General features: G+C 45.0%; 4 protein-coding genes across 4 annotated transcripts; 3 read left to right on the forward strand and 1 right to left on the reverse strand.

Annotated features, from left to right (window-relative positions):
• The first annotated feature begins 27397 nt into the window (after positions 1-27397).
• On the forward strand, positions 27398-28231 carry LOC138928000 (uncharacterized). The gene has a single exon (XM_070283879.1). The coding sequence runs from the start codon at positions 27398-27400 to the stop codon at positions 28229-28231; it is 834 nt and encodes a 277-aa protein (XP_070139980.1).
• Positions 28232-30424: 2193 nt separating this feature from the next.
• LOC138928001 (uncharacterized) lies at positions 30425-31258 on the forward strand. The gene has a single exon (XM_070283883.1). It carries the CDS (start codon positions 30425-30427, stop codon positions 31256-31258), a length of 834 nt encoding a protein of 277 aa, XP_070139984.1.
• A 7054-nt stretch (positions 31259-38312) lies between these two features.
• LOC121502047 (uncharacterized) lies at positions 38313-39329 on the forward strand. Its single transcript, XM_041774666.1, has one exon. The coding sequence runs from the start codon at positions 38313-38315 to the stop codon at positions 39327-39329; it is 1017 nt and encodes a 338-aa protein (XP_041630600.1).
• A 9648-nt stretch (positions 39330-48977) lies between these two features.
• LOC121502048 (uncharacterized) lies at positions 48978-53052 on the reverse strand. Its single transcript, XM_041774667.2, has 4 exons — positions 52944-53052; positions 50642-52000; positions 50109-50546; positions 48978-49981 (listed from the first exon to the last, which is right to left on the reverse strand). Exons 1-4 carry the CDS (start codon positions 53050-53052, stop codon positions 48978-48980), a joined length of 2910 nt encoding a protein of 969 aa, XP_041630601.2.
• Positions 53053-72089: the final 19037 nt, after the last annotated feature.

The raw sequence follows: 72089 nt of genomic DNA on the forward strand, positions 1-72089 counted from the left end.
AGTCGACAATGCAAGATGGTATATAGACGCTGCGCACTGCGCATCTCCAGCTGCTTCTGCACAGTATCGGAAGAGGCCGCACTGGTTGTGGCTGGAACAATCCCAATCGACCTACTGGCAGCGGAGCGCAGGACTGGCAACTCGGGTAGTGGAACTCAGCGGAGCAGAACCATCTCCCTATGGCAAACGAGGTGGGATAGTGCGAGCACTGGACGGTGGACGTACCGACTCATCCCCGAACTGGAACCATGGCTATATAGAAGACACGGGCAGATGGATTTCTACACGACGCAACTGATTACAGGCCATGGATGCTTCAAGGCATACCTCCATAGATTCAAACACGAGGCTGATCCCTTCTGCGATTACTGCGGCAGCGGAGTCGTCGAGGACGCAGAGCATGCATTCTTCTCATGCTCACTATTCAGCGCGGATAGAGCTGCCCTGGAAGCAGCAACGAGCTGTCGTCTTACACCGGAAAATATAATCGGGTGTATGCTGGAGACGCCGTCCAATTGGGAGGCGGTTACGAACATGGCAGCAACCGTATTGAGAGAACTGAGGCGCCGGGAGAAGATCCGACGCATGGACGGCGAACGATGAGCCGCACCTGACCGCCAGCCGCCCCGCGAAGTATAGCTTTGCGGCAGTCCCGCGGGAGTGGACCTTTACTTTTCCTTTCTTTCTCTTACTTTTCCTGTTTGTACATATCTATATCAATAATAAAAAAAAAAAAAAAAGACATATAATGTAAATTTTTGCGGGAAAAAATGCACACACACAGAAATTTATGTATGTACATCCTAGTTTATACATACATACATACATTAGTGACAACTTAATTTTTGTTATGACAGACCAGCATGTAACCGAACGAGTTTTTCTTAAATCATTAAAAACAGATTTGTATTATCCTTCAAAATGTTATTATTTTTCTATACCAGGGATCGTAAATAAGAGTTGCTTGAGAGCGGGTATAATATTTGTATTTTAAGTTCGACGATTTTTATTCACAATTTAAATTAAAAACAGTCTATTATGTCTCAATTGGCCCTTATTTGATGTTCATGGTTGATGAAATCAAATATAACGATTTTTAGGCTCAAAATCTACCCAAATTTTCAGAAATAGGAGATCTTTATCCAAGTTTTGCTAAAAATTAAAAAATATAAAAAAAAAATCAATATATCGATATTTTTTATGATATTTTCAAATATCATCGAGTGATATTTTTTTAACAGCAAATATCATCAATACGATATTTTAAAAAATAATATTTTTTTAAAAAACAACAACCCTAGTTCTAATTGTAGTTGTTGTTCCTGTTCACGGCCGCTGATACTTCACCCGTGCACACAAATGCAATGTGACCACTGTTGTCACGCGCTTCAACGATACTCCAGCTCTCTGTATTTCAGCCAACGAGTGCGAGAACAAACGAGACAACTACATATCTCCTCGTCGCTTATCAACTTCCAACTCGTTAGTAATGACGTCACCAAACGGCTTCTAAACACCGACTTACAGACACTTTGTAACGTGTAACGTATGTTTTGGGGGCGAGCTGATGTTGGGAGTGAGCTGCAGTGGGGATGTACGCGCTGGTTTCGGCTCAAAATTAGTTCGGTAGTAGGGAGTGGGTATGGAAGAGAAGTACTGATCTCACAAGCTCTCTAGACGTACAATAACTATTTACATTCGCGTACTTGGTTGAGGAACGGAGGGGAAACGAAAGAAAAGGAAAGGGAAAGGAAAGAGAAGGCACTGGATAACTAGACAGGGAAGCTGTGATGGAGTTTCAGCTCCCTTTGACCCCACCCTACCATGATCGCTTGCTACAGCCGAGGCTGGCGATCCCTTGGTCAGTTATCCTGTTTCAGGACATCCTTTGGTTTGAGTATGGTTTCCAAAAAATAAGCTCTACTCGACTTCCAACATAATAACAAATTTATTTCTAAAATTCATAATTGTTCTGTACTAAACTAATTTTAATCGCAGAAGATAAAACATAAATAGATCTAAGAAAACTTCATTTATTTTACATTTATTCTAATTGGCTTGACATTCTAAAAGAAAAGAATAATTCGAGAAAACACTGCTGCAAGGAAAAGGGATTAGAAATATAGGAATTTAAATGTATAAAATATAGTAAGTACTTCATAGCGTATATTACATAATATAATATATTTTAATAAATGAGAAAAATAAGAGGAAAAAAACTATAACGAATAATAAATGATAAATTTATTTAATAAATTAAATGTAGAGAATTTTGCCATTAGTTATTAATTAAGGCTTTTATTTAGAGAAGCTAAAAGCTTTGCAAAATATTAGCAAAATTAAGATCGCAAAAAAAAAATCATTTAAATTAATTCCATTATTTTCCATGTTTTATTTATACAAAAAAAATTCTTACAGTGTATACTGTCATACGGAAAGTTTACTCTAACAAGAGAGAGCTTTTTCTAATCATAGGTATACACTGCCAGAACATGAGCTGGGAAATTAAGGAAATTAAAATTTTAATTTGAAATTTTAATATTTACGGTATAATATTTATTACGAGTGTTTACGCCAGGAGGCCCCTGCTTCCCCTCTGCCCACCGAGCGTCCAAAAGCTCAAGCGCTTCCAGCTTAGCAACGCTCGCCCGCTCTCCGCTCCTCGGTATTCCCGATCGCACGCTCCCGTGTTCCCGATCGTCGCTCGCTTCTAGGGACGGCTGCGCCGCTCCAATTCCCGGTTCTCCCGCTCTCCCGCTCTCGCGCCGTTAAGCTGGGCTTCTCGGTCGACAGCGGGCCTTAGGCTAAGCTCAAGTTTTAGTTCCAATACGACTGTCAATAAATGCATGTAAAGGGCACTCCGCCGATGTCATTTTTCGACCCCCTAATTTCTGGATTTTTTTTGCTGCGTTTTTTTCTTCTTCGTGGGACGGATTTTTCTACTAATCCTTTTGCGGAGGATTTTACCAGCCACCCCACTCCTAAACATGGTCCTTCGAGCCGGATAAGGATATCGTCCTGGAATCCTTTTCTCCCAGCAGCTTTGGTGGTGCCGCCGCAGAAAAGATAAGTAAAAAGTGTCCTCCCGTCTCTACGTGCCGGTCGTTAATAGTTGTTCGAAATTTAAATTTCGGTCAACCTACGTACGATTTTTTGTGTCAACTCCCGATCCGAGTTTTCCGACACAACGGCAGTTTGAAGGAAAAATCCATTTCTCCCTAATTCCATCGCCCAGTTTTTTCAATCCGTCTCCGTTTTGTGTGATCGCCATATTGCCTGCCGTTTTTTTTGTTCTTTCGCTTCTCCGCTCCACTCGCCAACGGTCAAGGCATATGTACATCAACATACATACCTACATACGTGTGATAACTTATGCACATACATTTTCCGTGCAAGTCCGTCTCCGCCGAAATACAGTGAAATTGTGTGGTGAAATAAATAAATCAAATTAAATAAATAAAACAAAAAGGCTCAATTAATATACGCCGGTGTCAACATATATATTTTTGTTGTGTGCCATTTGTTTTTTTTTCTCCACGCAAGGTTCAGAGGCCTTCACAGATTTATCTGCCAAACTCCAAAATACAGTCCACTCTTCGTGTTCCCACTGTACCATAAGGCGAAACATCCAACACATACCTCCACACAAACCCGTTCTGATTGCCCATATGTAAATATTTTCTGCCTCAAATATATATTTTTTGTACGTCGCTGCAGTTCCCGATATCGGTGTTCCACTGTGCAAATAACCATACATATATTTTTGCAGGCGTATCCAACTCCATACATATGTCATTATATTTTTCTGCCCGCCCATACAGGAATTAAATTACAATAAAACCAACAAACGAAAATAACCGAAATAAGAAACTCAAGTGCAAGTGTTATTTCTCCAAGATCCGCACAACCGCCGCAGCAGACGTGTTGTTGTTGTGTTTTTGTGTTCCGCCTTGTTCTAGCTCCTGAACTCTTCGCTTATACGGTGGTTTGCCGACGGCAAAACCAAACTGCGATTTACGGTTAGTTTCAGATTCCCGCGCTGACCGCCGCATCAGCCGCGCTGGTGTTGTTGTTGTTTCGGTTTTCTGTGCCTTTATCTCTCGTAAGCGCCTCGTTTGCGCACTGCTTTGCCGACGGCATAATACAGTGAGGTTTCCACGTCATCGCCAAGGGTTATTTTTTTAATTCAGCCTTTTCGGCGCCGTGGTAATTACGTGTCGTTAATTAAATACTTCTTATCCATTATTTCCGACACTAAAAATTAATTATTTTTTTTTCTCTTTATTACGGAATATAATTAATAAAGAAAGTTTCCAATTCATACATACAAGCTCCACGTCCGAACCACGGAATATACATATATAAATATACAATTGGCTCCTAATATCCCGAGCCCGGGTCCGACATTCAGCACTAATTCGGCCAGCAGCAGCAATCGCTGCAATCGCTTCCCATCCATCATTTGTGTTTCGTGGCCGAACTTCTCCGCTGAGGATTTGCTCCTGTTTTCTCTTCGCTTGCCGCTGACATTTTTTTTGTCGCTGGTGCTGTGTCCACTGGCGTTACGCGAACCAGAGTTGAGTCGTCTTTCCTTCGCAATTCGTGTGTATTTCTTGGGCGACAAGTAACGTTGTTAGCGACCCAGATTGTGCCGAGTGCATTAATTTGACCGTCTGTGAGTCCGAGAATGCCCACAGGTGACGACCAGAAGCTCCGTGTGCTCCCGTCAATCCGTTTGGAGAGATCCCGAACCGCATCTCCGCGCCCGTCTCCGCGCTCAACTCCTCTAAGGTCGAAGGCAGCCATTGCCATCCCAAGGGCAAAAAGCGACAATTCAGTGAACCTTTGCCCCGGTCCAGCGCCAAAGGTTACGCGATCCGTGTCCAACATGGCTCAAAAGGCGATAGATATCGCCCTCAAAAAATTCATTGCCGCAACAGACCGTGTTAGCCAATTCGAGGCTAACCTGCACACTCCGGCTGCCCCTGACACGGACAGATTGCCCCCTGGCATGTGCCAAATCCATCGGGACCAAATTAGGGCCCTGTGGGAAAAGGTGGAGAAAAGCTATGAAAGCTGCTCCGACCTCCTTGCCGAAGCCGACGATCCTCCGACCATTGCATCAGAGCTAGAATCGAAGTATAGTTACTGCTATTCTGTGTTTTCGAAGTGTGTGTTTCAGCTGCAGGGCGTAATTGACAGGGCCGCCTTCCAACCCACACAGGCTTCCGCCAGTAGTCAACCACCCCCTTCTACGGGTTGTCGTCTGCCACCAGTGGACACAGAAGTCTTCACTGGGGACTATATTCGGTGGCCAACGTTCCGAGACCTTTTTACGGCGATCTATATCCAGAATTCGCGTCTCACACCGGTGGAAAAGCTGTTCCACCTGTTGTCAAAGACAAGTGGCGATGCACATGCCATTGTGTCGAAGGCCCCTCTTACAAACGAAGGGTTCATCTCCGCATGGCAGAGCCTCACCGAACGGTTAGAAAATCGGCGGTTGCTCGTCAACAGCCAGTTGAAGATCCTATTCAACCTTCCAGCAGTCCCCCAAGAGTCAGGAGCCGCTCTGAAAGAGCTGCAAGGCACTATCCAGAGTTGCCTAACAGCCTTATCTATGTCCTCCATCCAAGTCGAAGCCTGGGATTGTCTCCTGGTATACATGGTTTCCACAAAACTTCCCAAAACCACACTGTCCATGTGGGAGCAATCCGTCCACAACAAGGCCGAAATTCCGACCTGGAACGAGCTGAACTCGTTTTTGACCGAGCGTCACCGTACTCTAGAGGCGATCGATGATATCAGGCCTAGCAGTTCTGGGCAGTTTCCCCCCCGATCGACCCCTGCAAGCGCCCCTGCGCGCCGGCTCAACTCGTATGAGGCCCGAGAGACTCCAGTCCCAAAGAGGGTGCGATCTTTGCTCCAGGGAAAACCACCCTATCCGTATATGTCCGCGTTTCCTAGACATGAATGTCAATGAGCGGACAGACTTCATCCGAAGAAAGCAACTCTGCTTGAATTGTTTTTCGCGAGGGCACCAGCAACGGGACTGTACTAGTGCCCATTCCTGCTTTACGTGCCACAGCCGGCATCATACTCTGTTGCACCGCGACAACCCTGCGGCTACCGTTTCAAGACCCTCCGCTCCATCTAGTCCACGACCCGCAACCATTGTGAGAAGCGCTGCAGCCTCCGACGACCACTCTAATGTGCAAGTCTGCTTTGCGTCAGGATCAAAGGCTGTCCTGCTCGGTACGGCGATTATTGACATCTGCCATCTTGGCCGCACCTTCCAAGCGCGAGCCCTGATCGATTCAGGTTCTGAAGCGACCTTTATTACTGAGAGGCTTCTCAATATCGTAAAACTTCCATCCCAGCCAACGCAGACCCAAGTTTCCGGTCTCAACGATACAGTTGCCGCTCAAGCCACAAAGCTCTGCAAATTTTCAATTCGCGCTCCCTCCAGACCCGGGCTGCAGTTACAAACGACAGCTTATGTTCTTCCTCAACTCGCTGGAAAACTTCCCTCATATCCAGTTCCGAGAGATTTCCTAAAGCAGCTTCCTGATCTCCCCTTAGCGGATCCAGCGTTCTTCGAGAGTTCTGATATCGACGTCCTAATTGGAGCTGACATACTTCCGTCTGTGCTTCTGGGCGGCTCCAAAAATAACATCTTCGGCTCTCTCCTGGCCCAAGAGACGATCTTCGGGTGGGTTCTCACAGGCCCAGTGTCTACAACCGCTACAGGCGGCGTGTCTGTCTTCTCGACACGAATTTCCGTTTCGTCAAAAAGTTCACCGGAAAAATTCCTTGCCGCTCGCAGTGCTGCTGGCCTGGAGAGCAGACGTACCCGAGGTACGCAGTCCTACCGTTGCCGAGTCTGCAGCGGATTCCACCCGCTCCGGAAATGCCAACAGTTCCTGAAACTCTGCGCTGAGAAGAGGCTCCGTGCGGTTCTCGACCACCGCTATTGTTCTAACTGTTTGGCCCACGAACATTCCGAGGGAACCTGCCGCAGCGGTGACCGATGCAAGACGTGCAATCAGCACCACCACACTCTCCTGCATCCGCATGACCGTCCAGAGCATCCACTCCGCTCGCAGCGTCGGTCACCCCCATACTTCTAGTTCGCACATTATTGACCATTACTCATCTCCATGTCATCCCTTTTCATCCAGGTCACTTACGAGGGCTTCACTTCCACACACCGCGATCGCTCTGGAAGGCAGACGTACTCGAGGTTCTTAGTCCTACCATTGCCGAGTCTGCCAACGTTCGTCCGCTACGGACAGTTCGACGTCTTCTAGCGCACAGTGATGCGTCCTGGTCACGGCATTCGACGCCTCCACCTTGTTCAGCAAGCTCCTTGCGACAAGCTCCCGCCTCTCCATGGCAATCAGCCGCCTCTCGTTGGCACTCATCCGTCCTTCATCGCTACTCGTCGCTCCAGGATCAACGATCTACGCAGCGCTCTGACGCCCCTCCATACCATCGTCCTGTACGGGTTTATTGCAACCCGAGTGATTGCAAGGGGGGGGGAGAATGTTTACGCCAGGAGGCCCCTGCCTCCCCTCTGTCCACCGAGCGTCCAAAAGCTCAAGCGCTTCCAGCTTAGCAACGCTCGCCCGCTCTCCGCTCCTCGGTATTCCCGATCGCACGCTCCCGTGTTCCCGATCGTCGCTCGCTTCTAGGGACGGCTGCGCCGCTCCAATTCCCGGTTCTCCCGCTCTCCCGCTCTCGCGCCGTTAAGCTGGGCTTCTCGGTCGACAGCGGGCCTTAGGCTAAGCTCAAGTTTTAGTTCCAATACGACTGTCAATAAATGCATGTAAAGGGCACTCCGCCGATGTCATTTTTCGACCCCCTAATTTCTGGATTTTTTTTTGCTGCGTTTTTTTCTTCTTCGTGGGACGGATTTTTCTACTAATCCTTTTGCGGAGGATTTTACCAGCCACCCCACTCCTAAACAACGGGAAAATTAATTACTTAAATTAAATAAGAGAAATCGAGAATTATATTATTAAATTCATTTTTTCGCTCAGTGTAGCGATCAAGTAGCGGAGCAAAAATGCATTTATTTTATCATTTTATCAGTGACGTATTTATTAATAATGCACAAAAAGCTTCCCCGCGAGCAAAACAAAAAGAAAATTAATTAACATGCCTGTTGTTTCACTTACATGGTTTTCTGCAGCTCCATCGTCGAAAGATGGAGGGGGGTATGTTTTTAATCAGAGGCAGGGTTTTATTTATTCATTTATATGCACTTTTCTTTTTCTCTCAATTATTTTTGCTCATTTAGGTATATTTTTATGCACTTTTTCACTTTTCTTTGCAGGTTTCCGATTATTCTTTCTTGTCTTTTATTTTTACCAATTTACATTTTTGAATAAGCAGCCAAGTCACTTTTTCTGGAACCAGGTAAACCCAGGTTCCAACCAATACATTGTAGTTAGTCGTAGTCTTCCCCGCTAACCCCCCTCCCTCCTCCTTGCCGACTTTCGAGTCCAAGCGTTGCCGACTTTCGGGTCCAATTTCTGCCGACTTTAGGGTCCAATCTCTGCCGACTTTCGGGTCCATCTCTGCCGACTTTCGGGTCCATCTCTGCCGACTTTCGAGTCCAATCTCTGCTGACTTTCGAGTCCAAGCATTGCCGACTTTCGGGTCCACTCTCTGCCGACTTTAGAGTCCATCTCTGCTGACTTTAGGGTCCAACCTCTGCCGACTTCCGGGTCCAATCTTTGCCGACTTTCGGGTCCGATCTTTGCCGACTTTCGGGTCCAACAAAAGCTTCTCCGTACAGACAACCACAACTTCTCTTTGCCGACTTACGAGTCCAACAACAAACTTCTCCTTGCCGACTTTCGAGTCCCTTTTCCATCCTCCGAGTAGACTGGCGAACCCAAGCGACGGGCGGCACACGGACCTGCGCGCCCAACAACAACCATCCGCCGCAGCCCCGATCGGAGCCAACATCTTCTCTTCTCCCTCTTCCCCAGGCACCATCTGCAGCCGGCGGCATCCAGACGCGAGAAGATCCACCCAGACGCGAGAAGCCTACGCCCACCGTCACCCGGGATTCACGGATCTGATCTTTTCCGTCGCCCCGAGCCATCAGTTGGTCACCAGCGCAGCCCAAATCCTGATCAATCTACCTGACTGTAATATTCCGTCAATAAACCATACTCTTACTCTTTACCGTATTTCCCTCTCGAGTTCTCCCTGGGGGGCAAACGGATCGGGGAAAATCTTTACAGCAACCACGCCTGAACCAAATAAATATATCTGCACAGACTCTGGACGTCCCGGTGACTACCTGTGGACGACAGGACGTCACAGATTGGCGCCCGAACAGATTGAAGTGGTTGTAAGTAAAAGATCCGATACCGAGCTGGGTATACCTTGCATCAAAGAGTGAGCTAACGGAGTACGCGGAGGAATTCGGGCTAGACACCACAGGAAGGAGCGAAGATCTAAGGCGGTTACTAGCGGCTTTCGCTAAGAGAACGGATCACACGGAGGCAACAGGACTAAAACTCACAGAACTCACGGAAAAGTACAGGAAGGAGAAAAGTCCGGCAAGAAGCTCAACACCGGCGATCGTGGTGACAAGCGGAGAAGAGCGGAGCGCCGAGGAACGACCAACAACGAGTGCCGCAGCGAGGGTCATAGCTGCTAAGGAAGGGGAGCAGAGGAACGACCACCGAGGAACAGTTACGGCTAAAATGGAGGAGGTCAAAGAAAGGAAAGTAGAACGGAGAATGGAGACAGAAATTGTGGACCGAGTAAGAGGTTGGGGCATCCGGTACCAAGGAACAACGAACCCGCTAGAGTTCCTGAGCAAGATGGAACAATGGGCAGATGGGTACGGGATACAGAAGGACCAGCTGATACAGACCATGCCATTTATACTGGAGGGGATCGCGTACGACTGGTGGAACAACGCACCGGCCAGGATAACAACATGGCAGTAACTGACATCAGAACTGCTGGAACATTTCCTACCGCCAAGATACGGGGAACAACTGGAGACCCAGATAGTGCAGCTGAAACAGCGGGAAACAGAGCCAGTAAGAGAGTACGCGATGAGTCTGAGGAAGCTGATGCGGTTCACGAAACTAACGGAAGAGGAGAAACTCGACCGGGTGTACAAGAACTGCAGAAGTAAAATAAAGCTGTATACACGGAGGACGGGGTTCAACACCCTGACAGAGTTCCTCAGGCTGGCGGAGGAAGTGGACGAGATAGAGGCGGCAGAGAACCTCACACAACAACTCCAACAGCCATACCAGCTCAGACCGGAAATATGCATGCGCTGCGGAGGAACCGGGCACGCAGCGAGAACATGCACGAATCCGCCGAGATTGTTCTGTTGGGTCTGCGGGAGAAACGGCACCCGGACAACAGAATGCTGCAGATCTGGACCGGGAAACGACAGAGGCCTGAGCAGATGAAGCTGGCGGCTCAGGCGACAAGAAATCAAGCTATAGAGGACGACCTAAGCTGTGACGGGTTTCAGATCATAGCACGGATCGGAATCGGGAAGGGAACGGCACGCGGAGTGATCGATACGGGGGCATCAAGGAGTGCGATCAGCAAAAACATGTACCAGGATCTAAGGGACCACGGAAGATGGTGGGGTACATGAGAGGAGATCACACTCGCCAACGGAGCCCGACAAAGAGCCATAGGGAACTTCACAGCGGAGGTTAGCTTCGGAGGAAGATCGTTCACGGTAACGTTCATGATACTGAAAAACGTGTCTGGAGGAATACTGTTGGGTGTGGACTTTCTGGCAGGAGCGAACAGCATGCTGAGGAGCGGCAACCTAGAGCTGGATCTGGTATCGGCCGTGGACGAAACACCGACAAGGGAGGAAAAGGACACGATGGCAGAGAAGGCAGAAGAACCGTCAGAAGAGGAAGTGCAGCAGTTCCTGAACAAAAACAGGCAAGTATTCGAAGACATGAAGGGGGTAAGCAGCGTCACCGAACACAAAATATACCTGAACGACGACAGACCGATCAAGCAGCGATATTACCTGCGAAATCCCAAGCAACAGGCGGTCATCAACGAACAGGTAGACGAACTGCTGACCCTGGGGTTAATAGAACGATCAAGGAGTCCGTATAGCGCACCAGTCGTGTTGGTAAGGAAAAAGAATAACGAATGGAGAATGTGCACCGACTACAGACAGTTGAATGAGAAAACAGAGAAGGATGCATATCCGGTACCTCGGATGAACTTCATCCTGGACCAATTAAGGGAAGCAAAATTTATAAGCACCATAGACCTGAAGTCAGGATATTGGCAAATCCCGATGGAGCAGGGAAGCAGGCAATACACGGCATTCACGGTACCAGGACGAGGGCTGTTCCAATGGACGATAATCCCATTCGGGCTAACCACCGCCCCTGCAACGTTCCAGAGGGCATTGCACACGATAATTGGGCCAGAGATGGAACCGTTCGCGTATTTAGATGATATTATTGTGATATGCCGGACTAAGAGCGAGCATCTGGAAAAGCTCCAGGAAGTATTCAGAAGGCTGCAACAAGCGAACTTGAGAATAAATCCGGACAAGTGCCATTTTTTCCAAAAAGAACTAAAGTACTTGGGACATGTGGTGAGCGAGCACGGGATCCGGACAGACCCGGAGAAGGTACCTGCGATTCGGGACTTACCGACACCCAGGAACACAAAGGAAGTACACAGTTTTTTGGGAATGGCATCGTGGTACCGAAGATTTATCCCGAACTTCACGGAGCAGGCAGGAGCACTGCAGGAACTTACAAGGAAGGGCCAAAAGTTCGAATGGAACCAAAACCATCAGAACACGTAATTTCCTTCGCAAGCCGGAAGCTGAGCAAGGTGGAACAGAAATACAGCGCAACGGAGAAGGAATGTTTAGCGATCCACTGGGGCATCGAGAAGTACAAAATGTACCTGGTGGGCTACTCGTTTAAAGTAGTAACGGACCATATGGCACTCAAGTGGCTAAACTCGATAAAGAGCCCCTCGGGAAGGATAGCAAGATGGGCACTAGGATTGCAACCGTACCAGTTCGACATACAGTACAGGAAGGGGAAGCTAAACGTGGTAGCAGATACGTTATCAAGGGCACCGCCGATAGAACTGAAGACAGTAAACCAGGTGGCAAGCTGGGTGGAGCAGAAGCGAGAAGAGGTGGAAAAAGGGCAAGGCGGCACTGGGTTTTACGTAGAAGGCGATCAGCTATACAAGCTAAACCAAAATCGGAGAGATCGGCAGCCATGGAAATTGTGCATACCCGAAAACCAAGTACACCACATACTGACGGAAAACCACTGCACACCAGAAGCAGGGCACCTAGGAATATTCAAGACCAAGAAACGGATACGGCATATCCCCAGTGATATTGTCAATAAGGGACCCGAAAACCCGGAAAACAAAACGGGCATATATCGGGGATATAAATAAATAGTCAGTAAGGAACACAAAGACGATGCGCGCACAAAATAAATAAAGAAATAGTCAGTAAGGAACACAAAGAAATGTAAAACAAAAGAAACTGAAGTAGCCACAAGAATGGAATAAAAGAACCCAAAAAAATATGAAGTATAAAAACAAACACAAAAGAACTGAAATATGAAATATTTAAATAAAACAAACTCGAAAAGAGAGAAAAGGAAAGACGCACTCGAATTTGAATCAAAAGCGCGCGCGCGCGCACGGTCTACGAACGGTCACACTGGCTGCACACTAGCGGAGGCAAAAACCCGGCCAGTGAGCTAGCCACACTAGGGCCTCGCCGAGCCCTATAGAAAGCGGGCCACGGCACTGGAGAAGTCACTCAGCCGCTGATTGCGATCGTAATCACCCAAGCAGCCAAGTCACTTTTTCTGGAACCAGGTAAACCCAGGTTCCAGCCAATACATTGTAGTTAGTCGTAGTCTTCCCCGCTAACCCCCCTCCCTCCTCCTTGCCGACATTCGAGTCCAAGCGTTGCCGACTTTCGGGTCCAATTTCTGCCGACTTTCGGGTCCAACCTCTGCCGACTTTCAGGTCCAATTTCTGCCGACTTTCGGGTCCAATCTCTGCCGACTTTAGGGTCCAATCTCTGCCAACTTTCGGGTCCATCTCTGCCGACTTTCGGGTCCATCTCTGCCGACTTTAGGGTTCAACCTCTGCCGACTTCCGGGTCCAATCTTTGCCGACTTTCGGGTCCGATCTCTGCCGACTTACGAGTCCAACAACAAACTTCTCCTTGCCGACTTTCGAGTCCCTTTTCCATCCTCCGAGCAGACTGGCGAACCCAAGCGACGGGCGGCACACGGACCTGCGCGCCCAACAACAACCATCCGCCGCAGCCCCGATCGGAGCCAACATCTTCTCTTCTCCCTCTTCCCCAGGCACCATCTGCAGCCGGCGGCATCCAGACGCGAGAAGACCCGGGATTCACGGATCTGATCTTTTCCGTCGCCCCGAGCCATCAGTTGGTCACCAGCGCAGCCCAAATCCTGATCAATTTACCTGACTGTAATATTCCGTCAATAAACCATACTCTTACTCTTTACCGTATTTCCCTCTCGAGTTCTCCCTGGGGGGCAAACGGATCGGGGAAAATCTTTACAGCAACCACGCCTGAACCAAATAAATATATCTGCACAGACCCTGGACGTCCCGCTGACTACCCGTGGACGACAGGACTTTACAAATCACTAAATCAGAATGTCCGCGAGGCTGCAGTGAATCCCACTTCTGATGTCGGAGAAACAGTCATTTCGTTCAACCGTAGTTAAGCTAGCAAATTTTGCTTGCCTGCGCCGTCTCTAAAAGAATGTCGCATCACGCCATCCTTTGGCCCTTTCACCTTTTTTTCGCATTTCACTCAGATGACAATCCTAGACAATATCTAGCTGTCGCTCTCTCTTTCTCTCTCTCTCTCTCTCTCTCTCTCTCTCGCTCTCTCTCTCTCTCTCTCTTTCCTCAATTCTGTAATTTAATTTATTAATTGAATGCAAATAATATCCACTTATAATATTTAAATTTTTCGTAACTTGAACTAATACGCAAAACACTTCTGAATGCAACAGCAGTCATCTCAAAACGCAAAGAGATTTGAAGAAGACAAAACCGAAGACAAAAAATTCGCGCGTGTCAGGGTATAGCCGTCAAGGCAATGCCTTGTAATTAGATTCACATAAGGCCGAAAATCAAACATCATACGAGGGTGGTCCGATAAATACTTAGCCTCAACGACTGAGGTGTTCCAAATCGGTTATCGATATTACTATCGATTAGAATATTTTTTTGGACGACTACTGTAAAATTTTCAATCAAAGCTTTTTTAAAACCACGTTTGGAAGTTGGCAAGCTCGTGAATTTTAAGGAAATGGAAAAGATTCCTGTTTTTGGAAGGGAAGTCGCGCTCCGAAATTAAAGAGCGCTTGGATGCTGTGTATGGTGACTCTTCTCCTTCGATGGCGACCGTCAAAAATTGGTTCAATGAATTTCAACGTGGTCGCATATCCGTTTTTGATGAGTCACGCCAAGGTGCCCTAAAAACGGCTAGTACGGAGGAAAATATAAACAAAATCCACGACCTCATATTGGGAGACCGCCGACTGAAGGTGCGCGAGATAGCCGATACAGTAGGCATCTCAAAAGACCGCGTGGGCTATATCCTGCACGAAGTTTGGGGGATGAGAATGCTGTCGGCGCGATGGGTGCCGCGTTTGCTTACTGCAGACAACAAACGTAACCGAGAGACCACTTCAGAGCAGTGTTTGACGCTCTTTAAACGCAATCCGAAAAAGTTTTTGCGCCGTTTTGTGACCGTTGACGAAACGTGGATCCACTGGTATACACCAGAGACCAAGGAACAGTCGAAACAGTGGACTTCACCTGGCGAACGTGCTCCGAAGAAGCCGAAGACAGTGATATCAGCCGGTAAGGTGATGGCCACTGTTTTCTGGGACTCACAAGGTGTGGTTCTCATCGACTACCTGGAGAAGGGCAAAACAATTACAGGGTCGAACTACGCTGATTCGATGCCGAATTGCGAAAAAACAGCCCCATTGGCAAAAAAAAAGTTATTTTCCACCATGACAATGCACCGGCACACACCTCCGCTCTCGCCACCGCAAAGTTGGTCGAATTGCGGTACGAACTGCTGCCCCATCCACCGTATTCGCCAGATTTGGCTCCGTGCGATTTGTTTTTTGTCAAAAAACATGAAAAAGTCACTCGCCGGGCAAAAATTTCGATCAACTAAAGAGGTCATCGATGCCACGGAGGCCCATTTTGCAGACCTTGAAAAATCATATTTTTTAGACGGGTTAAAAAAGTTGGAGCATCGCTGGACTTAATGGGTCTATATATAAAAGGAGACTATGTTGAAAATAAATTGACACTTTTCCAAAATTTTCGTTTTTCTTTTGTAGGCTAAGTATTTATTGGACCACCCTCGTATGTACTACACGATTTAATACGTCAAAATTAATTAAATATAATTTTAAATATAATAATAAATATTCCAACTTTCCATCGCTCTCCAATTTACGAACTTTCGCAACCGCTGCTCCAAGCGTAGATCGAAAATAACAACAAATATGAATATCGAACTTCGCGAAACACTCGTCACTATTTTGTTTCGAACTTTGCCGAACGAGGCCCATGTAATTTGTTTTTGTTTTTCGAACATGCCGCCGGGAATCGGGCGGGAAATTAATTTTGGAACTGAAGGCTAGGTATGAGGGCCCCTTAGGCAGCCGTATGAATATGTATGTATGTTTGTGAAGCTTTGGAGCGAAGAATAGCGCAGGCTATCCAATATTTATGTATGTAAATATGTTAGTTTTTTCTTGGCGCAAAATAGGGCGAAGCTTGCCCCAATATAAGTACGTATGAATGGAACAGGGAAATAAGAACAACATGTATATATATTTTGCGGGCTATATTAATATATTTATTTATTTTTTATTATTTATTTTTTTGGGTTTGGATGGGATGTTTAGATTTGTTAATATTTTTTGGTTTTTAATATGTTCGAAAATTAAACACTGGGAATAAATAGTTGTATGTGATTGTGTGGGTATAGTTTTATTTAAAAATTGGTTTAAATATTGGTGCTTATACAACAGCCTCATTTCAGGGTCTGAACTGTAATGCCCGCTCCTACTCCTCCATCCATCTTGGAGCCGTCGCACAGTAGCGCCTCTCGAATAAAAGCCGTTGCAAAAATAGAAAAATTCATAATCGCAAACTCGTATTAAGCCATACAAATATGACAGAAAATTTCCCAAGGATTCCGAATCAGTAACCAACAAAATTGTCTGATTTTTTTTGTGGAAGATATGAGCATTCAAAGTCGAAATTGTTTTCCGTGAATGCGTCATATAATATAAAAAAAAAGGTAAATTAGTCGACTTTCAGGTATAATTACACAAAAACTACATAACCAATGGTCATGATTTTTTAATTTTAATTTTTAATTTTTAAATGACAGGTACATTCATTAACTCTTATTCAAATTAAAAAAGGGTAGTTTTGTGTGGCTTGTACAGGTAAATCGCTATCTGCCAGGTGTCCATTATTTCCACATTTTCTGGCTAAAGTAGTCCATAACTTCTGAAGCTGGCCAGAGCCGGCAACTACAATATAAATACGCACTGCGTGTATCTTTCCTGAATCAGAATCTGCTTAGATCGGCTGCGTCCAGCTGCGACTCTGGAAATGCGAAGCAAAAAACCGAAACAACTCAGGGTAAAATATACCAAAATACAGATACAGTTTCATACAAACAAAGAAAATACTAACTGTAGCGCTTGTGGCGGTTACACTTAAAATTTAAAAATAAGTTAAATTTTTTTTTTCAGTTTTCAAATTATTTTTATTTAAGCAAATACATTAAAATAAAGATAAAAATTAAATAAAATATGGCCTGGCAAAAATCCTCCATCTGAACCCTTCCCGAGAGTGCCGGCTGGGCAATGGGCACTATATTAGCCCGGACAGGGGTAATGCATTGCTGCTTGCCCCGTCCGCGATAATACAGTGCCTAGCAAAGGCCACGGTTCAACGTCTTCTGCCCTAAAAAGCCTAAGGAAGTGAGCCGTTAGCCATGGGTGGAGGTGTCTGGCGGAAGGCATAAAACGCAAGTGGGTGGTACCCCTGAAAAATAAACCATTCTGGAGGGTTTAAAGGAAGAAACCAGGGCTGGGATGTCAGCCCAAACGTCGGTGGAAGGCGTGACCGCTACCACCGGCGGGCACGGGGGGGGAGCAATCCCCTCTGCGTGTCGCCAGCGGTTACACCTCTGATGTGACGGGAGCAGGTCATGTCAGTTGCAACGCTACTGCCGAAAAAACTACGCAGGGGAAGTTGAGCCGCTCACGTGCCATAGTCGATACAGACTCGGACCTTGAGAGCGTGCAGCTTCTCCACTCACCGAAACCAAGCACCAGTTCCCAGCGCAGGGACGGGCCAAAGCCGTCTAGCGAGGGAATGAAGGCTGCCCTCCGCATCCAGGATCGGCTCCAGGAAAAGCCGCCCTATCCCCAGAAGAGAAGGCAAAGCTTACCTGGGCCGAGGAGAAGATCGCTGAGGGGAGGCTTCACTTCGCCAAACTCCCCCACATGAGATCGACTGGCGGATTCGCCAACAAGGTGGATGAGACGCTTGCTAACAAAAGGCAACGCTCAACCGAAAGCGCCTCTATGGACGCCCAAAAAAAAACCGCAAAAGTCAGTGAGGTGACCAAACGACACTTGATCATGGTCCTCATTGACAGAAGCGATGAAGCCGGCAAAATGACCGAGGCGCAGTGGAAGATGGTGCATGCGCGGCTCGTTGAGTCATTATACGCACGGATAAAGGATGATCCCGAAGCTCCCATGCCCACCTTCGATGGCGCTGGGTGGCTAAATGGGGTCAAAATCCTAAAATGCATGGATGACCCGACGAGAAAGTGGCTGACGCAAGCGGTCTGCCAGTTGGAGGCGCTGTGGGAGGGAGCCAAGCTAGAGGTGGTGGACCGGGAGCTAATCCCATCCACTCCAAAAGCTAAGGTACTCTTCCCCATCGCAATCCAAGCGGACCGGGCGCTGAAGCTGCTGCAGCCTCAGAACGCGGATATTCCAACCGCGGACTGGAAGGTTCTGCACGTTGCGGGAAGATGGCGTGGGGCATGGGTAGCGTATACCTGCGCCTCAAAAAGCGCCCGGGTGGAGAAGGACCTAGGTCTGGAAACCATCGTGGATGCCGACCGGGAAATGACGCTGGATGAGTCCGACGAAGGAGAGGACGGTGACCTGACCGTAGTAGTCAACCTGTCGTATGGAGGTGAGGCCAGTACCCATGACACTCAGGATGCTGCAGCTCAACCTCCATAAGAGCGGCGGAACTCCTCATAGCCATGGAGCAAGGATCCGCCGACATAGCTTTGGTCCAAGAGCCATGGATCGCCTCAGGCAATGCCATCGCCGGACTGAAGTCCGCAACTTACAATTTGCACCATCCACCAACGGTAAGAAGGAATAGAACCGCAGTACTTGTACGGAAGGTTCTACACGCTAACCTTATGTCTCATTACAGCTCTGATGACCTGACCGTGGTGATGCTAGAGAGCGGGAAAAAGCGCCTTTTGGTAGCTTCTTGCTACATGACACACGACAGGACGGCCCCACCAGAAGAACTCATGAGCTTGGTAGAAGCCAGCCCGAAGGACCAGCAACTGCTCGTGGGTGCAGACGCCAACGCGCACCACTGCGTACGGGGGAGCCCCGACATAAACGACAGAGGTAGTCCCTCTTAGACTTTATACTCTCAACCAACCTGAGTATAGCAAACGTGGGGGAGGAACACACCTATGTAGGTCCCACCTCCTCAAACGTGCTAGATCTTACTCTGGTAAGGGGACAAGGTACTTTGGTATCAGAATGGAGAGTCCTTGAGAGACCATCCTTCTCAGATCATAAGTACATACGGTTCCAATACGCATTCGAACACTCTCCAAAACAATCAGTCTTCAGGAACCCCCGGAATACTAACTGGGGAAAGTTCAAGGAGACTATCGCGACACGGCTCGCGATCTCTCCGGGCATAGTAGAATCCGCGGAAGACATAGAAAAGTCCCTAAAGACACTCTCCAAAGAACTGCTGGATGCGTACCACGCATCATGCCCTATATCGGACACGAGAAAGAGGACCAGGCCACCCTGGTGGAATAAGAACCTTTCACTCCGACGCAACAAACTCAAAGAATTCTTCGAAATCGCCAAGCAGGCGAAAGATGATATCATCAATGAGGAATACAAAGTCCTACTTAGGGACTACAAGAAAGAAATACGCAAGGCGCAGAGAAACTCATGGAGAAACTTCTGCTCCAATATAGAGACTGGCCCGGAAACGGCTAGACTCCGGAAGCTGCTATCGAAGCAGCCAACCATACAGAGTCAGCTCAAACGCGACGACGGACAGTGGACTGAGGGCAGCGAAGAGGCCCTAACAGCACTAATGCACGCGCATTTCCCAGGATGCACAGAGGTACCCGATGCAAATAAGCACCAGGACCTAGCAATTGGAAAAGAGCATCTCCCAAAAGATCTAATATCCTCTAGTAGAATCAACTGGGCTATAGACTCCTTTGAGAGGATAAAAGCACCAGGACTATATGGAATTTTCCCAGCCATGCTGCAGGTGACCAAGGAAGTAATCACCCCATGGCTCTACGCAATATATACAGCTTGTGTAAGCACGGGCTATATCCCTATCCAATGGAGGACCTCTCGGATTGTCTTCCTCCCCAAAGCAGGAAAGTGCAGCCACGTGAGCCCCAAGGACTACAGACCGATAAGCCTCACCTCATTCCTACTAAAAACGCTGGAAAAGCTGCTGGACCTATACATCAGGAACGATGTAGGGAGACAACCGTCGACCAACCAGCACGCCTACACGAAGGGGAAATCAGTGGAGACGGCACTACATTCGTTGGTAGCCACCATTGAGAGAGCCCTAAACAATAAGGAGTATGCACTTGGAGTGTTCGTGGACATATCCGGGGCATTCAACAACGTTAGCACGGACGCAATAATGGATCGCCTAGAAGCGACCAACTCGTCCCCCGCTATCAACTTGTGGATAAAAAATCTTCTAAGTTGCCGGCGGGTACAATCAGATTGGGGCACCGCTTTCATGGTAAGGAGAGCGCACAGAGGCACGCCGCAAGGTGGGGTTCTGTCGCCCCTCCTATGGAATCTGGTGATAGGCGACCTAATCAAGAGATTCGAGAGGAAAGCACCAAAGATAACAGGTTATGCGGGTGACATAAGCATAATTATCACGGGAGTCTGTCCATCGACCCTCAGCTTGATCATGGAAAAAACGCTCAGGGAGATATGTGAGTGGGCGGAGAAGGTAGGACTCAATATCAATGCGGATAAGACGGACCTTAATCTCTTCACCAAGAGATACAAGGTGCCGCAATGGATCCCCCCGAAAATTAACAAAACCAGGATGACCCCGAAAACACAAGTCAAATACCCCGGCATTGTACTTGACAGCAAGCTGACGTGGAAGGCCAATGTAGTAGAGAGGGTAAAAAAGGCCACCATAGCGCTATATGCATCCAAGAAGATGCTTAACAGCACATGGGGCCTCTCACCCGCTCTAATGCATTGGGTCTATATATCGGTGGTGCGTCCGACTCTGCTGTATGGAGTCTTAGTGTGGTGGCAAGCCACGGAGAAGAAAACGTATAATAAGCTTATGGAGAGAACCCAGCAGCAGGCACTGCTCTGCATATCAGGGGCGCTGAGGTCAACCCCCACCAAAGCACTCGAAACCATAATCGGTATATATCCCCTAGATATCCAAGCGCAACTGACAGCAGGAAAGGCGGCAAAACGTCTGGTTGCATCAGGAAACTGGTCGCTACAAGGTTTCGGGCACAGTTCAATTGGTCGAGACATGAGCAGTACATCTGACTACATGATACCCAGAACGTGCCCGGATGTAAACACAATAGTATCCATGGGACCAAATGACTGGAAGTCAGGCCAGGACCATGCTCAATACCGTAATATATACACCGACGGTTCCAAGATGGAAGGAGGAGTTGGAGCGGGCATATACTGTTCAGACCCTGAAATGAGGCTGTCGTATAAGCTACCAAGCTACTGCAGTTATGCCAGGCGAAAGTATTCGCCATCAGGAAAGCAGCAGAGTTTGCGCAGAGCATAAACCGTCCACATGAGGCGGTCAATTTGTTCGTAGACAGTCAAGCGGCGATAAGATCCATGCAATCATCAGCGGTCAGTTCCAAAAATGTACTGGCAAGCAGGGAGTCACTAGATAGCCTAAGCACGACTAAGACAGAGAGGATCTACTGGGTTCCCAGCCACCAAGGCATAGACGGTAACGAAACCGCGGACGAACTTGCAAAGGAAGGCGTTGGACTGGCGAGTGAAAGAACAGAAAACGTCCCTATCTCCCAAACGAAACTCCTTTTGCTCTGCCCTCATCTCGCTCTCAATTTTTTGCTACGGCTACGCAGAGCACTGCTATTTATTTTTTGCTATAGCTATAGCCGTAGTTTTGATCCGAGAAAACTACGAGCAGAGCAGAGCATAGGCTTTGCCGTTCTTCTGCTACGGCTCTGCTACGGCTCTCATCAAAATGAGAGCGGTAGCAATAGCAAAATGAAATACTACGGGAGTAGCGTAGTTTTTCAAACGCTGTCCATACAGCCGAATCGCCTTAGTTGGGGCTGCACGAGGCCGGTCGCATCACTTTAAGAACTCAGGCACAGGCCTCCTCTGGCCTTCTTTTCGAGATTTCTCCCTACCGGTTTAGTGCAGTTGCACTCGGCTGCGGCTGGCGTGGCGAAATAGACGTTCCCAAAAAGTGGGATTATGCGCACGTGCTGCATGCGTTGGCTGCACGCCGACGTCGCTGCAGCTGCAGAGCTTTCGAAAAGTAGGGTTAGGCCGCTCGTGCCGCACAGCGTTGGCCTTGTTCGCCGATCACCAACTTCTGCCGCGCGTGGCTGCCACGCCGGCGATACGCCTATGCCTTCGCGAGGGATGTAAGAGCCGTCGCCTAGCGCCAAATTAGCCCTGCACAGACAAAGATGTTAATCACGGATCTAAACTCTGCTGTTCCGTCGCTAATTTTTACCCGCTCACACTGGTGCACAACACTTGTTACTTTTTTGTCACTGATCTTCGATGTGATCAAGTGAGCCAACGTCACCAAACTTTTCTACATGCGGCGTGTATTGCATAGCCAGCGAGCCAGAAGCTACGGGACAATTCCTCTCTCGGGGCTCTCGATGCTCGCGAGCGAAGGAGCGGAGGAAGGGGAATAAGCTGAAAATCTTAGGATTTCGCTGGCGCTGCGAATGCCGATAGGAGAGAGCATGATCTGGAAGGCGCTACCCTACATCTCAGTCACGGCATTTGCGTTTCGATGGGACGGTTATATAATTTTATCTTACGACTTATGTTTATTTATATTTTTTTTACTTATTTCCTCTGCTACTACCGTCTGACCCCTACGATAGGGATATAGCCCGTACTTAAATAAGCTGTATATTTTGCGTAGAGCCATGGGGTGATCACTTCCTTGGTCACCTGCAGCATGGCTGGGAATATTCCATTTAGTCCTGGTGCTTTTATCCTCGCAAAGGAGTCTATAGCCTAGTGGATTCTAGTAGAGGATATTAGATCTTTAGGGAGATGCTCTTCTCCAGTAGCTAGGACCTGGTGCTTATTCGCATCGGGTGCATCCTGGGAAATGCGCATCCATTAGTGCTGTTATTCTGTGCTGATTATATGGAAACATTCAATAGATCTGTACTACAAAATACAGATAGTTTTTACCATATACAGTAAACCCAAATAGCTCAAACAATTTACTCACAACTCATTGTCAATCACCCGATTCAAAAACATTATTTTTCTACCGAAGTTAGTTGCCACATGTAATTCTAATTTGGAATAATCTACTCTAGAAGAAATATACAGATATTGCAAGGAAAGGGTACCAATAAGCGAAAATTTGAAAGCTATCGACTGGTAGAAAACTAGCGAATTGAATTATCCTCGGTTGTCGAAGCTTGCCTTTACACTTCATGCAATGCCTGCAAGCAGTACCTCCGCTGAAAGGGGCTTTTTCTTGGCAGACAATATTATCACTGAAAAACGAAATAGATTGCCTCCCAAATCTGTTGAGAGCATAATATTTTTGCACTCATTTTTAAAAAATATATCCAAAATTTAAGAACAAAACAAATAAAAAAAAACTGAATTTAAGTAAGAAAAAAATTAAATTAAATTATAAGAATTAAAAAGTCAAATTTAAGATGAAAGTGAATAAAGACTGAATTATGTTATTATGTTATGTAAATTAAAAAAAAAAGGAAACCAGGAAATGTATACGGTATGTTTAATTTACTTTGGGTTTAACATTAAGAGTTCTAGAAAGTTTGTTCGTATAAATGAGCAAAGCAAATCGCCCCGATTGCAAAAGGAATCACAAAAATGAACGAGAGCATCTAGCCACCGGGTGTTGTTTTTGGCTCGAGTATTGGGTTTTCAACTTTAATACACACACCGAATCAAAATAAGATTCGCAGAACAACGCTTGTATGCAGAAATACCCGAGAATTATTGTAGAGTGTTTACTCACACCCTATTCTTGTTGCCGAAAAATAACTCTGGTATCAAAAATACTCGATGTTTAGCCGGTGGTCCGGTTGATCCGATGGTTTGCTGCCGCTCTCTGGTCTCCATACTGTAATGGATGCCAAAGGACACCAAATATTAACAAAATTATGGTCTTAAAGTTATTAGTGAAAACAAATTGCAAACAATTATTTGACAACTGAATAATTGCAATTTTTATGTTCTTGTTAGGTGTTACTAAGTGAAATGGAGGGGGCGGAGTGGCCAAAACAGTCGTCGTCCTTCTAGGATGGCGTGGTCGTCGGAATGTTGGGCTGGAGTTGGGCTGGCTGCTGAGTCCCACAATTTTCCCAATTAGTAGGCGAGAGGGGGGTAGCTTCGCTTCAATTCAATTTTATTTGCTTCACTTCTATATTAAGACTAACTTAGATTTACATGGAAAGGGCTGCAGGGACCGCGGAGTGGTGAGTTCGGTGCTGGAGAATAGCGAAAGAGAGGGAGACGGGAAGAGCGGAGGACACAGTGAGCGGGAGCACAAGCTTGAGTGCAAGCGCTCGCCGCTTACACTGCCGCTGGCGTGAACATTCTCCCGCCCCCCCTTGCGCTAGCAAAAGGAACCAGGATCAGCTTCAGTGTTCCAGAACGGCTCCGGAAACGGTCCATCCGAACACGGTGCTCTGAGCAACAGGCAAACCATCCTCGAGTTTCAGGAACCCCAGTTGGATTAGTTTCGCAAACACATCTGCGCCCAACACGAGGGAGATGGTTGCCGGGCGGTGGAATTGTTCATCCGCAAGGCGGATGTCGCCGAACTTTGCCCGTGTGGCGTCGCTCAGAGCCCGAATAGGAATCCAAATCTTGAAGCTCGGGTCAAGCTTCAGGACGACCTCGAGCTTGAAGTTGCCTGTTCGGGATCGGAGCGTCGCCGAACAGACCTCGTCGGGTCCCAGACTGGTGAAGGGCAGCCGGAAAGCGGCCGCCAGCGATCGGTCGATGCTGCTCACCGACATACAGGGGTCGATCATCGCCGCGGTCTCGAACGTACAGGATCCAGTATCGACCACGACGATGGATGTCGGGAGAATGTGGGTCGATCTCTGCTGTCGCCACTTCGCCACCGACGGGGTCGGAGCGGATGCTTCCTGACGTGGGCCCGCGTTGGAGGCCGAGGGTGGCGATGGAGACCGGGACACGGACCTGGCGGAATGGCGGGGACGTGACTTTGCGGGTTGGTTCGACTTGCGGGAAGGGCGTGGTGGTGACGACGTTGGCTGGGGTGTGCGTTGTGGCGGCAGTTCCTCGTGCATTTGGAGCAGGTTGTGATGGATCCCTCCGCACTTCTTGCAGCCGTCCTCGCTGCGGCAGGTTCCTCCTGAGTGCTGATGTGCGAGGCAGTTCGAACAGTACTTATTGATAAGCACTGCTCAAAGGCGCTTTTCAGCGCTCAGTTTGTGGAACCTCTTGCACTTCCGAAGAGGATGGATTCCCCGGCAGACTCGGCAGCGGTAGGATTGAATACCTCGGGAACGTCTGCTATCCAAGGATTGGGCGGTGCGAGCCATTGTATGAAAAACGGGTCCTGCGATAAAGAAAAAAAAACGAAGATTTTTAGAAGGGGAGTACGAACGATCGGACCTCGAAAAGGAAGAAGCCCTAGTCCCTGGGAACGGAGGATTCCGTGTCCTCCGCAGGGAGAAGTATGACATTATGGAGAGGGCGCTTTAGGTGCAGCTCTCTCCAACACGAATGCGGTCATCGGCTCCTGGAAAGGCAAAAACGATTCTGCCGAGCCGCCATTCGTTCGGTCGCCAATTTGGACGGTCCTTGACGGACATTGCCATGGATTGCGTTCGCGGAGTTCCACCGTGCACTAAACTGCTGCGCTTTACTCTTGAGGTGTTGCCATCGACGTAAGATCGACTTGGCTTCGCCCTTGAACTCGGGCTCAGCTTTGGAAAGCAACGGAAAGGGACGTTAGAAAATCGGCGACAGGAATCCTCGCCTATTGGATGAACCTGCGTCGTAAAAGATGCGACTCTGTTCGCCTTTACATGGGAGATCGGCCCCGTAAGCACCCATCCGAAAATAGTCTCTTGGCCTAGAAGAGAGCCGCAAATACTTCTTCGGGTGCCATTCAACATTACCGACGGTAAAATGACGGCACCGATTAGGACGTCCAGTTGCGAACTCTCATAGAACGTCGGGTGTGCCCAATGGAGAGCGGGCAGGTCTCTCAAGGAATTCCGAGAGATTGGATGGGAGGGCAATTTGCCCGCTAATTCCGGAAGGACATAAGCTTCGGTGTCTAATTGGAGACCCGGCTTCGTAGGAGAACGAATTTGGAAATGGCATAGCCTAGTCGAGTTGTTAAAAAAAATTTAAAAGAATTTTCGGTTTCCTTAAAAAAGCTGATCCAACCGGGGTTCCTAAAGCTTGAGGATGGTTTGCCTGTTGCTCAGGGCACCGTTTTCGGATGGACCGTTTCCAGAGCTGTTCTGGAGTCATGATCCTGCCGATCCTGTTTCCTTTTGCTAGCGCAAGGGGGGGGGGGGGAGAATGTTCACGCCAGAAGGGCGCGAATTTCTGGTCGGCAGTGTAAGCGGCGAGCGCTTGCGCTCCCGCTTACTGTTTCCTCCGTTCTGCCTGTCTCCCTCTCTGTCGCTACTCTCCAGCACCGAACTCACCACTCCGCGGTCCCTGCAGCCCTTTCCATGTAAATCTAAGTTAGTCTTAATATAGAAGTGAAGCAAATAAAATTGAATTGAAGCGAAGCTACACCCCTCTCGCCTACTAATTGGGAAAATTGTGGCCCAACATTCCGACGACCACGCCATCCTAGAAGGACGACGACTGTTTTGGCCACTCCGCCCCCTCCATTTCATGGTCCTTCGAGCCGGATAGCGGTATTTAAATTTCCAGCGCCCCATTGCGGATACCAAGATAAGTACGAAGTCCAAAGTCCATTCGTCCGTGGTCGCCATATTCCTTTTCCAAGGCATTATTTTTTTTCCTCGATCCAAAAATAATGAAAAGTGACAGTGAAAAGTGAAAAAATATATACATATGTGCACATAGTGATAAACGCCCAGCCACAGTAAATTTTCTTCCGTTTTTAAAGTGCAACAGTACTTTGCCAATATTGGCCCCCTACTTAGTCGTGCTGTGATCCACTGGTGTCCAAGTGCATATATATATACATATATATATTTTTTTTCTTACAAATTCACGTTCCGTCACTCAGTTCCAAAATACGTCCGACACTAACTGAAATTCCAAATAGTATTATTAATACAATTTTAAAGAAAGCCTTTACACACATACATACATACCTTAACATACACCCAAATATAAATATAAAATAAAATCCGCCCCCTCCAGTTTTATAAATATAAAATAAAAGCGCAAATATAAAAAACATCTGAATCCAAAATATATATTTTGTTAAAATAAAAAATAAAATAAATAAAAGAGAGATAAAAAGGGAATCTCCTCCCGGCCAAGTCGAACCCATCCTCTCCGCGGCCCATTCGAGCCCATTCAGCACCCAGGCCCTCCAAGTTCGGCTTCCACTTCCAAAGGGACGATCGACAAGTCCGTCAAACGCTCCACGAATAGTCATCTCTCGTCCGGTGGCAAAAGCTTCTAGCGACTCTTCGCTTGCCATAAAGTCAGAGTCTCCCTCTGTTTCAAAGCCGGAATTCCTGAGGGTGACACGCTCTAGCAGCCACAAAATGGCATCCGCTGAACAACCAACGGCCGAACCGCCAACGGCCGCAACCGTGTCGTCGCGCAAATTCATAGCCGCCAGTGATCGTGTGAGCATTTTCGAAGCAAAGATCAATACTCCAGGTCAAGCTTCCCCGTCCCTACATCTGCTACAAGTCCGCCTGCAACAAGTGCGAGCCTTATGGGACAACGTAGAGACGGAGTACGACACGTGCTCCGATCTAATTGCCCAAGAAGGATCCCTCGAAATGGTGTCCGTGCTGCAGAACAAATATGACTATTGCTATTCGGTGTATGAGTCATGTTCAGCAGAGATCAGTGCGACAATTGACAGTGCCACGCCTCAAGCCGTGCAACCACCCTCCCAGCCAATAATTTCCTCCGGTTGCCGCTTACCTCCCTGCGATACAGAAGTCTTCGACGGGGACTGCCTTCGATGGCCCACTTTCCGGGACCTATTCACGGCAGTCTATGTCAACAACCCCAGGCTGACACCGGTCGATAAGCTCTTCCATCTTCTCACGAAGACGAGCGGCGAGGCGAAAGCCATGGTCTCCAAATTCCCGCTTACAAATGACGGGTTCGCCTCGGCGTGGGAAGCGCTTCAAGACCGTTTCCAAAACAAACGACTTTTAGTCAACAGCCAACTCAAGCTTCTGTTCAACTTGAGTTCCATCTTCCATGAATCTGGTCATGCGCTGAAATTGTTGCAGTCCACGATTCAGGGTTGTTTGACAGCGCTAGCACATTCCCATATATCCACGGACAACTGGGATTGTCTGCTGGTTTTCCTGTGCGCAAGCAGACTGCCGAAAGTTACCCTTCCTCTATGGGAATAGTCCCTGACGTCGAAATCCGACATTCCGGCTTGGGAAGACATGAACACCTTCCTAAGCGAAAGATATCGCACATTATAGGCTATAGAGGATATGAAGCCGACGCAAGCAGTCCCTAAGAAGTTCCAAATCTTTAAGACAAAAGTCAGCACCAAACAGAGAGCGACTTATGCTGACCCTATAAAGTATATATATTCAACAACCGTCCGTCCGTCGTCCGTCTGTCCGTTTCTACGCAAACTAGTCCCTCAGTTTTAAAGCTATCTGAATGAAACTTTGCATATAGTCTTTTATATACTCTCACTGCTATATATGTCGGAACGGGCCGGATCGGACGACTATATCATATAGCTGCCATACAAATGTTCGCGCGAAATTTAGAATAAGTATAGGTAAAATGTATTGAAACTCTGTTTTGTGTGTTTTCAGCATTTAAATTTATAATATAAATATCAAAACCAAATTATTATTTGCTATATATAGGTATACAACGTTTATATATTTTCTTTTATTTATTTTCGAATTATTTAACCAGAATGGCTCGATTCTTAATGATCCAATTGCCATCTGCAAGGGTTTATAAACTTCGGCGTGCCAAAGTTAGCTTCCTTTCTTGTTCAATTAAGTTTTATCTTTTGAAGGAGTTAGGAGATATGCATTGTCACTTACAAAAATAAAATAAAGGTTTAATTGCATCAACAAATACCAAATATCAGGTAAACTTTCGTTTTACAGGAGCACATGGAAATGAAAAACATAAAACTTGTATTGAAAACAGTTAAATTATATCGAAAACATTGAAATTATGTACAGTTTGTCAAGACATTCTTAGCAAAACGAAAAATCCCCATAAAATTTGTTTTTAGATTGAAAATTTATTAACAAAAACAAGACATTTTTAAACTTATCTTTTATTATATGATTAGGATAAATGAATGCTATGAATATAAAAACAAAACTTGAATATTTTAACTTAAAACTTAGTGTTCACGCCAGAAGGGCGTGAAGTTATGAGCGGCAGTGTAAGCGGCGAGCGCTTGCGCTCATGCTTGTGCTCCCGCTCACTGTGTCCTCCGCTCTTCCCGTCTCCCTCTCTTTCGCTATTCTCCAGCACCGAACTCACCACTCCGCGGTCCCTGCAGCCCTTTCCATGTAAATCTAAGTTAGTCTTAATATAGAAGTGAAGCAAATAAAATTGAATTGAAGCGAAGCTACACCCCTCACCTACTAATTGGGAAAATTGTGGGACTCAGCAGCCAGCCCAACTCCAGCCCAACATTCCGACGACCACGCCATCCTAGAAGGACGACGACTGTTTTGGCTACTCCGCCCCCTCCATTTCATGGTCCTTCGAGCCGGATAGCGGAATTTAAATTTCCAGCGCCCCATTGCGGATACCAAGATAAGTATGAAGTCCAAAGTCCATTCGTCCGTGGTCGCCATATTCCTTTTCCAAGGCATTATTTTTTTCCTCGATCCGAAAATAATGAAAAGTGACAGTGAAAAGTGAAAAAATATATACATATGTGCACATAGTGATAAACGCCCAGCCACAGTAAATTTTCTTCCGTTTTTAAAGTGCAAAAGTACTTTGCCAATATTGGCCCCCTACTTAGTCGTGCTGTGATCCGCTGGTGTCCAAGTGCATATATATATATGTACATATATATATTTTTTTTCTTACAAATTCACGTTCCGTCACTCAGTTCCAAAATACGTCCGACACTAACTGCAATTCCAAATAGTATTATTAATACAATTTTAAAGAAAGCCTTTACACACATACATACATACCTTAACATACACCCAAATATAAATATAAAATAAAATCCGCCCCCTCCAGTTTTATAAATATAAAATAAAAGCGCAAATATAAAAAACATCTGAATCCAAAATATATATTTTGTTAAAATAAAAAATAAAATAAATAAAAGAGAGATAAAAAGGGAATCTCCTCCCGGCCAAGTCGAACCCATCCTCTCCGCGGCCCATTCGAGCCCATTCAGCACCCAGGCCCTCCAAGTTCGGCTTCCACTTCCAAAGGGACGATCGACAAGTCCGTCAAACGCTCCACGAATAGTCATCTCTCGTCCGGTGGCAAAAGCTTCTAGCGACTCTTCGCTTGCCATAAAGTCAGAGTCTCCCTCTGTTTCAAAGCCGGAATTCCTGAGGGTGACACGCTCTAGCAGCCACAAAATGGCATCCGCTGAACAACCAACGGCCGAACAATCAACGGCCGCAACCGTGTCGTCGCGCAAATTCATAGCCGCCAGTGATCGTGTGAGCATTTTCGAAGCAAAGATCAATACTCCAGGTCAAGCTTCCCCGTCCCTACATCTGCAACAAGTCCGCCTGCAACAAGTGCGAGCCTTATGGGACAAGGTAGAGACGGAGTACGACACGTGCTCCGATCTAATTGCCCAAGAAGGATCCCTCGAAATGGTGTCCGTGCTGCAGAACAAATATGACTATTGCTATTCGGTGTATGAGTCATGTTCAGCAGAGATCAGTGCGACAATTGACAGTGCCACGCCTCAAGCCGTGCAACCACCCTCCCAGCCAATAATTTCCTCCGGTTGCCGCTTACCTCCCTGCGATACAGAAGTCTTCGACGGGGACTGCCTTCGATGGCCCACTTTCCGGGACCTATTCACGGCAGTCTATGTCAACAACCCCAGGCTGACACCGGTCGATAAGCTCTTCCATCTTCTCACGAAGACGAGCGGCGAGGCGAAAGCCATGGTCTCCAAATTCCCGCTTACAAATGACGGGTTCGCCTCGGCGTGGGAAGCGCTTCAAGACCGTTTCCAAAACAAACGACTTTTAGTCAACAGCCAACTCAAGCTTCTGTTCAACTTGAGTTCCATCTTCCATGAATCTGGTCATGCGCTGAAATTGTTGCAGTCCACGATTCAGGGTTGTTTGACAGCGCTAGCACATTCCCATATATCCACGGACAACTGGGATTGTCTGCTGGTTTTCCTGTGCGCAAGCAAACTGCCGAAAGTTACCCTTCCTCTATGGGAATAGTCCCTGACGTCGAAATCCGACATTCCGGCTTGGGAAGACATGAACACCTTCCTAAGCGAAAGATATCGCATATTAGAGGCTATAGAGGATATGAAGCCGACGCAAGCAGTCCCTAAGAAGTTCCAAATCTTTAAGACAAAAGTCAGCACCAAACAGAGAGCGACTTATGCTCCAGGGAGAACCATCCAATAAGGATGTGCCCGCGCTTTCTCCAAATGTCGGTCGACGCGCGTTCCGGCTATATCCAAAGGAAGCAACTCTGTCTCAACCTTTTCGCGCGAGGCCATCAGCTTCGTGACTGTACGAGCACTCACAGTTGTTTCACGTGTAGAGGAAGGCATCATACGCTGCTTCACCGCACTTCGAGTTCCGAAAATATGAGTGCGTCCAGCTCCTCGCATCCTACACCATCTTCGAGCTCCTCCAGCTCCTCGCATCCTACACAAGCGTCGAGACCCTCCAGCCCGAATGCATCCGCAAGCACATTAACGGTGCAAAACTATTTCGCCTCTGGCAATACAGCCGTTCTTCTGGGCACAGCGATGTTCGACGTGTGCCATTTCGGCAAGACCTACCGAGCACGAGCTTTAATCGTCTCGGGATCCGAGGCGACGTTCATTTCCGAACGGCTTTTCAACCGTATGAAGTTGCCATTCCGCAACATCCGGCTCGAAGGACCATGAACTGGAGGGGGCGGAGTGGCCAGGAAAGAATCGTCGTCCTTTTGGGATGATGCCGTGGTCGTCGGAAGGGCTGATGAAGGCTGGAAGTTTTTTCCACACAGAATCCCACAAATCAGGAGGCGAGAGGAGGTAGCTTCACTTTAATTGAACTTTATTGACTTCACTTCTATATTAAGACTAACGTAGATTTACATGGAAAGGGCTGCAGGGACCGCGGAGTGGTGAGTTCGGTGCTGGAGAATAGCGAAAGAGAGGGAGACGGGAAGAGCGGAGGACACAGTGAGCGGGAGCACAAGCATGAGCGCAAGCGCTCGCCGCTTACACTGCCGCTCATAACTTCACGCCCTTCTGGCGTGAACACTAAGTTTTAAGTTAAAATATTCAAGTTTTGTTTTTATATTCATAGCATTCATTTATCCTAACATATAATAAAAGATAAGTTTAAAAATGTCTTGTTTTTGTTAATAAATTTTCAATCTAAAAACAAATTTTATGGGGATTTTTCGTTTTGCTAAGAATGTCTTGACAAACTGTACATAATTTCAATGTTTTCGATATAATTTAACTGTTTTCAATACAAGTTTTATGTTTTTCATTTCCATGTGCTCCTGTAAAACGAAAGTTTACCTGATATTTGGTATTTGTTGATGCAATTAAACCTTTATTTTATTTTTGTAAGTGACAATGCATATCTCCTAACTCCTTCAAAAGATAAAACTTAATTGAACAAGAAAGGAATCTAACTTTGGCACGCCGAAGTTTATATACCCTTGCAGATGGCAATTGGATCATTAAGAATCGAGCCATTCTCGTTAAATAATTCGAAAATAAATAAAAGAAAATATATAAACGTTGTATACCTATATATAGCAAATAATAATTTGGTTTTGATATTTATATTATAAATTTAAATGCTGAAAACACACAAAACAGAGTTTCAATACATTTTACCTATACTTATTCTAAATTTCGCGCGAACATTTGTATGGCAGCTATATGATATAGTCGTCCGATCCGGCCCGTTCCGACATATATAGCAGTGAGAGTATATAAAAGACTATATGCAAAGTTTCATTCAGATAGCTTTAAAACTGAGGGACTAGTTTGCGTAGAAACGGACAGACGGACGACGGACGGACGGTTGTTGAATATATATACTTTATAGGGTCAGCATAAGTCGCTCTCTGTTTGGTGCTGACTTTTGTCTTAAAGATTTGGAACTTCTTAGGGACTGCTGGCGTCGGCTTCATATCCTCTATAGCCTCTAATGTGCGATATCTTTCGCTTAGGAAGGTGTTCATGTCTTCCCAGGGACTATTCCCATAGAGGAAGGGTAACTTTCGGCAGTCTGCTTGCGCACAGGAAAACCAGCAGACAATCCCAGTTGTCCGTAAATATATGGGAATGTGCTAGCGCTGTCAAACAACCCTGAATCGTGGACTGCAACAATTTCAGCGCATGACCAGATTCATGGAAGATGGAACTCAAGTTGAACAGAAGCTTGAGTTGGCTGTTAACTAAAAGTCGTTTGTTTTGGAAACGGTCTTGAAGCGCTTCCCACGCCGAGGCGAACCCGTCATTTGTAAGCGGGAATTTGGAGACCATGGCTTTCGCCTCGCCGCTCGTCTTCGTGAGAAGATGGAAGTGCTTATCGACCGGTGTCAGCCTGGCGTTGTTGACATAGACTGCCGTGAATAGGTCCCGGAAAGTGGGCCATCGAAGGCCGTCCCCGTCGAAGACTTCTGTATCGCAGGGAGGTAAGCGGCAACCGGAGGAAATTATTGGCTGGGAGGGTGGTTGCACGGCTTGAGGCGTGGCACTGTCAATTGTCGCACTGATCTCTGCTGAACATGACTCATACACCGAATAGCAATAGTCATATTTGTTCTGCAGCACGGACACCATTTCGAGGGATCCTTCTTTGGCAATTAGATCGGAGCACGTGTCGTACTCCGTCTCTACCTTGTCCCATAAGGCTCGCACTTGTTGCAGGCGGACTTGTAGCAGATGTAGGGACGGGGAAGCTTGACCTGGAGTATTGATCTTTGCTTCGAAAATGCTCACACGATCACTGGCGGCTATGAATTTGCGCGACGACACGGTTGCGGCCGTTGGCGGTTCGGCCGTTGGTTGTTCAGCGGATGCCATTTTGTGGCTGCTAGAGCGTGTCACCCTCAGGAATTCCGGCTTTGAAACAGAGGGAGACTCTGACTTTATGGCAAGCGAAGAGTCGCTAGAAGCTTTTGCCACCGGACGAGAGATGACTATTCGTGGAGCGTTTGACGGACTTGTCGATCGTCCCTTTGGAAGTGGAAGCCGAACTTGGAGGGCCTGGGTGCTGAATGGGCTCGAATGGGCCGCGGAGAGGATGGGTTCGACTTGGCCGGGAGGAGATTCCCTTTTTATCTCTCTTTTATTTATTTTATTTTTTATTTTAACAAAATATATATTTTGGATTCAGATGTTTTTTATATTTGCGCTTTTATTTTAGATTTATAAAACTGGAGGGGGCGGATTTTATTTTATATTTATATTTGGGTGTATGTTAAGGTATGTATGTATGTGTGTAAAGGCTTTCTTTAAAATTGTATTAATAATACTATTTGGAATTGCAGTTAGTGTCGGACGTATTTTGGAACTGAGTGACGGAACGTGAATTTGTAAGAAAAAAAATATATATATGTACATATATATATATGCACTTGGACACCAGCGGATCACAGCACGACTAAGTAGGGGGCCAATATTGGCAAAGTACTTTTGCACTTTAAAAACGGACGAAAATTTACTGTGGCTGGGCGTTTATCACTATGTGCACATATGTATATATTTTTTCACTTTTCACTGTCACTTTTCATTATTTTCGGATCGAGGAAAAAAATAATGCCTTGGAAAAGGAATATGGCGACCACGGACGAATGGACTTTGGACTTCATACTTATCTTGGTATCCGCAATGGGGCGCTGGAAATTTAAATTCCGCTATCCGGCTCGAAGGACCATGAAATGGAGGGGGCGGAGTGGCCAAAACAGTCGTCGTCCTTCTAGGATGGCGTGGTCGTCGGAATGTTGGGCTGGAGTTGGGCTGGCTGCTGAGTCCCACAATTTTCCCAATTAGTAGGCGAGAGGGGTGTAGCTTCGCTTCAATTCAATTTTATTTGCTTCACTTCTATATTAAGACTAACTTAGATTTACATGGAAAGGGCTGCAGGGACCGCGGAGTGGTGAGTTCGGTGCTGGAGAATAGCGAAAGAGAGGGAGACGGGAAGAGCGGAGGACACAGTGAGCGGGAGCACAAGCATGAGCGCAAGCGCTCGCCGCTTACACTGCCGCTCATAACTTCACGCCCTTCTGGCGTGAACACTAAGTTTTAAGTTAAAATATTCAAGTTTTGTTTTTATATTCATAGCATTCATTTATCCTAATCATATAATAAAAGATAAGTTTAAAAATGTCTTGTTTTTGTTAATAAATTTTCAATCTAAAAACAAATTTTATGGGGATTTTTCGTTTTGCTAAGAATGTCTTGACAAACTGTACATGTTTTCGATATAATTTAACTGTTTTCAATACAAGTTTAATGTTTTTCATTTCCATGTGATCCTGTAAAACGAAAGTTTACCTGATATTTGGTATTTGTTGATGCAATTAAACCTTTATTTTATTTTTGTAAGTGACAATGCATATCTCCTAACTCCTTCAAAAGATAAAACTTAATTGAACAAGAAAGGAAGGTAACTTTGGCACGCCGAAGTTTATATACCCTTGCAGATGGCAATTGGATCATTAAGAATCGAGCCATTCTCGTTAAATAATTCGAAAATAAATAAAAGAAAATATATAAACGTTGTATACCTATATATAGCAAATAATAATTTGGTTTTGATATTTATATTATAAATTTAAATGCTGAAAACACACAAAACAGAGTTTCAATACATTTTACCTATACTTATTCTAAATTTCGCGCGAACATTTGTATGGCAGCTATATGATATAGTCGTCCGATCCGGCCCGTTCCGACATATATAGCAGTGAGAGTATATAAAAGACTATATGCAAAGTTTCATTCAGATAGCTTTAAAACTGAGGGACTAGTTTGCGTAGAAACGGACAGACGGACGACGGACGGACGGTTGTTGAATATATATACTTTATAGGGTCAGAAAGGTCTTTTTCACTGCGTTGCAAACTTCTGACTGAAATTATAATACCCTGCAAGGGTATAAAAACCGAAAATGTGAAATAATATTGGGTGTACAAATAGAAACCCGCCTTTTTGAACTAGGTGGTGCCATCTTCACAAAACTGTGAGAAATTTTGATCGGGAATGCGAAATGGCGAGCTAAAATATCGGTCAACATTGTCTCGTTCGTGTATTCTTATTGTCTATCATTTTGTTGGTGCACGAAAATGTCGAAATTCGAACCGAATAAGCGTCATTTGCGGGAGATTTTGGTTTTCGCGTTCAATTCGAAAAAATCGGCAGCTGAAGCGCGTCGAATGATCGTAGAAACTTATGATGAGTCGTGTATAAGTAAAAGAACGTGTCGAAAAGTTTAAAAATGACGAGTATGACGTGGAAGACAAGGATCGACCGGGTCCTGTGAAAAAGTTTGAAGACGCGAATTTGGAGGCTCTGCTGGATGAAGATTCTTGTCAGACACAACAAGAACTCGCGGATTCCTTGGGTGTGACTCAGCAATCAATTTCCCTTCGCCTAAAAAGCTTGGGAATAAAATTATGAAAAAACGGCGGTTTTCTACTTGTACACCAATATAAATTGCCAATATATCAAAAATGGTGCAAAAATGTTGAAAAACAGCCAAGATATAATTTTTTTTTTCTAAAAATGTATCGAACTTTGTATGGCAGCTATATGATATCAGGTTGTTTGGTAATGACATACCGGTTTTTCAAATGTCGCGCTTCACTTGTGTCAGTGACGGATCTACGAAACGCGTGCGTATAATAGAATATAGCGAAAAAAGTAGCTAGATCTAGCTATAAACTAGGCTCGGAAATTGTTGCAAATTCTTAGCCACTTACTCAAAATTGGCTTCTTCGACCTTAAGTTCCGGAATACGACAACAACCATCGTATAACTTTGCGAGAAAAAAAACCACCCGCCAAAACTAGCTGGAAAATCCTAAAAATTTCGGTTTCCTTAAAAAATGTTGTTCCAGGAATTATTTTTATTTTATCTCGTGGGTGGACGATGTTTTTCCGTCGGCACTTTGCCTTTTCGGAAACGTATAGGTTAACGCTTAACGAGCAAAGAGGAGACGAAATAGAAATGCTCTGTATGTGCGTATGTATGAAGCTTTGGAGTTTAAGCAATTGCTCAGCGCAGAATAGCGCGAGGAAAGCCAATATGTATGTATGTACGTAGGAAATATGTAAATTTGCTAGGCGCAGAATAGCGCGTAGCTTGCCCAAAATATGTATGTATGTATGGAAATATGTAATTTTTGCTAGGCGCAGAATAGCGCGAAGCTGGCCCAAATATATTTATGTATGAAATATGTAATTTTGCTAGGCGCAGAATAGCGCGAAGCTTGCCCAAAATATGTATGTATGTACGGAAATATGTAATTTTTGCTAGGCGCAGAATAGCGCGAAGCTTCCCCAAATATATTTATTGTCTGTATGGAATGCGAGAAATAAAAACAACTATATTTATGTATATTTCTATTTTTTCGGAGTATGGATTTATTTGTGTTTTATTATTATTATTTTTTTTTTCTTTGGAATTTCTTTAATTAATATTGAATATTTTTTAAATAAAAACACTGGGCGGAAATTGTTGTGTGCAAGTTTTTGTGTGTAATTTTATTTATTTTATTTTTTATTTTAACAAAATATATATTTTGGATTCAGATGTTTTTTATATTTTTGGGGTGGTAAGGGTGCGACAATCCAAGGCAAAGTCAACAGGGCAACTGTTGATGAATATTCAAATGTAACACCAAGTCGACTCGCAGGTGAATATCAGTCTGATAGACACCACCTTCTCTTCGGAGAAGGTCCTCCGCGTGGTACCTCCTGGAAACGTACTACGGTACGGCCAATGCGAATGGCACCTCCTGTGAATCCCGCACCCAATAATCCTCTGACTCCCAATCCCTACCAAGACATGGGCAAGTCTTGAAACTGCCTCCCCTCAAGTCAGGCGTGTAAAGCGACCCGTGCCCACTGACTATAAGGTTCGCAGCTGTGTTAGAACGGAGCCTTCCTAGGGCCGGGCAACCCTAGGTCGGAACGAGCCTTGCCGTGGCTTAGGGGCGAAGCCACGGTCGACCTAACTTCAATGCCCCAAACCCCTCGGGCCCGCCGCGCTCGCCCTGTCGAGCAACGCGGGCGTTTATGAACATGGACACAACAAAAAAATCCGCTTCGGACCTCGTGGGAGAGGTAAAACCCCAAAAACCAGCAACAGATAGTGAATTGGACGAGGAGGAGCTACTGCGCTCGGATGACGAGACTCTGGCTCCGTCCATTTCAGAGGGAAGTGCTAAGACAAGCACACCTCAAGCGGCACAACCAACAACAAGAAAAGCAGCGGCGAGCCAAGCCAAAGCGACAGGCGAACACGGGAAGTCAAAACCGTGGACCCACCAACAAAGAAAGGCGCAAGCTAGCAAGGCCCATTTCATCCTCGCTAAAATAGCAAGGAACGAAAAGGAGGGCAAAGCCGATCCGCGCGACCTGGCAGACAAAGCCAGGTACCTCGCAGTGATCGAGGAATATGAGCGATTCGAAAAGGAGCACCCAGAAACGCTTTTGCCTCCCCAAACGAAGCGCAACCGCTCACAAGAAGTGAGTGAGAGCGCTCCGAAGAGAGCCAAAGACGCGAAGGGCGCCCCAAGACCGACAACTTTTGTCAAGACGGCGAAGAAATTCAGCGAGGTGGCCCGAGATAGCCTCGCGATGGCACTTGTTGATGAGCTCAACGACGACGGACGCCTTCTGATGGAGAAATGGGAGGAGGTCGAGACCCAGCTGGCAGAGATGGTAACTGACAAACTACTGTCCGAGCCAACGGGGCAGTCACCCTCCTTTGACTCCTCGGACATGGTTAGGGGGCACCGGGTGATCAGATGCGACGACGAGTTCTCGAGGGACTTCCTGGCGGATTGCGTTGCCAGACTAGGCAAGGCATGGAAGGGGATTAGCATTAAGCTGGTCCCCGCCAGGGACATCCCAAGGAGACCCAGAGCTCGCATCTGGTTACCCAAGGGGCTGTCTAGCCATGAAAGGGTGATCAAGACTCTGCGAGCAATGAACAAGGGAGTCGACATGGAGGACTGGGCCATTCTCAAAGCCGAACGAGAGATGAAGACCAGCCAGCCATATCTGTTCCTCATCAATCAGCGCTGCCTAGAATAGCTGAAGGCAGCTGACAACAAGGTCCGGTACGGCATCAGGAAAGCCAAGGTGAAGGTCTTCCTGGACGAACCGGACGATATACTAGAAGACGAAGTCGAGGACGCCAACAAGCTGCTGCACGACTTGGCGATCGACGACAGCTCCCCCAACACCACCCCAATCTAATGCCGACGGTCGTTCAGATAAACCTGAAGCGCAGCTCCCACGCTTCAGCTAATCTGGGGGTCCTTCTCCGGGAGAAGGACATCGACATCGGCCTTATACAAGAGCCATGGACTAGAGACGGACGAATCTCTGGCATGGCCATAAAGGGATACACAACACTATACACAAACTCGACAGGTAGGCCGAGGGCGGGTATAATCGTTAAAAACAATCTTAATGCTCTTCTCTACCCCAATCTCAGCAACTTAGATCTAGCAGTGGCAAGATTCAAGGCGGCGGATGGGACAGCCATACTTATAGCCTCCGGATATATGGCCCACGACGAACCTGCACCACCTGAAGCGTTCAATAGGGTGATGCAGTGGGCCGAGGAGACTAAGACGACGCTCATCCTCGGGTGCGATGCCAACGCAAGGCACACACTGTGGGGAAGTAAGGAGACAAACGAAAGGGGTGAGTCTCTCTTCGATAGTATTATATGTCGTGACGTCACTATTTGTAACAAGGGAAACACGCCCACCTTCATCTTTCCAAGTACGGAAGGATTTCAAGGCTGGGAAGAAGTCCTAGACATAACCCTCCAAATGGAGCATAGCGATTATAAGGTAAGAAACTGGAGAGTCTCTACACAAGACTCGTTTTCAGACCACAGATACATATTCTTCGAACTCGTGATGCCGATATGCGAAACGGCGCCGAAGCGAAACCCTCGTAACACTGACTGGGACAAATACGGAAAGATTGTACAGTCAAAGGTCAAAGACAGAAGGATCAAGACTCGATCCACCCCGGAGAGAATAGACAAGGAAGTAGAGGACTTCACAAATATCCTGAACAAAGCCTACAAAGAGTCATGCAGACTAACATACTCAAAGAAGACATACCCACCATGGTGGAACAAAGAGCTAAGCGAGCTCAGAAAGAAAGTTCGAAAAGCCTTCAACACAAGTTACGGAACCAAAGACTGGCAGCCGTACAAAGCAATACACAAAGAATACAAAAAGGCAATCTACGTAGCCAAGAAGGAATCTTGGAGCAGCTACTGCGAATCGCTTGAAGGAGTCAAAGATACGGCGAGGCTAAGTAAAATCCTATCGAGAGGACACACAAGCCCCACGCTCATAAATAAACCCGACGGGACAGGAAGTACGTCGGCTGAAGAGTCACTGGAAATACTGCTGAATACGCATTTCCCAGGAAACCAAAAAGAAGAACCTAGAATACTGGAAAGCCAGGGGGCAGACCAGCAGCTACAAGTAGAAGAGATCATCACCATGGAAAGAATCCATTGGGCGATAGATTCCTTCGACAAATACAAAAGCCCGGGTCCAGACGGAGTAATACCGGCAATGCTACAAACAACGAAAGCAAGCACGGGAAAATGGCTGCAAGCAATCTTCCAGGCATGCATTAAAACAGCACACATACCACTTCCATGGAAGGAAGCGAGGGTAGTCTTCATACCAAAACCAGGAAGAAGGGGACACATCCAAGCCAAGGATTATAGGCCGATAAGCCTTACCTCCTTCCTAATGAAAACACTGGAACGGATCATTGATATCCACATCAGAGAAAGAACGGAGAAAAACCTTTCCAATGCGCAACATGCGTACAGGAAAGGCAGATCCACGGAAACAGCATTACACGAGGTAGTGTGATACATAGAAAAGGCTCTACTTTTCAAAAACTACGCCATGGCCACCTTTCTGGACATAGAAGGAGCCTTTAATAACGTCAATGCGGATTCCATCCTGAGTTCCCTCAACGGTATAGGAGTAGAGGGAGGCATCAGGGCATGGATTGGCGCAATGCTGACGAGCAGGAGGATAACAGCCGAACTGAGTGGCACTCATCACACAAGATTTGTGAAGAGGGGCACACCTCAGGGGGGAGTCCTGTCCCCACTGCTCTGGCTGATAAACATGGACGACATACTAAGAACACTAAATAGCGAAGGAGTAAAAGTAGTAGCATACGCAGACGACGTAGTTCTACTCACTTCAGGACCATTCCCCGACGTCATCAGCGAACTAATGACAAGGGCACTCACGAAACCCAATACATGGGCAAAAGCCTGCGGATTGGGCATAAATCCAAGTAAAATCCTAGCTTCACAAAGCCAAAGATAGATGGCATAGAACTAGAGATATCACAGCAGGCAAAGTATCTGGGAGTGATACTGGATGCGAAACTGTCATGGAAACAAAACATCAACGAGAGAGTCAAGAAAGCAAGCATAGCATTCTATTCCTGCAGGAAGATGTTCGGAAAGAACTGGGGCATCCACCCCAGGATAATAATATGGCTTTACACAGCGGTGGTAAGACCCACACTCACATACGGAGCACTAGTATGGTGGCCAGCATTAACTAGGGCATACAACGTACAGAAACTAACAAGGATACAGAGATCGGCATGCGCAGGAGCCACGGGAGCACTGAGATCATGCCCCGCGGCGGCGCTGAACGCCATCCTGAACATGATACCGATAGAGCATTTCATCAGGAACACTGCAGCACAAGGTGCGGTACGACTTAAGGCTAGCCAAAGCTGGAAAGACTACCACACCGGGCACTGCAGGATTCTGAACGAGATAAACTATCGGACGACAGTAGACACAGACTACATGACAACCGAACTGCGATTCGGTAACACATACACCACTATATACCCTACAAGGGAAGACTGGAAGAGAGGGAGAGTAACCGAACCGGACGAAGTATCACTCTACACCGACGGCTCAAAGATGAGCGACGGAGTAGGGGCCGGAATCTACGCCGAGAGCTGGAAGGTGGAGGAATACTTCCACCTCCCAGAGTCAACGACGGTTTTCCAGGCGGAGGTTCTCGCGATACTGAAAGCTGCCGAACTTTCGCTAGACCGAGGCCTCCGGAATACCAAGGTGAGGATATACTCAGACAGCCAGGCGGCGATCAAATCCCTCGCACAAGCACGGACGAATTCAAAACTAGTGGCCAAATGTAAAGGGGCACTAAACAGACTAGCAGAAGACAACAGGGTACAAATAGCCTGGGTACCCGGACACAATGACATAGACGGAAACGAGAAAGCAGACGAGCTGGCCAGAAAAGGGTCAGAAGAACACTCATCAACAACAGACATACAGATCTCCCTGAACTCAGTCCAGACGGAAATTCATGACTATTTCAAAAAACTAGCCAGCAAGGAATGGTCGACGAAGGCAGAGCACAGAAGATCGAAACTATGCTGGCCAGAATTCAATAGGAAGAGAACCGCAGAACTGATCTCCAAGAGCAAAAAGGACATCAGGAGGATAGCGGCAACCATCACCGGCCACTGGCCAATAGGCACGCAAGCCTGCAAGATGGGTCTACCCTACAACCCACAATGCAGAAGCTGCAAGGAACCAAGCGAGCAGGAGACACCAGAGCACCTGTTGTGCCACTGCCCGGCACTCAACAGACAAAGAGCCCGAAACTTCGGAGCACACCAACTCGAGTCACTAGGAGAAGTTGGGAGGCAGCCAGTAGCGGCCATCCTAGCTTACCTGAATGACACGGGTTGGTACTAAGAAGGGCGCAGACAACAGCAAATCGAGGGTGTGGATCAAAACGGAGCTCTGCTCCAATTGGAGGCGGCCAGGGCTGCCTCACCACTTTACCTACCTACCTACCTACCTTTTTATATTTGCGCTTTTATTTTATATTTATAAAACTGGAGGGGGCGGATTTTATTTTATATTTAAATTTGGGTGTATGTTAAGGTATGTATGTATGTGTGTAAAGGCTTTCTTTAAAATTGTATTAATAATACTATTTGGAATTGCAGTTAGTGTCGGACGTATTTTGGAACTGAGTGACGGAACGTGAATTTGTAAGAAAAAAAATATATATATGTACATATATATATATGCACTTGGACACCAGCGGATCACAGCACGACTAAGTAGGGGGCCAATATTGGCAAAGTACTTTTGCACTTTAAAAACGGAAGAAAATTTACTGTGGCTGGGCGTTTATCACTATGTGCACATATGTATATATTTTTTCACTTTTCACTGTCACTTTTCATTATTTTCGGATCGAGGAAAAAAATAATGCCTTGGAAAAGGAATATGGCGACCACGGACGAATGGACTTTGGACTTCGTACTTATCTTGGTATCCGCAATGGGGCGCTGGAAATTTAAATTCCGCTATCCGGCTCGAAGGACCATGAAATGGAGGGGGCGGAGTGGCCAAAACAGTCGTCGTCCTTCTAGGATGGCGTGGTCGTCGGAATGTTGGGCTGGAGTTGGGCTGGCTGCTGAGTCCCACAATTTTCCCAATTAGTAGGCGAGAGGGGGGTAGCTTCGCTTCAATTCAATTTTATTTGCTTCACTTCTATATTAAGACTAACTTAGATTTACATGGAAAGGGCTGCAGGGACCGCGGAGTGGTGAGTTCGGTGCTGGAGAATAGCGAAAGAGAGGGAGACGGGAAGAGCGGAGGACACAGTGAGCGGGAGCACAAGCATGAGCGCAAGCGCTCGCCGCTTACACTGCCGCTCATAACTTCACGCCCTTCTGGCGTGAACACTAAGTTTTAAGTTAAAATATTCAAGTTTTGTTTTTATATTCATAGCTATCATTTATCCTAATCATATAATAAAAGAAAAGTTTAAAAATGTCTTGTTTTTGTTAATAAATTTTCAATCTAAAAACTAATTTTATGGGGATTTTTCGTTTTGCCAAGAATGTCTTGACAAACTGTACATAATTTCAATGTTTTCGATATAATTTAACTGTTTTCAATACAAGTTTTATGTTTTCCATTTCCATGTGCTCCTGTAAAACGAAAGTTTACCTGATATTTGGTATTTGTTGATGTAATTAAACCTTTATTTTATTTTTGTAAGTGACAATGCATATCTCCTAACTCCTTCAAAAGATAAAACTTAATTGAACAAGAAAGGAAGCTAACTTTGGCACGCCGAAGTTTATATACCCTTGCAGATGGCAATTAGATCATTAAGAATCGAGCCATTCTCGTTAAATAATTCGAAAATAAATAAAAGAAAATATATAAACGTTGTATACCTATATATAGCAAATAATAATTTGGTTTTGATATTTATATTATAAATTTAAATGCTGAAAACACACAAAACAGAGTTTCAATACATTTTACCTATACTTATTCTAAATTTCGCGCGAACATTTGTATGGCAGCTATATGATATAGTCGTCCGATCCGGCCCGTTCCGATATATATAGCAGTGAGAGTATATAAAAGACTATATGCAAAGTTTCATTCAGATAGCTTTAAAACTGAGGGACTAGTTTGCGTAGAAACGGACAGACGGACGACGGACGGACGAACAGACGGACATGGCTAAATCGACTCGGTTGTTGAATATATATACTTTATAGGGTCAGAAAGGTCTTTTTCACTGCGTTGCAAACTTCTGACTGAAATTATAATACCCTGCAAGGGTATAAAAACCGAAAATGTGAAATAATATTGGGTGTACAAATAGAAAACCGCCGTTTTCAACTAGGTGGTGCCATCTTCACAAAACGGTGAGAAATTTTGATCGGGAATGCCAAATGGCGAGCTAAAATATCGGTCAACATTGTCTCGTTCGTGTATTCTTATTGTCTATCATTTTTTTGGTGCACGAAAATGTCGAAATTCGAACCGAATAAGCGTCATTTGCGGGAGATTTTGGTTTTCCCGTTCAATTCGAAAAAATCGGCAGCTGAAGCGCGTCGAATGATCGTAGAAACTTATGATGAGTCGTGTATAAGTAAAAGAACGTGTCGAAAAGTTTAAAAATGACGAGTATGACGTGGAAGACAAGGATCGACCGGGTCCTGTGAAAAAGTTTGAAGACGCGAATTTGGAGGCTCTGCTGGATGAAGATTCTTGTCAGACACAACAAGAACTCGCGGATTCCTTGGGTGTGACTCAGCAATCAATTTCCCTTCGCCTAAAAAGCTTGGGAATAAAATTATGAAAAAACGGCGGTTTTCTACTTGTACACCAATATAAATTGCCAATATATCAAAAATGGTGCAAAAATGTTGAAAAACAGCCAAGATATAATTTTTATACCCTTGCAGGGTATTATAATTTCAGTCAGAAGTTTGCAACGCAGTGAAGGAGACGTTTCCGACCCTATAAAGTATATATATTCTTGATCAGCATCAACAGCCGAGTCGATCTAGCCATGTCCGTCTGTCCGTCTGTCCGTCTGTCCGTCTGTCCGTCTGTCCGTCTGTCCATCTGTCCGTCTGTCTGTTTCTACGCAAACTAGTCCCTCAGTTTTAAAGCTATCTGAATGAAACTTTGCATATAGTCTTCTATATGCTCTCACTGCTATATATGTCGGAACGGGCCGGATCGGACGACTATATCATATAGCTGCCATACAAATGTTCGATATATTTTTAGAAAAAAAATTATAACTTTGCTGTTTTTCAACATTTTTGCACCATTTTTTAGATATGGCCACTCTATATTATTTAAGAATTTTGGTAAAAATTTTATGAAAATCGGACGACTATATCTTATAGCTGCCATAGGAACGATCGGGAAATTAATCGAAAAAAAATATAACTTCGTTGTTTTTCAACGTATTTTCATCTACTTTAAGTTATAAGCTTTTTTTATTATTCTAGAATTTTGGTATAAATTTTATAAAAATCGGACAACTATATCATATAGCTGCCATAGAAGCGATCGGCAAATGTATAAAATATGTAAAGCTGGGAATGTAAAACTGTAACTGTCAAACTGTAAACATAATAAGTATAGGTAAAATGTAATGAAACTCTGTTTTGTGAGTGTTTTCAGCATTTAAATCTATAATATAAACATCGAAACCAATCTGCAAGGGTATAAAAACTTCGGCGTGCCGAAGTTAGCTTCCTTTCTTGTTTTTTTCTAAAAATGTATCGAACTTTGTATGGCAGCTATATGATATCAGGTTGTTTGGTAATGACATACCGGTTTTTCAAATGTCGCGCTTCACTTGTGTCAGTGACGGATCTACGAAACGCGTGCGGATAATAGAATATAGCGAAAAAAGTAGCTAGATCTAGCTACAAACTAGGCTCGGAAATTGTTGCAAATTCTTAGCCACTTACTCAAAATTGGCTTCTTCGACCTTAAGTTCCGGAATACGACAACAACAATCGTAGAACTTTGCGAGAATAAAAAAACCACCCGCCAAAACTAGCTGGAAAATCCTAAAAATTTCGGTTTCCTTAAAAAATGTTGTTCCAGGAATTATTTTTATTTTATCTCGTGGGTGGACGATGTTTTTCCGTCGGCACTTTGCCTTTTCGGAAACGTATAGGTTAACGCTTAACGAGCAAAGAGGAGACGAAATAAAAATGCACTGTATGTGCGTATGTATGAAGCTTTGGAGTTTAAGCAATTGCTCAGCGCAGAATAGCGCGAGGAAAGCCAATATGTATGTATGTACGTAGGAAATATGTAAATTTGCTAGGCGCAGAATAGCGCGTAGCTTGCCCAAAATATGTATGTATGTATGGAAATATGTAATTTTTGCTAGGCGCAGAATAGCGCGAAGCTGGCCCAAATATATTTATGTATGAAATATGTAATTTTGCTAGGCGCAGAATAGCGCGAAGCTGGCCCAAATATATTTATGTATGAAATATGTAATTTTGCTAGGCGCAGAATAGCGCGAAGCTTGCCCAAAATATGTATGTATGTACGGAAATATGTAATTTTTGCTAGGCGCAGAATACCGCGAAGCTTCCCCAAATATATTTATTGTCTGTATGGAATGCGAGAAATAAAAACAACTATATTTATGTATATTTCTATTTTTTCGGAGTATGGATTTATTTGTGTTTTATTATTATTATTTTTTTTTTTCTTTGGAATTTCTTTAATTAATATTGAATATTTTTTAAATAAAAACACTGGGCGGAAATTGTTGTGTGCAAGTTTTTGTGTGTAATTTTATTTATTTTATTTTTTATTTTAACAAAATATATATTTTTTGAATTCAGATGTTTTTTATATTTGCGCTTTTATTTTATATTTATAAAACTGGAGGGGGCGGATTTTATTTTATATTTATATTTGGGTGTATGTTAAGGTTTTTTTTTTTTTTTTTTAATTCGTTTAATAAAGCAAAGAAATATACAAAAGAGTGGGGGGATAGAGGGGTTTGGGTCACACAGAACTCGGGACGGTTTGCTCGCGCGGTACGGCCGCGAAGCAATGCTTCGCGCGGGCGCTGATCCCGATCTATGCTGCCTCCTGGTTCCTGCGACGCTCCTCTGCTCGGAGCTCCGTCATAGTCCCCGCTGCGAAGTCCGACACGGCCTGCCAATTCGCTTCGGACAACAACATCAACGGAACTAGGTTTTCCGCTGTGATGGTGTTGCCCAGCCTGGCCTCCAGCGATGCTCGCTCGCCGGCAAACCTCGCACAGTTGAAAACCGTGTGCTCTGCCGTCTCCTCCAGCTGTCCTAGACAGTGCGTGCAGGAGTCGTCTTCCTCGTGGCCGAATCTCCGCAGGTAGCTCCGAAAACAGCCGTGGCCGCTGAGGATCTGGGTCAGGTGGAAGTATATCTGACCGTGCTTCCTCCTCAGCCAGCACTCCAGCTGGGGAATCATCCGAAACGTCCATCTTCCCTTGGACGCTGACTCCCACCGCGATTGCCACGCTGCCAAGGTGGCGTCTTTCGCCGCTACGCGTATCACCTGCTTGTCGCGAGGTGACGGCGTTCTACCATTCGTCTGGCCATGGATGCTGGCCCTCTCTACTGCGAGTAGATCTAGAGGTGGAGTCCCGGCTAGGACAAACGCGGCCTGGTCGGACACCGTCCTGAAGGCGCTGCATATACGTAGTGCCGCGAGGCGGTGGGCCGAGCACAGTCCGCGACTATAGGCCGGGGTCGCCAGTGCGTGTCCCCAGACTGGTGCCGCATAGAGCATACGCTAAGTGCTCGCGGAAGGAGAGCCTCGTATCGATCATCACGCCCAGGTACTTAATGGCTCTGGACGATCTGATCGAGGCCCCGCACACTCGGATGGTTGCGACCTCCACCTTCTTCCGGCTGCTTACCAGCACGGCTTCCGTTTTTTGCGGCGCTAGTTGTAGGCCAACACTGGACAGCCACAAGTTTATGCGGCTGATGCTCCTGTCGCACAGCTCTTCTGCTCCTGCGAGTTCCTTGTCTACTACGACTACGGCTATGTCGTCTGCGAAACCCACCAGCTCGGTCCGACCTGGTAGCGGGAGCCGCAGAACACCGTCGTACATAGCGTTCCACAGCAACGGAGCCAGGACCGACCCTTGCGGCACTCCGCAGGAAAGCTCAGCCGATCTAGCACCGCCATCGGAGTCGTACACCTGCCTCTGAAGTAACTCTTCAACAGCTCCAAGAGGTACGGGGGTACTCCGAAGCTGGAAAGTGCGTCTAGGATACAATCCCATCTCGCCGTATTAAAGGCGTTGCGGACGTCTAGCGTGACTATCAGGCGTACTCCTTCGCGCCTCCTTTCCACCGTTGTCCCGCAATGGTGGCGGCTTTCGCGATGCCCACCACTTTGGAGATGGCATCTACTGTCGACTTAGCCTTCCTGAAACCGAACTGGGAGTCGGACAGGTAGCCGGCTGTGGCAATGGCCTTCTCGAGCCTCGTCCGGATCAATTGCTCCAGAACCTTGCCCGCCCCATCAATCAGGCAGATTGGTTTGTAGGCGGATGGGTCCTCTGGTGGCTTTCCCGGTTTCGGGAGCAGGACCAGCCTCTGGACCTTCCATCTCCCAGGGAATTTACCTTCTCTGAGGCATCTTCCATAGAGCTCCGCGAATAAGTCCGGGCGGAGCGAGAGAGCAAGTCTCAGGGCTCTGTTGGGAACCAGGTCAGGGCCCGGGGCTTTCGCCTCCCTGATTCTCATCGCCACCGCCAGGATTTCCGTGTCCGTTACTGGCTCGAACCCTTCCAGCGAGTGCGTCGCTATCTCCAGCGTGTCTCTAGGGTTATCCGTCCTCGGGAACAGGTGTTCGACTATCCTGTCGATGCTCTCCGCGTCATGCGGGGCGCCCTGTTTTGCCCCATGGATCTTCTTAACGATGATCCTGTAGGCGTTTCCCCAGGGATCGTGGTCCGCTGTGTCGCAAAGGTCAAGGAAGCATTGGGTTTTGCTAGCCCGGATTGCCGCCTTGAGAGCCTTGCGGCATCTACGGAACTCTGACCGCCTCTTCAGGTGGGAGCTCGAGCGGTAGGAGCGCTGATACCGACGCCTTGCCTTGATGCATTCCGATCTGGCCGCGGCGATCGTCTCGTTCCACCAGTACACAGAGTCCCTGTGGCGAGTGTGGGCGCGCTTGGCAGACATGCAGTCGTCGCATGCGGTCTGCAGTTGGATCATGGCAGACTCCGCCATCTGCTCTGCAGAGCCATTTACTTCCAACCTCTGCAAATGCTCTGCGAAGGCTTGGATGTCCAGTGTATCGGCCTTGTATCCCCTACGAGCTTGGGGAAGCCGCGGTGTGGGTTGCGCTCGCTCTATATCCAACGCGGTGATGATCGCCGCGTGGTCGCTCCCCGTATAGACATCGCTCAGGACCCAGGTGCACTGGCTAGCCCTGGAGCAGCTCACAAACGTGAGGTCGACCACCGGTGTTGAGGAGTGTGACGTCTAGCGTGGAGAACGCCTCGAGGAGGGTCCTGCCTCTGGCATTGGTTAGGGAGCTGCCCCAGTCCACCGCCCAGGCGTTGAAGTCTCCGGCTATAAGGCACGGAGTGTGGCACCTTGCGTCTGCGGCTAGCCGATCCACGGCGTCACCAAAATCCTCGAATGACATGCTCGGCGCCAGATAGACACTGAACATCCACCAGCCTGCCATCTTGGCACGCACGAAGCCTCTCTCCGAGCGGACGTCAGCCATTCTCTTGGGAGTAATGCCGCATGACCACAGAGCAGCTTTGCCAGAGCTGTCCACCGCCCAGTAAGGGCCAGGGCCTACCCTGTACGGCTCACTGATAGCGGCAACATCGACACCGCGTTCTCGGATCGATTGCGACAGCAAATCGTGTGCTGCCGCGCAGTGGTTCAGATTTAGTTGAACCACTATCATGCCCTTATTGTTTTGGCTGCTCTACGCGACGTCACCAAGGGGCAGTGGCGGCTACCCGCCTGGTGATTCGTGTCGCTACGGTTCGACTCGGCGCAGCTAAAGCAGCGCGGACTGTTCTTGCAGGCGGCTATCTTATGCCCCTCCTGGCCACACCTGAAGCAGGAGCTGCTCCTGTCGGAGGTGCTGGTGCACCTGGCCGCAATGTGCCCTGTCTCCATACAGCGGAAGCATCTGGGGCGAGATTCTATCATCTTAATTCGGCATCTCGTCCAGCCGACTTTCACCCTCCCCAGACTATCTATGGAGCCAGCCATAGTCTCTGGGACGGAGAACATTGCCACCTGACCTCCACTTGCGAGGGAGCGGATGCTCTTGATGGTGACGGCACCAGGTGGGCAGTTAGCCTGTGAGGCGAGCTCTGCCGCAAGTTCCTCCCTGGTTACCAGCTCGTCCAGGTCCCGGATAAGGAATGTGGTCTGGGGTGACACCGTGCGGATCGGCACTCCTCCGCCTAGCACACCTCCAATCTGCTCCTTCAGCGCGATGAGGGAAGGACCAGAGGACTTCTTTAGCTCTATTAAAAGCTCGCCCTTTGCCGTTTTCCTGACTCTGGATACCATATCCCCAACTCCTGCCATTCGGGAGTCCTTTGTGCGCGTGACCATGCTCAGGACCTCGCTGTAGGACATCTCCGCCGCGGGGGTTATGATGATCGCGTCATTTTTGCCCCTCTTACTGCCCTCTCGGCGCATGGTCGCTGACTGCGCCTTCAGTCTGGAGTCGCTGTCGACACGCTTCTGCGCTCTGCCGGCGTTATGGGTGGGGGCCCTTGGTGGGGGGCGCGTGCTTGCGCGACCGACGGGGGTCGTACCAGGGTTACGGCTTGCGGGACGGGGACGACTTTTAGGAGAAGTCTGCGCTGATTTCTCCGCAGAGGGCCACGCCCGAGTCATCGGTGAATCAGTCTGGCTCCATTGGTCTGCCACTGCGATGGCATCAGCCCTGTCCTTGCCCTCGAGCAGCGAAAGCTCTTCCTGGAGTTCCTTAAGACGCGCAAAGGCATTCTTCATCGACTGGTTGATGCTTCGGACTTTCTGCTCGTTGACCTTGGCTAACAAGTCGTCCAGTATCAATCCCATCTCCTTGATCTGTGGCTTTGGCGCCTTGATCTTCTTGCGTGGGTGGGCCGCTACCGGGGGGCTAGGGGAGTCCCTTACTCTCTTTGAGGGTGGGGTTGACGAACTCGTCTCCCGACCGATGGGAACCAGGACTCTCTCCGGGTCTTGGCCAGTTGCCGTGGGGCCGCCGCTTGGTGGGGTCCTCTGCAACTTGGACCGCTTTTGGAAGGCTCCCAAGTCATTTGGATCATCACTTGTCGCTGTTAAAAGAGCGCCGGCCAAGTAGGCCGCCGGGGCTGCAGTGTGGGTTGGAATGTGGGTTAGGGCCTCCAGAATCCGTGCCCTTGCCGCGGGGTCAACCGCGGGTGGATTTCCACATTTGTGGCTGCCACCTGGAGTAATTCCTTTGTTCCTTGTTTTTTGCATCTTAGCCCAATGCGGGGCTGCATTTTATACCTCCTGCCAGGTGGGTTAAAGACTGCCGGCCACTATGGCTCAGACGCAGACCAAGTAGCCGCCCAATGTGGGTCAGACGCTACCTGGATTTGGAGTAGTGTGCAGCTGGTACCTGCTGCCAGGCTGGTTCCACTGCCGGCCACTATGGCGCAGACGCAGATCACGCAGCCGCCCAGTATGCGCAGACGCTGCGTGGATTCAGTTGATGTGTGTGGTGATCGCTTCCACCAGATCGGGACGACACGCGGCCTCCCTCGCTGGTCGAATATTTCCCTCCGACTACGTAATGTTGGGGGTTATACCGCCCCGCCTCGGTCGCCAGAGCCCCTTTTTGGGTGTACCGCCAGGGCGGAGGGGATGGCAGTCGGTCAGATCCGTGACCTTTTCCACCATTTGGCCACGTGCGCGAACCCCAACTTCGACGGAACATAGCCAAATTCCGACTCCTTGGCAAGGACTTCGGGCTGCAGCCCGGGAATGTATGCTACGCATTTCCGCAGCGATCGTTTGCTGAAGCTTGTAGCAAACAGCTTCTGTCACGTGTCAGGGTTTTTTACCCAATGGGTGGCGCTAATGTGCACATGTAGAGTGCAGCGGCGCTGCAGTGCTGCCAAACAGCTGCATTGCGCTCGCTTTACTACACTGCACGCCAGCTGATCGAGCAATCAGCTGACGTGACCGGCACAATTTTGTGGGGGCATCCACATTATGACCCCTAAGAGAGAAAGCGGCGGTGGAAGAGAAGGAAGAGAAAGTTTCCGGGGAAGAAAGATCCCCCCTTACCCCTAGCCGTCGTCCGTCTCGCCACAACCTTGGGACACAAAAGTGCCCACCGCGGGCCGTAGGAGCCGTGCCTCGACAGGTAAGTCTGTAGACTACCCTCATACTGCATCCTGCGTACTGCTACCACTATTTTTCACCTAGGGTCACTGCCACAGCACGAATCTTTGTCGGAGCACCCGCGCGGGCGTCCGCACACCGTTACTACACACACACCGTCGTGTATGTTAAGGTATGTATGTATGTGTGTAAAGGCTTTCTTTAAAATTGTATTAATAATACTATTTGGAATTGCAGTTAGTGTCGGACGTATTTTGGAACTGAGTGACGGAACGTAAATTTGTAAGAAAAAAAATATATATATGTATATATATATGCACTTGGACACCAGCGGATCACAGCACGACTAAGTAGGGGGCCAATATTGGCAAAGTACTGTTGCACTTTAAAAACGGAAGAAAATTTACTGTGGCTGGGCGTTTATCACTATGTGCACATATGTATATATTTTTTCACTTTTCACTGTCACTTTTCATTATTCTCGGATCGAGGAAAAAAATAATGCCTTGGAAAAGGAATATGGCGACCACGGACGAATGGACTTTGGACTTCGTACTTATCTTGGTATCCGCAATGGGGCGCTGGAAATTTAAATTCCGCTATCCGGCTCGAAGGACCATGAAATAGAGGGGGCGGAGTGGCCAAAACAGTCGTCGTCCTTCTAGGATGGCGTGGTCGTCGGAATGTTGGGCTGGCTGCTGAGACCCACAATTTTCCCAATTAGTAGGCGAGAGGGGTGTAGCTTCGCTTCAATTCAATTTTATTTGCTTCACTTCTATATTAAGACTAACTTAGATTTACATGGAAAGGGCTGCAGGGACCGCGGAGTGGTGAGTTCGGTGCTGGAGAATAGCGAAAGAGAGGGAGACGGGAAGAGCGGAGGACACAGTGAGCGGGAGCACAAGCATGAGCGCAAGCGCTCGCCGCTTACACTGCCGCTCATAACTTCACGCCCTTCTGGCGTGAACACTAAGTTTTAAGTTAAAATATTCAAGTTTTGTTTTTATATTCATAGCATTCATTTATCCTAATCATATAATAAAAGATAAGTTTAAAAATGTCTTGTTTTTGTTAATAAATTTTCAATCTAAAATTTTATGGGGATTTTTCGTTTTGCTAAGAATGTCTTGACAAACTGTACATAATTTCAATGTTTTCGATATAATTTAACTGTTTTCAATACAAGTTTTATGTTTTTCATTTCCATGTGCTCCTGTAAAACGAAAGTTTACCTGATATTTGGTATTTGTTGATGCAATTAAACCTTTATTTTATTTTTGTAAGTGACAATGCATATCTCCTAACTCCTTCAAAAGATAAAACTTAATTGAACAAGAAAGGAAGCTAACTTTGGCACGCCGAAGTTTATATACCCTTGCAGATGGCAATTGGATCATTAAGAATCGAGCCATTCTCGTTAAATAATTCGAAAATAAATAAAAGAAAATATATAAACGTTGTATACCTATATATAGCAAATAATAATTTGGTTTTGATATTTATATTATAAATTTAAATGCTGAAAACACACAAAACAGAGTTTCAATACATTTTACCTATACTTATTCTAAATTTCGCGCGAACATTTGTATGGCAGCTATATGATATAGTCGTCCGATCCGGCCCGTTCCGACATATATAGCAGTGAGAGTATATAAAAGACTATATGCAAAGTTTCATTCAGATAGCTTTAAAACTGAGGGACTAGTTTGCGTAGAAACGGACAGACGGACGACGGACGGACGGTTGTTGAATATATATACTTTATAGGGTCAGCATAAGTCGCTCTCTGTTTGGTGCTGACTTTTGTCTTAAAGATTTGGAACTTCTTAGGGACTGCTTGCGTCGGCTTCATATCCTCTATAGCCTCTAATGTGCGATATCTTTCGCTTAGGAAGGTGTTCATGTCTTCCCAAGCCGGAATGTCGGATTTCGACGTCAGGGACTATTCCCATAGAGGAAGGGTAACTTTCGGCAGTTTGCTTGCGCACAGGAAAACCAGCAGACAATCCCAGTTGTCCGTGGATATATGGGAATGTGCTAGCGCTGTCAAACAACCCTGAATCGTGGACTGCAACAATTTCAGCGCATGACCAGATTCATGGAAGATGGAACTCAAGTTGAACAGAAGCTAAAGTTGGCTGTTGACTAAAAGTCGTTTGTTTTGGAAACGGTCTTGAAGCGCTTCCCACGCCGAGGCGAACCCGTCATTTGTAAGCGGGAATTTGGAGACCATGGCTTTCGCCTCGCCGCTCGTCTTCGTGAGAAGATGGAAGAGCTTATCGACCGGTGTCAGCCTTGGGTTGTTGACATAGACTGCCGTGAATAGGTCCCGGAAAGTGGGCCATCGAAGGCAGTCCCCGTCGAAGACTTCTGTATCGCAGGGAGGTAAGCGGCAACCGGAGGAAATTATTGGCTGGGAGGGTGGTTGCACGGCTTGAGGCGTGGCACTGTCAATTGTCGCACTGATCTCTGCTGAACATGACTCATACACCGAATAGCAATAGTCATATTTGTTCTGCAGCACGGACACCATTTCGAGGGATCCTTCTTGGGCAATTAGATCGGAGCACGTGTCGTACTCCGTCTCTACGTTGTCCCATAAGGCTCGCACTTGTTGCAGGCGGACTTGTAGCAGATGTAGGGACGGGGAAGCTTGACCTGGAGTATTGATCTTTGCTTCGAAAATGCTCACACGATCACTGGCGGCTATGAATTTGCGCGACGACACGGTTGCGGCCGTTGGCGGTTCGGCCGTTGGTTGTTCAGCGGATGCCATTTTGTGGCTGCTAGAGCGTGTCACCCTCAGGAATTCCGGCTTTGAAACAGAGGGAGACTCTGACTTTATGGCAAGCGAAGAGTCGCTAGAAGCTTTTGCCACCGGACGAGAGATGACTATTCGTGGAGCGTTTGACGGACTTGTCGATCGTCCCTTTGGAAGTGGAAGCCGAACTTGGAGGGCCTGGGTGCTGAATGGGCTCGAATGGGCCGCGGAGAGGATGGGTTCGACTTGGCCGGGAGGAGATTCCCTTTTTATCTCTCTTTTATTTATTTTATTTTTTATTTTAACAAAATATATATTTTGGATTCAGATGTTTTTTATATTCGCGCTTTTATTTTATATTTATAAAACTGGAGGGGGCGGATTTTATTTTATATTTATATTTGGGTGTATGTTAAGGTATGTATGTATGTGTGTAAAGGCTTTCTTTAAAATTGTATTAATAATACTATTTGGAATTGCAGTTAGTGTCGGACGTATTTTGGAACTGAGTGACGGAACGTGAATTTGTAAGAAAAAAAATATATATATGTACATATATATATATGCACTTGGACACCAGCGGATCACAGCACGACTAAGTAGGGGGCCAATATTGGCAAAGTACTTTTGCATTTTAAAAACGGAAGAAAATTTACTGTGGCTGGGCGTTTATCACTATGTGCACATATGTATATATTTTTTCACTTTTCACTGTCACTTTTCATTATTCTCGGATCGAGGAAAAAAATAATGCCTTGGAAAAGGAATATGGCGACCACGGACGAATGGACTTTGGACTTCGTACTTATCTTGGTATCCGCAATGGGGCGCTGGAAATTTAAATTCCGCTATCCGGCTCGAAGGACCATGAAATGGAGGGGGCGGAGTGGCCAAAACAGTCGTCGTCCTTCTAGGATGGCGTGGTCGTCGGAATGTTGGGCTGGAGTTGGGCTGGCTGCTGAGTCCCACAATTTTCCCAATTAGTAGGCGAGAGGGGGGTAGCTTCGCTTCAATTCAATTTTATTTGCTTCACTTCTATATTAAGACTAACTTAGATTTACATGGAAAGGGCTGCAGGGACCGCGGAGTGGTGAGTTCGGTGCTGGAGAATAGCGAAAGAGAGGGAGACGGGAAGAGCGGAGGACACAGTGAGCGGGAGCACAAGCATGAGCGCAAGCGCTCGCCGCTTACACTGCCGCTCATAACTTCACGCCCTTCTGGCGTGAACACTAAGTTTTAAGTTAAAATATTCAAGTTTTGTTTTTATATTCATAGCTATCATTTATCCTAATCATATAATAAAAGAAAAGTTTAAAAATGTCTTGTTTTTGTTAATAAATTTTCAATCTAAAAACAAATTTTATGGGGATTTTTCGTTTTGCTAAGAATGTCTTGACAAACTGTACATAATTTCAATGTTTTCGATATAATTTAACTGTTTTCAATACAAGTTTTATGTTTTCCATTTCCATGTGCTCCTGTAAAACGAAAGTTTACCTGATATTTGGTATTTGTTGATGCAATTAAACCTTTATTTTATTTTTGTAAGTGACAATGCATATCTCCTAACTCCTTCAAAAGATAAAACTTAATTGAACAAGAAAGGAAGCTAACTTTGGCACGCCGAAGTTTATATACCCTTGCAGATGGCAATTGGATCATTAAGAATCGAGCCATTCTCGTTAAATAATTCGAAAATAAATAAAAGAAAATATATAAACGTTGTATACCTATATATAGCAAATAATAATTTGGTTTTGATATTTATATTATAAATTTAAATGCTGAAAACACACAAAACAGAGTTTCAATACATTTTACCTATACTTATTCTAAAATTCGCGCGAACATTTGTATGGCAGCTATATGATATAGTCGTCCGATCCGGCCCGTTCCGACATATATAGCAGTGAGAGTATATAAAAGACTATATGCAAAGTTTCATTCAGATAGCTTTAAAACTGAGGGACTAGTTTGCGTAGAAACGGACAGACGGACGACGGACGGACGGTTGTTGAATATATATACTTTATAGGGTCAGAAAGGTCTTTTTCACTGCGTTGCAAACTTCTGACTGAAATTATAATACCCTGCAAGGGTATAAAAACCGAAAATGTGAAATAATATTGGGTGTACAAATAGAAACCCGCCGTTTTCAACTAGGTGGTGCCGTCTTCACAAAACTGTGAGAAATTTTGATCGGGAATGCCAAATGGCGAGCTAAAATATCGGTCAACAACTCTACATTGTCTCGTTCGTGTATCGTATTGTCTATCATTTTGTTGGTGCACGAAAATGTCGAAATTCGAACCGAATAAGCGTCATTTGCGGGAGATTTTGGTTTTCGCGTTCAATTCGAAAAAATCGGCAGCTGAAGTGCGTCGAATGATCGTAGAAACTTATGATGAGTCGTGTATAAGTAAAAGAACGTGTCGAAAAGTTTAAAAATGACGAGTATGACGTGGAAGACAAGGATCGACCGGGTCCTGTGAAAAAGTTGAAGACGCGAATTTGGAGGCTCTGCTGGATGAAGATTCTTGTCAGACACAACAAGAACTCGCGGATTCCTTGGGTGTGCAATCAATTTCCCTTCGCCTAAAAAGCTTGGGAATAAAATTATGAAAAAACGGCGGTTTTCTACTTGTACACCAATATAAATTGCCTATATATCAAAAATGGTGCAAAAATGTTGAAAAACAGCCAAGATATAATTTTTTTTTTCTAAAAATGTATCGAACTTTGTATGGCAGCTATATGATATCAGGTTGTTTGGTAATGACATACCGGTTTTTCAAATGTCGCGCTTCACTTGTGTCAGTGACGGATCTACGAAACGCGTGCGGATAATAGAATATAGCGAAAAAAGTAGCTAGATCTAGCTACAAACTAGACTCGGAAATTGTTGCAAATTCTTAGCCACTTACTCAAAATTGGCTTCTTCAACCTTAAGTTCCGGAATACGACAACAACAATCGTAGAACTTTGCGAGAATAAAAAAACCACCCGCCAAAACTAGCTGGAAAATCCTAAAAATGTCGGTTTCCTTAAAAAATGTTGTTCCCGGAATTATTTTTATTTTATCTCGTGGGTGGACGATGTTTTTCCGTCGGCACTTTGCCTTTTCGGAAACGTATAGGTTAACGCTTAACGAGCAAAGAGGAGACGAAATAGAAATGCACTGTATGTGCGTATGTATGAAGCTTTGGAGTTTAAGCAATTGCTCAGCGCAGAATAGCGCGAGGAAAGCCAATATGTATGTATGTACGTATGAAATATGTAAATTTGCTAGGCGCAGAATAGCGCGTAGCTTGCCCAAAATATGTATGTATGTATGGAAATATGTAATTTTTGCTAGGCGCAGAATAGCGCGAAGCTGGCCCAAATATATTTATGTATGAAATATGTAATTTTGCTAGGCGCAGAATAGCGCTAAGCTTGCCCAAATATATTTATTGTCTGTATGGAATGCGAGAAATAAAAACAACTATATTTATGTATATGTCGGGGATGGGGGGTCAATGTTATCGGCCATGGTAGTTTCCTTTTCTTTTCTAAGCGCAGTGAGTCGCAATGACTAAGTAGTTCGTCCGCTTTCCTTCACAGTCTCGCTCGAACTGACTTGCACTTTTCCCTTTCTCTACTTTCTCGTCCTTCTCTACTCGTCATTGCGCCACTCGGTAGGGAATACTCTCTTCATCCCCACCACGCTCTTTCTTAATAAGTTCTCTTCCTATTCTCTCGTTGTTACTTATTTTACTCTTCCTTTATTTCCATATTCGATACACTTGGAGACTTACAAATAGTAATTACATCTGACATTTCAGGGTAATCTCCGACACGGCCTTCCTGCCTATAACACGACCTCGTGTTGCTTAGTTCTACATAAAATTGGCCTCAACCTTCATTGCCATAACTTCGCAATAATCATCACTTAGCTTCTTTACTCATACTGCTCTACATAACTCTTCAATATCAATTAGCTTACACTGCTAGTGTCTTCAAACGTTGGTTTGGCGGGATAATCTTTTACGACCATAGAGTACACGCTCTCTTCCGCACAAACCCAACAGTTTGGATATCAATTTTGCATTCCATCAGACATTAACTTAGCAGGATATTCCTTAACACACCGTTTAGAGTACACGCTCTCTTCCGCTCAAGTTCAATCGTCTGGCTACCACTGTACCAAACTCTTGCCAGGCTCTTGCTGCACACTTTGCAACGCTCACACGCACTTTTTGCGTCACGGTCTCTCTGGACCCTCATAGCCTTATATTCCACCAACGAGTGCCTCAATCGGCGATCTCTCGCTTACACTTCCAGTGTCTTCAAATGTTAGTTTGGCAGGATAATCTTTCACGACCATAGAGTACATGCTCTCTTCTGCACAAACCCAACAGTTTGGATATCCAACAGACATTAACTTAGCAGGCTATTCCTTAACACATCAATTAGAGTACACGCTCTCTTCTGCTCAAGTTCAATCGTCTGGCTACCACACACACATACCACAGTACCGGACTCTTGCCGCACCTTAGCGACGCTTCACACAATCATTCAAATTTAGTCCCTGTGTATGGCACCACCTCAACCATCTTAAAATAGAGATCTCTTGCTTTGATTTTATGATACCTACGAGTGCCTCAGTAGGCGATCTCTCGCATTCATCTGCATCTACCTCAACAGGCATCGCAGGCAACTACTTAAAATTTCGCTTACTCGACAAATTTCTCAAAACATATCGGCCACCATCAAGCTTTTCTATAATGACAAAGGGTCCTCTTCGGATCCAGATCTGTTTGGTGCCGTTCTTCATCTTAATTTTCCATCTTCATTCCTTTATCCTTTTTTTTTTTCCTTTCTCATTCTTAACATTTCCATTTTAAATTCATCTTGCCTTTAATCTTAGTGCTCTTCCTTTTGCACCATTTTACCGACAGCTCAGCATAACACAACTTTAAACTTTTCTTTGTCTATACTTTTCTCTGTCATGTGGTGGTATCAAGCCCAGAGGATGGGTCCGATTGGCATCTCTTAAGGACTTGCATTGATTGCACTACTAACTGTGCAGTTCGCCGCAAGTTGCACCTCGCCAAGAGCATCTTGCCATCACCTCTGCGGTCCTGGTATCCAGCCAGATGACTACTTTAGAGTTTTACACATTATACAACTTTCAACAATCTTTAAACTTAGTCATTTCCAACAACATTGATAAATCTTGCTGAGTCTATTTTTTTTTTTTTACCCAAATACATAACGGATTTATAACTTTGATTAATAATCAACCAACAAAATTTAAGGGACACTACTGGCAGACAACACTACCTCACACCTCTCTGTATTTTTTTTTATAAAGCCCCTCTTCGTAACTCAATTTAATTTCAATTATCTTTAGTTTAGTTTAGTTAATAAATCCACATACTCTATTTTAAAATCATACGATTTTAAGTATGGCCACCGATAATGCACTTAATTTCAATATTTTCCGCAATGATTACATTTGCAGTCAGTATAGACTACGAACTCTCATCTGAGCACATAATGTCAAAAATGTTAGAATAATAGTACGCCAATCAATGTTTCCAATTCATATAAAGGCTACTTGGACTCCACAAGACACATAGTTTTACCAATATACTCCACCAACATAAGGGTCTCCATTAATTAATTAATTATTAGTATTGAAACATATCCACAAGAGCTTACACCTGTCAACCAAATAACGATTACAGGCTCACTTGTAATAGCAGTAAAATACGTTCGTTATAATATCTGAAAATCGTAATTTCACGTAAAGGTACTTGAAGTTAAAGAATCGGTTTCCCGATTTGAGAAAATCGAAGCACAAATTTTTGAAAATAAGACGCCAATTTAATAAATGGTCTTACGCCTAATTACACCGATTAAAAGGACGAATTTGTAAGGTAAGAATTTTCTAGGAATTGGGTCTGATTTCTCTACAGCGCACCTCATAGCCCAGACACTGCGTAGTAGGTTCGAGAAACCCATATTTGGCAACGTTAAATGAAAACCCTGGTACAGTCAACATATAATACAATTTTCAGTCCTCGGGAAGCCTAATCTTCCGAGCCTGCCATGACCAACACGTCATCCATGCAAACCATCGCAAACAATTATGCTAAACCCCAAATGCTTTAACAATTTCATCATAAATATAGGAGACGCATTCTTCAGTTCAAGCTGCACTGCTAAAGATTCATATTGACCCTCCGTGGTCACAAACGCAGTTCTTTATATCGAATCTGAAATCAATGGCAAGGGACATCTATCAGATACTGTATTTGTGTGTAGTTCTTTATAATCAATGCACAATCTCTCACTACCATCCTTTTTTTTTATTTATTATTTTTTTCGTAACCATTAACATTGGGCAAGCGAAAGGAGAACAACTAGGTCTTATTAATTTTGCTTCCAATATTTGCTGAATTTTCTCCCTTACTATTAGCTTCTCGTTCTCATTAAAGCGATACACTGTCTCTGAACCGTTTTATTTATGTTTTATTTATTTACAGTTTGAGTTCTATAAATGTCGAATTTGTTACTTTGTAAAGTAACTCCAAAACCACGTTGAAAAATATCTTGTCCAATTATCATGTCATATTTAAGGCAATTTTCATCAACTACGTGAAACAACAATTCAAATTTAAATCCTGAAATTTGTACGGTGGATAGAATTTGCTTATTGCTTTTGACAACATTGTCACCTATGCCTCTCAACACTACCAGATTATGGAATCTCTTTCCGGCAAGTCTCTCGCTGATGCTTCCTTTCACCAACGAGCATTCGGAACCCGAATCGAAGAAAAATGGAAACCGCTCACCAGATTGTATTGCAGTTTCCTTAGGCTGAAGTACCGCACACATGTCCACTCTCTTCTCGATGTTTATATTCGCTGTTGCTGTCCCCTTAGTACACACTGATGCAATGTGACCAATGTTGCCACACCTATAACACGTCACGGCTTGTCTGCTGTTGCTAAGGGCTGTTCTCGTCTCATTTCTTTCCTCTGCTTTTCTCTTGCGGCACTCCATTGCTTTGTGTCCAAGTTTTCCACAACTATGGCATCTTATCGGCGTTTGCGTCTTGAACCTCTTCTTTTCCGGGCCTTGCTCCATTCCAGAGTATTCAGATTTTTTTGCGAACGTATGAGCTTTCAGTTGTTGTTGTAGCTCCGCACGTGTTTTTAGATTTATTGTAAACACTAATCTCTGCAGTCTGGAATCAATTTGGGATGTATGAGCTAGGACCAACGATACAGCAATTTCTTCGTGCGTCATTCCTTTCCACTTGGTCAAGAGTGATGTAACCAACCGGCTGGAGTACACGGAGAGGCATTCTTCAGGATTTGGGCGTCCCTTCAGCATGTCTAGCAACAATGCTGCAGGCGTCTCGTTGCCTTCGTAGCGTTCCATGAACAATTCCTTGAATTGTGTCCAGCTCATCCCAGGGTAGCAAATTTGCGACAGCCACTGCGATGCGCTACCGTGAAGCGACTTGCTGAGCGTCATTACCAAGGATGCACCTTCTTGCGGATGTTCAGATAAAATCAGGTTCGCCGTTTTGCACCATGCTGCTGCGTCTGCGTCGGCAGCTTCAGGGTCGAAAGATGGTAGCACTGCAGAAACGGCACGTGCGCCAGGCGTCGACGTGGACTGTGCAGCTTTCAAAAGTTCTGCAATCACTTTGCTTTGCGCTTCCAGAAGTGTGCGCCAGCCATTATCCGGGTTGTCTTGTAGGGGTGGTGATCCCACTTCTGATGTCGGGGATGGGGGGTCAATGTTATCGGCCATGGTAGTTTCCTTTTCTTTTCTAAGCGCAGTGAGTCGCAATGACTAAGTAGTTCGTCCGCTTTCCTTCACAGTCTCGCTCGAACTGACTTGCACTTTTCCCTTTCTCTACTTTCTCGTCCTTCTCTACTCGTCATTGCGCCACACTCGGTAGGGAATACTCTCTTCATCCCCACCACGCTCTTTCTTAATAAGTTCTCTTCCTATTCTCTCGTTGTTACTTATTTTACTCTTCCTTTATTTCCATATTCGATACACTTGGAGACTTACAAATAGTAATTACATCTGACATTTCAGGGTAATCTCCGACATATATTTCTATTTTTCGGAGTATGGATTTATTTGTATTTTATTATTATTATTATTTTTTTTCTTTGGAATTTCTTTAATTAATATTGAATATTTTTTAAATAAAAACACTGGGCGGAAATTGTTGTGTGCAAGTTTTTGTGTGTAATTTTATTTATTTTATTTTTTATTTTAACAAAATATATATTTTGGATTCAGATGTTTTTTATATTTGCGCTTTTATTTTATATTTATAAAACTGGAGGTGGCGGATTTTATTTTAATGAATTGTATTTATAATACTATTTGGAATTTCAGTTAGTGTCGGACGTATTTTGGAACTGAGTGACGGAACGTGAATTTGTAAGAAAAAAAATATATATATGTATATATATATGCACTTGGACACCAGTGGATCACAGCACGACTAAGTAGGGGGCCAATATTGGCAAAGTACTTTTGCACTTTAAAAACGGAAGAAAATTTACTGTGGCTGGGCGTTTATCACTATGTGCACATATGTATATATTTTTTCACTTTTCACTGTCACTTTTCATTATTCTCGGATCGAGGAAAAAAATAATGCCTTGGAAAAGGAATATGGCGACCACGGACGAATGGACTTTGGACTTCGTACTTATCTTGGTATCCGCAATGGGGCGCTGGAAATTTAAATTCCGCTATCCGGCTCGAAGGACCATGAAATGGAGGGGGCGGAGTGGCCAAAACAGTCGTCGTCCTTCTAGGATGGCGTGGTCGTCGGAATGTTGGGCTGGAGTTGGGCTGGCTGCTGAGTCCCACAATTTTCCCAATTAGTAGGCGAGAGGGGGGTAGCTTCGCTTCAATTCAATTTTATTTGCTTCACTTCTATATTAAGACTAACTTAGATTTACATGGAAAGGGCTGCAGGGACCGCGGAGTGGTGAGTTCGGTGCTGGAGAATAGCGAAAGAGAGGGAGACGCGAAGAGCGGAGGACACAGTGAGCGGGAGCACAAGCATGAGCGCAAGCGCTCGCCGCTTACACTGCCGCTCATAACTTCACGCCCTTCTGGCGTGAACACTAAGTTTTAAGTTAAAATATTCAAGTTTTGTTTTTATATTCATAGCTATCATTTATCCTAATCATATAATAAAAGAAAAGTTTAAAAATGTCTTGTTTTTGTTAATAAATTTTCAATCTAAAAACAAATTTTATGGGGATTTTTCGTTTTGCTAAGAATGTCTTGACAAACTGTACATAATTTCAATGTTTTCGATATAATTTAACTGTTTTCAATACAAGTTTTATGTTTTCCATTTCCATGTGCTCCTGTAAAACGAAAGTTTACCTGATATTTGGTATTTGTTGATGCAATTAAACCTTTATTTTATTTTTGTAAGTGACAATGCATATCTCCTAACTCCTTCAAAAGATAAAACTTAATTGAACAAGAAAGGAAGCTAACTTTGGCACGCCGAAGTTTATATACCCTTGCAGATGTCAATTGGATCATTAAGAATCGAGCCATTCTCGTTAAATAATTCGGAAATAAATAAAAGAAAATATATAAACGTTGTATACCTATATATAGCAAATAATAATTTGGTTTTGATATTTATATTATAAATTTAAATGCTGAAAACACACAAAACAGAGTTTCAATACATTTTACCTATACTTATTCTAAATTTCGCGCGAACATTTGTGTGGCAGCTATATGATATAGTCGTCCGATCCGGCCCGTTCCGACATATATAGCAGTGAGAGTATATAAAAGACTATATGCAAAGTTTCATTCAGATAGCTTTAAAACCAAAGACAATACAATTGAACAAGATGCCTCACGACCATACATTTGTTTTGCAATATGGGGCTTCATTTTTGATGGCAACGACAATCGCGTTCTCTTGCTCTCACAAAGTCGAGAGCGTAAAAATCTAAAAATAGAATGCGTATGCTTGTATGAGTAAACGCAAGAACACGCAAGCGCGTATGTGTGCGAGAATACGTGTGCGCCAGCGCGCAAGCACCAAAAAATGTAATTTTTATGTTTTGTGCTGGTGACCGCTTGGGCGATGGTAGCGTAGCGGCAGCAAAAACACCTAATCTCAAATATGGATTGTATTTGTATACAAGTGCATATCAATGAACTTGTTTGTTTGTTTTGATTTTAGTTTGCTTGAATGCCTTCATATTTATTTTTGTATGTAATACAATATTTAAATTCTATTTATATCTTTATATTTATGTAATAATACTTATTGGTTTAAGTCGTGGTGGTCCACACCACCATAGAGGTAGACTTTCTGGCGCGTTTTTTTATTGTGGTATTCCCCAATAGGCCTACTCCACATTCAATATTGCGTAATTCTCCAGAAAAAACAACTGCGGCCAAAAAATGAAAAGTTCTCAAAAGTTTTTGTTTTCAATAAAGTCACATTAAGAAATGTTCAAATTCATCAAATTTGAAAAATATCGGCATATTCTAAAAAAGTTTTCAAAATATTCGAATTCTCAAATTTGATGAATTGGAACATTTCTTAATGTGACTTTATTGAAAACAAAAACTTTAGAGAACTTTTCATTTTTTGGCCGCAGTTGTTTTTCTCCGTTTACCCATACAAATTATCTTTATATTCACAATCTTTGCTCTTTCTTACTTATGAGACAGAATGCTAAGCTTAGCTTGTTTTTTCTGTCTATCCGCTATCGCAGTCCATTTGCAATGCTTAAAAAGTAAAACTTTTATAAGTTTGTTTAAAAGTTCAATCTTATGCACATAACATTCATTATTTTTATCAAACCATAATGAGTATTCTAATCTTTCATTTGTGCATTTGATACATTGTTCCACAATGAATTTTCTTATTTGAACTTGTTTTTTATTATTTTTAAAAATATTTTCAAACACTTTTATATGAATTTTACAGACATTAAAATAAATATCAGATGGTGCTTTTAATTTTCCAAAGTCTGAGGAACTCGAGTGGTTTTTTTCATGTATAAAAAGCTCAGATGGAGCTGTTAATTGCTCGTTTTCTTTTATGAGTAACGATCTGCAATTATCACAAGTGGATGCCTTTGCAATATATCCACAGAAATATCCACTCGAGGTTAATTCAATAGGTACATCATTGCTCAAAAAATTATCTATATTTTGGTTAAAGTACCTCTCATTGTCTTGTACAATTTCTGAAAATGATACAGAATATTCTTGTTCCTGTATTTCTTTTTTTTCAGTGCCAGGCTGATATATAATTGAATCAAACTCTACTGGCAACATAACATCATCATCTGATTCGCAATTCGTCTGTTGGGAAAATTTAAAAATGTGCAAAGATATAAGCTTGGCAATTATTATATTAAATTCATTTACTGAAGGGTTTCTACAGTTACCACCTTTTGCACGAACGCACGCAAATATATTTTCAAGCGGATCCTGGTTTACTCGACTAGTTAAAAAGAAAAAGTGATCCGTGTGGTCTTTAAATAAATCTTTGACGAGTCCAAACATAGCTTCAGTAGTTTGGAGCAAGCCATCAAGACAATGTATTATATTTCCTTGGTATTTTATGTTCTTTAGGTATTCCTGCATTTCTTTTAGTTTATTCCAAACAACATTATCAATTTGAAGTGCGCATTTGAATGGGTTTTTGTCAGTTAAAACTCTGCTATTCAAGCAATCAAAGTAATCATTAACTCTTTGGACAAATGCAGCCGTAGAGACTGCCACTTCATAACTATTTCGATGGAGTTACTTGTTTTTGTTGCAAGCCTTAATTGCCGCTGCAACAGTGTGACTAAATGTCTGGGTTGCCAAACATACCCGCATTAGCTCAAATCTAGTTGGATTAACGTGACTTCTTGTTAACTTAGTCATTCTCGTTACTGATCCCTGTTCTAGTTCGTATACCTCTCGTATAACATCAAAATTAACAATTCCGTCAGGGGTTTCAAAATTGGCTTTTAGCAAATTATTTCTTAAAGATTTAAAAAGATGCGGAATGTCATAAAATATATAATATTTCTTATTATTGAAGATAAAGTAAGGCTTATCCTTAGTGACATCAAGTAATGAGGTACATTTTCTATTATTACCTCCTTGATCATAAACAACGCCTCTTACTTTGAACCCAATATTTTCAGCAATCTCAATATTTTTATAAATAAGGCTTTTCAAGCAATCTCCTTTTATATTTGTTTCAGGCACAAAATAATTTAATATAAATTTCCATTTTTTTAAAATACCCCGTATAACAAAAACGCAAATGTGGTTTCCAATTTTATTAGAGCGTTCAATTAAATGCTCTAAGCCATCAATAACGTCAACATAGAAATTATATGTTAAATTTTTTTTTATTGCAACTTCATCACAAGCTATTATGCATTCTTTTTCAGATTCAGTCATTTCCTTAATAGTATCTTTAAGGGCTGAGTACAAACATTTGTTGTCTCCCGGCTGTAATTTTTTTATGCTGTTCCACTTTTGTAAAGACGAGGGACTAGGAAGATTTAATTCCAAAGAGTCCCTTAAAAACATATATGTTGAAGTCGACCTGTAATAAATGCTCTGAGCGAACAACTTTTCGGAATCATTCCATCTCATATTTGTTCCCTTTTTTTCTTTAAGAAGCATTTTTGCCAATATTTTTTCGTTTCCAGTTAGATTCATTTTGTCATTTTCAGAAAGTAGGTTTTTTTTTTATTTTACTTCCAACCTAATCACCTTTCGTTTTAAATTCGAATTTTCTTTTTGCAGCATTTTTATTATGTTTTGCCTATCATCAGCTAATTTCTTAAAAGCTACGTATTTTTTTTGGAAACATTTTAGTGTTTTTGTGCTTTTATGGCACTGGCGACAAATTTCAGGAGGTGACTGTGAGCGGGGTCTTTTTTGTGGAGGCGAGCTTACAGCATTGAAATCAATTTCAACATCGCAACTGTTCTCTTTGACTAGGTTACGATCCGGGATTGTTCCTCGCCTCAGATATTTTATCCCAATGTCATCTGGGCAGAAATGATCTTGGCATAAAAACAGTGATGAAGTGTTAGCCACAAAATCTTCAGTAAAATGGCATTTTTCTGCCCATTTCATTAAAATTGTTGGGTCCTATTCTGGGAACATAAACAATTTAAGGGCGGGAAAATCACGCCTAGATTTTTGGCAGTGGGGCAGGCTGCACTTGTTTCCGCTGATCTGTGCTCTTTTTTTATCTGCCATTATCATTCAATCAATCAATCAATATATAAAGACTCAAACCTGTGGCAATAGTCAGCAGCAGCAGCAGCACGTAAAATTGGCGCGCAAAATTCCAAAACAACGCACACAAAAATAATTTGTAATTTTTTTATTTTTTCACTATTCACAACAATTTATTCAGGCTTCTATTGCCACTTATGTCACTGTTGCAGCGGCATTAATTTTGGGCGATGAAAAAGCGTTTAAATAATAAAAAATCGTAGAAATCGGCACTCTATGAACTTGTAGGCTTTAAGCGAACGCAAGAAGAGAAACCAAAAGGGGAAAGAAAACAGTTGGCGCGCTTTTCTTGCCCCGAATTCTTGGGCGCGCAAATCAAAACAAATTTGAATTCCAGAAAATCATTTAACTACATTTTATTTTCATATCGAATACTACAAATGGATAATTTACATAATATGTACGTACATATAGAATACATAAATCTGTATGTATATTATATATTTTAATTATTAAATAAGTATTGTAAATAATAAAAATAGTTGATACATAATTATATGTATTTACAATTATATAATTCATTTCATAAATTATAAAAAATAGATTTATAGATCAATAAGTATATGAAATAAAAGAGATGTTAAAATAAAAAAATAAATTGGCCTTCTTGAGGCCCGTTTGCACACAAACACCCGGGGGCGTCGCTGAATGCGTAGAAGAGAACGGCTGGCTCTAGAGCGCTCTCTTCGCTGGCTTTTGAACAAAATTTAAGAGAGCCTGGAGCCAGTTCAAAAGCCAGCACGAAAAAATCGTGTGCAAAAAAATCGTATGGCGTTATTTATCTTATAGCTCTATTGTCTTTGTTTAAAACTGAGGGACTAGTTTGCGTAGAAACGGACAGACGGACGACGGACGGACGAACAGACGGACATGGCTAAATCGACTCGGTTGTTGAATATATATACTTTATAGGGTCAGAAAGGTCTTTTTCACTGCGTTGCAAACTTCTGACTGAAATTATAATACCCTGCAAGGGTATAAAAACCGAAAATATGAAATAATATTGGGTGTACAAATAGAAACCCGCCGTTTTCAACTAGGTGGTGCCATCTTCACAAAACTGTGAGAAATTTTGATCGGGAATGCCAAATGGCGAGCTAAAATATCGGTCAACATTGTCTCGTTCGTGTATTCTTATTGTCTATCATTTTGTTGGTGCACGAAAATGTCGAAATTCGAACCGAATAAGCGTCATTTGCGGGAGATTTTGGTTTTCGCGTTCAATTCGAAAAAATCGGCAGCTGAAGTGCGTCGAATGATCGTAGAAACTTATGATGAGTCGTGTATAAGTAAAAGAACGTGTCGAAAAGTTTAAAAATGACGAGTATGACGTGGAAGACAAGGATCGACCGGGTCCTGTGAAAAAGTTTGAAGACGCGAATTTGGAGGCTCTGCTGGATGAAGATTCTTGTCAGACACAACAAGAACTCGCGGATTCCTTGGGTGTGACTCAGCAATCAATTTCCCTTCGCCTAAAAAGTGTGACGCTTGTACGCGCACAATATATCTTAATAGTAGGAAATATAATAAAATAGGAGTAATTAGCGACATAAGAATATGGATCGGCGACAGAATGAGTATAATTTGAATTAAATGCGCGCGCGCGCCACTGATCGCGAGCGGAGGGTCACACTAGACCGAACGACTGGCCACACTATTCGGGCAAATCCCGCGCCACTGATCGCGAGCGGAGGGTCACACTAGACCGAACGACTGGCCACACTGTTCGGGCAAATCCCGCACAGGACTCTGGCCACACTGAAGCCTCGCCAGGGCCTATATAAAGCGGACCACGGCCCTGGAGTAAGGACTTAGCAGCCGACTGCGATTGGGTCGAGTTCACCTCCCCAGTAGTTAGCAGCGAAGTCACTTTTTGGGAACTCTGGTTCCTATTTATAAATTGTAGTTAGGATCTCTGCTGACTTGCGAGTCCAATCGCTGACGACTTTCGAGTCCACTTCTCTCGGCTGACTTTCGAGTCCGAATCTGCCGACTTTCGAGTCCAAAACACTGCCGACTTTCGAGTCCGATTCTCTCGGCTGACTTGCGAGTCCGAAACACTGCCGACTTTCGAGTCCACTTCTCTCGGCTGACTTTCGAGTCCGAATCTGCCGACTTTCGAGTCCGATTCTCTCGGCTGACTTGCGAGTCCGAAACACTGCCGACTTTCGAGTCCACTTCTCTCGGCTGACTTTCGAGTCCGAATCTGCCGACTTTCGAGTCCGATTCTCTCGGCTGACTTGCGAGTCCGAAACACTGCCGACTTTCGAGTCCACTTCTCTCGGCTGACTTTCGAGTCCGAATCTGCAGACTTTCGAGTCCAAACGTCTCTGCTGACTTTCGAGTCCGAATCTGCAGACTTTCGAGTCCAAACGTCTTCGAGCTGACTTTCGAGTCCGAACCTGCAGACTTTCGAGTCCGAACTTCTCCGAGCTGACTTTCGAGTCCAACAAACGGCGCTGAGCTGACTGTCGAGTCCGACAACTACTGGGTTCGGTTGACTTTCGAGTCCGAACGCATTCTCTCGTGGTTGACTTTCGAGTCCGAACGCATTCGCTATTGGGTGGCTTTAAAGGCCCATACCCTGGCGGGACTATCGGCATCCCCCTATCGGACAGCCGCACTCGGGACGAGGACGAATCGGACCTACGGCGTACCCCAGAATCGAGATCCGGCATGAAATTATTGAATTATTATTATTGTACCTTTGAAGTAAATAAACATTAAGATACATTTACGGCATAATACTCTAGCGTTCTACTCTGGGACGGGGTCGGAATCTCTTACAGCAACCACGCCTGAACCAAATAAATATATCTGCACAGACCCTGGACGTCCCGCTGACTACCCGTGGACGACAGGACGTTACAGATTGGCGCCCGAGCAGGTTGAAGTGGTTGCAAGAGATCGACACCAAGAGTAATGGCTAGCAGGCAGATTTAAGAGAGAGGCAGCAGGACCGTGAGCCAGAGCAACGACCACACGGT

Source organism: Drosophila kikkawai, chromosome 2R, assembly GCF_030179895.1.
Source record: "Drosophila kikkawai strain 14028-0561.14 chromosome 2R, DkikHiC1v2, whole genome shotgun sequence".
NCBI lineage: Eukaryota > Metazoa > Arthropoda > Insecta > Diptera > Drosophilidae > Drosophila > Drosophila kikkawai.

Bases quoted from the DNA above. Each gene is read 5' to 3' on its own strand.
- LOC138928000 (XM_070283879.1), top strand. From the start codon at position 27,398: ATGGCATCCGCTGAACAACCAACGGCCGAACCGCCAACGGCCGCAACC.
- LOC138928001 (XM_070283883.1), top strand. From the start codon at position 30,425: ATGGCATCCGCTGAACAACCAACGGCCGAACAATCAACGGCCGCAACC.
- LOC121502047 (XM_041774666.1), top strand. From the start codon at position 38,313: ATGGACACAACAAAAAAATCCGCTTCGGACCTCGTGGGAGAGGTAAAA.
- LOC121502048 (XM_041774667.2), bottom strand. From the start codon at position 53,052: ATGCAGTATGAGGGTAGTCTACAGACTTACCTGTCGAGGCACGGCTCC. The intron at 52,001-52,943 runs GTAAGGGGGGAT...CCCACACTGCAG, and splicing joins GAGACGGACGACGGCTAGGG to CCCCGGCGGCCTACTTGGCC. The intron at 49,982-50,108 runs GTGAGCTGCTCC...GGCTTCCCCAAG, and splicing joins CGGTGGTCGACCTCACGTTT to CTCGTAGGGGATACAAGGCC.